The sequence below is a fragment of the Chenopodium quinoa genome, unplaced genomic scaffold, assembly GCF_001683475.1.
Source record: "Chenopodium quinoa cultivar QQ74 unplaced genomic scaffold, ASM168347v1, whole genome shotgun sequence".
NCBI lineage: Eukaryota > Viridiplantae > Streptophyta > Magnoliopsida > Caryophyllales > Amaranthaceae > Chenopodium > Chenopodium quinoa.
In genome coordinates this window covers 384,073-456,161 of record NW_018743176.1, presented here as the reverse complement: position 1 = coordinate 456,161, position 72,089 = coordinate 384,073, and the positions used below count along the sequence as shown (strand labels likewise).

The following is a 72,089-nucleotide window of genomic DNA, read 5'->3' as shown; positions in this document are numbered from 1 at the left end:
CTTTGAGATGGTGTCACAATCTGTACCAAATCCAGAAGAGAGGCGTCCAGAGGACGATCCTTAAGTCTACTCAGACCATGATACTGAGCCTGAAGTCGAGACTCACACGGCCCCAGACGGGTCCTTGAGGGCTCGACGCACTACCCCTCGTGAAAGGCAGGAACGGCAAGACCAGGCTGGTCCAGGCCAAACAGTCGGACCTTCAGCCGACTCTCATCAAGCGGTCGACTAGACAGCTCCTGTCTCAAGGAATGATCTTATGACCATCATGAGAAGTTTCAAGGGTGAGATTAAAGATCTCATCAACAAAAAGACGGTTGTCTCCCAAAAAGGGCAGTCGAGCAAAAAGCCTTCCCATTCAGGAAAGAAGAAGTCATTGAAGGACCGTGAGGCAACCCCCCACCCTCGCCAAGAGGAGAGGCGGGTACCTCTAGTCAATTTGTCCAAACACCGTATCCCTGCCTCATTGGGAAGGAAACCAATCCGCCTGGTTCAACCAGACGGCTCAAAGAAATCCTACTCAGACGCCCGGCTGCCGATTCAGCAGAAAAGGAGCCAACAGCGGTCTGAGTCGGCCTCCACTTCTGATTTTCTTGACAGTATACAAAACACTTCTATGAATAATTCAAGGTCAAACTATGAGATCCGGACAAGCAGTGCCACTCCGATTCTAGCTCTCATCAACAATAGTCGGCACTATATGTCACTCAGCCGCCATATGTGCCGCAAACTCACTACTTTTTACCACGTCCTCCTTTTGGAGGTCAGACAGCTAAGAATGTCCAGCCTTTGGACTGGCAGTTACGATTGCTTCAACTTGGAGAACAGCCAACCGCCTTCTCCAAGGAAATTTTACAAGCCGCCCAGCCGGCTAAAGTGAAAAATGTGTTAGTAGGCGCCTATGATGGCACCACTAACCCAGAGGATCACCTGATGGCATTCACCAATCTAATTTACCTTCAAGGATTGGACGATGCCACATGGTGTAGATGTTTTCCTGCCACTCTAAAGGGAGTCACCCAACGGTGGTTCGGCAACCTGCCGGCCGGCTGTATTAACAACTTCAGAACATTAGCTTATTTGTTTGCATCAAACTTTTCCATGAATATACCTGCCAGGAAGACGACTCTTGATCTAGGAGCCGTCCAGCAGGGAGAAAAGGAGGGATTACACTCCTACATAAAGAGATTCAATCTGATGAGGATACAAATACCCAACCTGCCGGATGAAGTAGCCTATACAGATTTCTTCAAGGGGTTGAAGGACGGGTCGAACTTCAAATTCGATTTAGTCAAAAAGAGAGTGGCTACTCTCCAAGAGGCAATGACGAAGGCCGAGACCTACATACAGGCAGTCGACCTCTGTCACATGGGAAAGCAAGGGGACCAGAAGAGGTCCGAGAAAAAGGAGGGTCGTTCACAGAAAGCGGCCCCTAAGGAAGAGAAGAAGAGAAAAGATGTTTGGATGGCGGACTCCACTAGTCAACCGTCCAGTAAGAAGAGAAAGGAATTCACTCCATACTCCCCCAAGTATGAGTTCAACAAAGATAATCATACCATTTTCAACGAAGTTAAGGGCCGACTCTCACTTGAGAAGCCGGCACCTATGAAGGGTGATCCTAGCAACCGCAACCAAGGCAAGCACTGCCATTTTCATGATGACGTTAAGCATGAGACCAACGAATGCATCAGTCTCAAGCGTCTGCTGGATCAGTTGGCTGAAAAAGGTGATCTGGACTCTTATGTCAAGAAACCAAAAAGAAAGCAGCCCCCCAACCAGAATCAGTCGGCCAGGCAAAAAAGACAGAAGCCGGCCAACAGCTCTGACACTGATGAAGCTGCCATCTATACAATAGCAGGCGGCTATGCAGGGGGAGGCCCGACTGTTCGGGGAAACAAGGATAACATCAGAAAACTGGATGTTAACTCTGTTAATCAAGGTGAGACCTCTGGTAGCTCGTTTCCTGAGGTTATTATTTCTGAGAAAGATTCGGGTGGTGTCCGACGACCGCATGACGACCCAATTGTCATCGAGTGTAAAGTGGCCAATCAGAGAGTCGACATGATACTTATTGATACAGGGAGTTCGTCGGACCTCATCAGCCATAAGTTCTTGACCAAGCTCAAGTACAGGCTTGAGAGTATACAACCTGTCTCCCATCCTCTCGTAGGATTTGGAGGGGGAGTCGTCCATCCGATTGGTCAAGTTGACTTGCCCGTCCGTCTGGGTGAGAGAGGTGAGGGCCGCCACATGGTCATTCGTTTCCTGGTTGTGGAAGAGCTTACTGCTTACAACATGATCCTTGGGCGCCCCACCCTTAATGACTCTAAAGCAGTTATCATTCCATCCCTTATGTTGCTCAAGTTTGAGAAGAATGACAAAACGGTCGGTTCCATAATGGGGGACCAGAGAATGGCCTGAGAATGTTACCTCACTAACATCAAGACAACGGTAACTTCAGACGGCCCAACTGGCAAAGCCATAGAAGAAGCGTCTGCCCAAGAGGCAGGCGGCAGGAAGAGAAAAGCCTCCGAGACGGAGGTCAAGAAAAAGCATAAGCAATAGCAATCACTGGCTGAGGAGCAGCCGGATGTATTTCGCCCTCAGCCAGCTGGGGAGCACGTAGATGTCGCCCTCGATGACAGTCGTCCTGACCGAACTGTTAAGGTGGGGACGACTGCTCTGACTGAACTTGGCGATGACCTTCGCCAACTGTTGAAAGAGTTCCAAGATATTTTTTCATTTAAGGTGGATGAGATGCCATGTATTAGTCCAGACCTGGCGGTACACAAGCTAGCCGTCGACCCTAAAAAGAAGCCGGTACGACAGAAGAAAAGACATCATGGTGAAGAAAGAAACCAGGCGGCCGCCGCCGAGGTAAAGAAGTTACTTGATGCAGGATACATTCGGCAGTGTTTCTACCCAGAATGGGTTGTAAATGTTGTGCTAGTCAAAAAGCCGAATGGTTCCTGGCGCATGTGTGTGGACTACACTGATTTAAACAAGGCATGTCCGAAAGACAGCTATCCTTTGCCAAAGATCGACAGCTTGGTCGACTCAATAGCCGGCCATGCCTTGATGAGCTTCATGGACGCCTACTCAGGCTTTCACCAGATCCCTCTGTGGAAAAAAGACAAGAGAAAACTGCCTTTGTTACAGAGCAGGGACTCTATTGTTCGGTCATGCCGTTTGGTCTGAAGAACGCCCTGGCAACCTTCCAAAGAATGATAAACACTGTGTTTTTTGAACAAATTGGAAGAAATGTGGAGGCGTACATTGATGATATGATTGTGAAGTCAAAACTCCAAACAGATCATCTGGCCGACCTCCGAGAAACATTCGCCACACTCAGGCGGCACCGAGTCATGCTTAATCCAAAAAAGTGTGTCTTTGGAGTTGAGTTTGGGAAGTTACTCGGATTCCTGATAAATCAAAGGGGAATAGAGGCAAATCGCGACAAGGTGCAGACGGTCATTGACATGCAGTCGCCTCGCACCGTCCGAGAGGTACAAAGGCTAACAGGCTGCCTCGCAGCTCTCGGAAGGTTTCTCAGTCGGGCAGGCGACAAGTGCCTCTACTTTTTCCAGGCAATTAGAAAGAAAGCAAAGTTTGAATGGGGATTGGATACTGAGTCGGCCTTCCAAAAGCTGAAAGAACATCTGCATTCCCTGCCGAGACTCGTCAGTCCTTTGCCAAAAGAAGTGCTTTACATGTATCTCGCAGTATCAGGTCATGCTTTAAGTGTCGTCCTCTTAGCAGAAAGAGACGGCTGCCAACTCCCAGTCTACTTTTTCAGTCATGTCTTGAAGAATGCAGAGTTGAGGTACCCACTGGTGGAGAAATTTGGACTCGCCCTGTACATGGCAGTGAAGAAATTGAAGCCTTATTTCCTGGCACATCCGGTGGTCGTTTACACAGACCAGCCAATCAAACGGCCCCTGACGACCATGGAGTCGTCAGGACGGATGATAAAGTGGGCAATTGAGATCCAAAGCCTTGAGGTCACGTTCGAGCCCAGAAAAACTGTGAAGGGGCAAGCCTTTGCAGACTTTATAGTTGAGATGACCCGGCCACCAGAATATGAAGAAATTGATCAACTCTGGAAAGTCTATGTTGATGGGAGTTCCACAGCAAATGGTTGTGGGGCAGGTATTGTATGTCAGTCGCCAGAGGGCGACAGGTATGAGTATGCGCTTCATTTCAAGTTTCAGGCATCAAACAACGAAGCTGAGTATGAAGCCCTTTTGGCTGGCATCCGCATGTGTAAAGCATCCGGGGCAAGAAGGATAGCCGCCTGTTCTGATTCACAACTCATAGTCAGCTAGTACAATGGGGATTATGAAGCTACTCATCCGGCTATGGTCAAGTACCTAGATGCAGTGAAACAGGCGGAAAGCTCGCTTGTAGATTTCCAATTAACTCTGGTCCCAAGGTCCGAGAATAACCAGGCAGGCGCCTTGTCCAAACTGGCATCCTCGGCCTCATGCGACACCCCTAGAACTGTATTTTGGGAGGTAATGGAAAAACAGAGTATTGAGGAAAACAACATTGCAATACTTGATAGAAGTTCAACATGGATGGATCCAATCAGGGCATACCTAACAGACGGCACCTTGCCGGATGATCATCATCAGTCGGCCTCACTGAAAAAGCGAGCGTCCAGTTTTGAAATGATAAAGGGGGAACTCTACAAGAGAGGGTACCTTCAACCCTTCTTGAAATGTGTTACCCCAGAGAAAGGGCGAGAGGTCCTAGAAGACCTACACTCTGGATATTGCGCCTCTCACATAGGCGGTAGGTCGCTTGCTCAGAGAGTGAGGCGGCAAGGGTACTTCTGGCCAACTCTGGAGGCAGACGCCATGGATCTGGTTAAAAAGTGTGACAAGTGCCAGAGGTTTGGCAAATTGATTCATCGTCCAGCTACAGATCTAACGGCTATCCACAGCCCAATACCATTTGCTAAGTGGGGCATGGATATTCTAGGACCCTATACGCCTGCATCAGGCGGCAGAAGGTACATCCTGGTAGCAGTCGACTACTTCACCAAATGGGTGGAGGCCGAGGCAGTCAGGGGCATCAAGACCAAGGATGTAATCTCCTTCATTTGGAGGAATGTGATCACTCGTTTTGGGGTTCCTATGTCCATGGTTTTTGACAACGGTCCCCAGTTTGAGACGCCTGTTCTCAAAACTTGGTTGAGAGATCAAGGCATTGCCTACTGTTTTGCATTAGTCGGAAGGCCGCAAGCAAACGGCCAGGTTGAAGCATTTAACAAAATCATCTCAGACGGTATAAAGAAGAAGATTGAAAAAGCAGGCGGCCTATGGGCAGACGAACTACCACATGTTCTCTAGGCCATAAGGACGACTGAAAAAGGAGCGACTGGAGAAACACCTTTCCTCCTAACATATGGGGCAGAAGTTGTCCTACCCGTTGAGCACTATGAGCCGTCTCTCCGAGTTATGCTGTATAGTGAAGATACAAATTGGGAAGCAATGCGCCTGGCATTGGATTCCCTCCCAGAACGTAGAGGCAATGCTGCCCTACGCCATGAAATATACCGCCTGAGAATGACTCGAATCTACAACAGAAGAGTACATAAGCGCCCACTCAAAGTAGGGGACTTTGTACTAAGGAAGATGGAATCAGTCGGCAGGGCCAACGAGTTGGGAAAGCTAACTCCTAATTGGGAAGGACCCTACCGAATCTATGAGGAGGTCAGGGACGGCACCTACCGTCTGGAAACTCCAGAGGGCCGACCCCTGCCTAGGACTTGGAATGTAGACAATCTGAAGAAATATTACTTTTGATGTAAGTATTTAAAGTTTATTAATGAAAGTTCCAAGTTTACCTTCTTTTCATATGTTTCAAAAAGGGGTACAATCCGTCTGTCCCAAGACAGACGGATACCCTCCAACACATATTTACTAAAGGGCACACCTGTTTGCCCACCATACGGCTAATCAACCCAGGCACCAAGCCGCTTGATTACGCTTAATTTTTAAATTAATACAACCTGTCCCAAAAAATAGCAGGCGTCCGACGACATGCCATTTGGATGAGATTCGTCGCAGAGCAGCTCCCATTTGGGTGGAATAATGCTCTATAAACTACTTACACGGCCCCTATACGGCTGTCCCCGAGGACAACGTGTCCGTTTTGAGACAAGGATAACTCAACACTTTCATAAGTGTCAGCAGCTGACATGTGCGTCGGATAGCCGCCTGTATTACTTGGGATAAGTACAAGAGGCGCCCTCTGAGTTAATAGATAGTCAACAAAAATTGACGAATCAAGGGGATTAGTCGCCCATAGGCGACTGATACCTCTAGTACTCAGGATTAGGAGCAGCCACGATTGGTTAACACCATAGTTAAACCATAGTTGTTCTTCCATACTTGGTCTGGAATCCTAAAAGTTTGAGCAATCCGCCTGGTCTTTGGCAAAAAGGCACTCAAACAAACATTCCCACTAAGAAATACTAAATGAATCCGAACAATTTAGAAGGACCTCTCGGTGTCCGACTGGATGTGATAACGACTGATACACCCATCTTAATTAACAGTCGTCCAAACAACAAGCATCCTACTATGTTTCTCGTAAACATACCAAGGAGCTTACGGCAATTAATAAAATAGCGACTAACCGACTGTTCTCTAAGAACTAGGCGACCCCTGTGACTTGAAATGCACCGTAAGTTGATTAATTCAGTCGGTACCTTACCACTGTGACTAAGTGCATTTCACTCAAGGCTGGTTATGTTTACTGCTGGGATCCGACTGTCTATGGCCGACTAGTTACTCTCTACTTCAAGAAGTAACCTAGTCGTCCAGGGGGAAGGGCAGTCGGCATCAGGATCCAACAGTTTAGCTAAAAAGTTTAACATGGATACGCCATACAAGCGGCTATTAAGTCGCGACATGCAAAATGTTTGGCAAAATTCAACAAAACAAAAGTCAAAAGACAACAACATATGTAACAGCAAGACGACTCAACAGTCGCCAAATCATATCAAATTAAAGCCAGACAAGCTGGCAAAGTTAAGTTAAAACCAGACAAGCTGGCAAAATATTCAGAAGCCCCGGCCCCCTGGCCGGGTAAAGATATACAAAAACAAACGGCACGCAGGCCGAAGATAAGATTGAATATAAAAAGCTTTAAGTTTGTGGTAGAGTTTCGGTATTGACTGCCGCCTGATCAGCAAGGGACGCCTGGTTTTGAGGGGCATCCTTCTTACTTATCTCGGCATCAGGGGCAGCTTCTTTAGATGCTTCCACCACAATCGGCTGCAGGGCCACCACCTCTTCCTCCTCTTCTGAGCTAGACTCGGCCGCCTGGTCCTCCTCAGCCGCCTGCTGCATGATTTGCTGGTTGTAATTTTCTATACAAGCAGCGAATTTCTTCTCCCAGGCGGCATAATGAGCTTTTGGAAAGAGAGCCATCCAGGTCATCCTCATGATTTGAGCAGAGTCGTCCATCATGGCCCGGGCCAACTCCATTTTCTCTTTTTCGGCCTTGGCCGAGAGCTCATTAGTAAGGCTCTTCTCCTGCTGGACCAGGCGCTATTTGACCGAAGCCAAGGATTTCTCCAAGGTCTCGAACTGAGTCATCTTCTGTTTAAGCGGCCTCAGCTCATCCTTGAGGCTCTTGACCGTCGCCTCCAGTTCGTCGTTCTTCTTTTTGGCCGCCTCCAACTCAGTACGGATATTGGCAGTGGCCTGCGCCTGATAATAAAGAATGTCAGTTGTCAAAAATTCATTTTGGGCAATTTGAAACATTGCCTTATCAGCGTTAGAGGCGGCCCTAGCTTTAGCAGCCCTTACCTCTTTGTTTTTGGCGTTAATCGGCCTACGAAGGCCGTGTACTCTCAACATGGTCTGAAAACAGGAAAAACAGGCGTCAGATTTGAGAAAAGCAGGCGGCATGACATGCAATAAAGTTTAAAAATATTCTAAGTCTACCTCAGAGAGGGGACCCATGATGCCATCCAGGTCAAGGGTGCCGACTCCCTTGACCGCTTCCCTCTCCTCTTGAGGGACGGCCTTAATCATAGACTTGGCCATTTGGACCAAGTCTGGCTCTGAAGGGTCGCCTACATAAAAAAAGAGAAACATCAGAAACATAAAGAGAGTGATAAAGAAATAAGCAAGTCTAGCAGAGCAGGCTATACTTTTCGGCGGCCGTGTCACAACAGGTGGTGGGTTCCCCAAACTTTGTGGGGTGTCCGGCTGTTTGTCAGCCGATTGTTTCCTGGTAGATCCAGGCGTACTCTCACCAGTTCGCTTCCGAACCTTCGAGTCCGAATGGTGGGAGGATGAGGGTTTGGAAGTGCCCGTCTGCAAAAGAGACAAGTGGTCAATATTCATCAAGCAGTCTTTCAAAGACGAGTTTTAAGAATCGACACTCACTGTGGGCGTCCCCTTGGCAGGAGAACCAGAAGCGGATCGCTGCTGTTGCATTATGGAGGCTCGCAACATGGCAGCCGCCTTCTAGGAAGCAATAATTTGGTCCATAGCCTCAACTACAAATGAGAACCACAAAAGCTAGAAAAGTTTTCAAACAAATCAAAGTGAAGGGTACATATTTTCAAGTGGCCGGCTACCTCTGGAGGACCGACTACTAAGGCCACAGGCGGCCAGGTAAAACTCGTCATAGAGCCATTGAAACTCAGGGACGCATTTTAGGGGCACTTGTTCTCGTACCCCAGTAGCAGAGTTTGCCCTAATCTCTACTTTAAAAAGCCCTCGGTCCAGGATCTCTTCCCTGGCCTTTAGGGGAACAAGCGGCATGCTGCGACCGCCTTCTAGAAGAGGCGGATCCTTGTTCCACCTATTGTAGAGTTTGTTCAGCAGGTTCTCAAGGCTGGAAATGATGAGGAAGGTGTTTCTCCAATCCTTCCATTTATTCTCTTTGCCTTTGGTCATAAGATAGCCCTTATGACTTTTTATTTGGTACCAGTCGGTACCGCTTGCTTTGGGGGTTCGGCTGAGGTAGTTCATATGGGCGAACGCCTCGAAATTTGGCTCCACCCCATACATCTCACATCCGGCTACATAGCAAAGAATGTTGAACCAAGAGTTGGGGGCTAACTGCCAAAGCCCCACCTCGTACCCATCGAGGATTTGCTGGACGGCCGGATGCAGTGGAAACCGCAATCCAGCCTTGATGGCCGCTTCTCGTAACAGCCAAAACAGGCGTCCCCATAGCTACGACTGTGTCCTCGCCATCCGGCACGAATACTCGATAATTCGGACCCATCGTATGGTCCGAAAGAAAGGTGTTTATGCGCTCTCTCATGGCCTTGATTCGGCCCTTGGGTACATGGCAGTAATAAGGAGTGTTCAACTCCCTATGAGAGGCGGATTGTTCCAACCAACCTTCCCCCTTTTCAGCCGCATGAGAATCTCTCGCCTCCTTCAAGCGATTATGTCTCTCTTCCGAGCTTATAGAAGGGCGGCTCGACGAGCTAGAGCCAGACTCGCTATTAGAAGAGTCCGACTCCTCCCCATTTCTTGAAGGGGCCGACCCTTCTTTTTCTTTGGGGGTCGTCTGCTGACTGGCCAGGTCAACAGTAAAGTGAGAAGGAACTACCTTAGGTCCCTCCTCAGAGCTCTCGGGTAAAGGGCCACCTTGGGTCCCTGCGATATCAGGCGGCTGGTCCGATATTTCACTAATCGGAACCCGGAAAGAGGAGCCATCAGAGTTTTCTATTCTCTTGGTCTTTTTTGTTCTTGCCATATTGTCCTGCATAGATACAAAGACAGTTGGATTCCGGGACTTGCGCAAAGTTTGAAGTACCGCAGGGCAGTCGGCACCCCTAGTCCTAGACTCAGCCGTCCCCGGTGACCGGCTGATTACTAACCTAGGTCGTGCCGGATGCTTTTGAGGTCTCATTTTCAAAAAAGAAAGAAAGAGTGCAAAAGCAAAAAGAATAAAAGAACAGATGGTTACCTGAAACTTAAGTTCTGTAAAAGCTTGATCGAAGTAGGCGCCCAGTAAAACAGTCGTCCTGGCAAGTCAGAAGTTGCAAAGTGTCAGAGCTCAAGTTTAGGGGTCCGAGAGACCTCTTTCAGGAAATAATGTGAACAAATGTAAAAATAGACTTGTTGACCAGCCCTATTTATAGGGAAAGAAAGAGCAGAAGAACATTCAAATAAAACTTGGGCTAGAAAATACTCGGCCAAGCTATCCGTCGACACCTGTCGCCTCCCCACTGGGCGACGCTTTTCACAGGTCACACGTGCCACCTGTGAGGGGAAAATGATTAGGGGGATTTTCCCTCCAATCACCCCTCGCCATGTGGACCAATCAGGTCCTGACAAGTGTCACCCAGTTGGACTTATCGGGGCCTGCCACGTGGCACACTTCAGCTGGTCCACCATGGACTTCCTATGCTATGCCATGTGGCCCTTCATCCTTGCCTAAGCAGGTAGCAGATTGGGCCCAAATCCCAAGAAAGCCCAGCCAGTCTTAGGGTTGGCCAAAAACCCTAGAACTTGGCACGCTTCCCGATGCTATAAATACTGTCATAAATGCTCATTAATGACAGAGACTGTTCACAAGAAACACACGGACACAAATCCCAAGACAATCACACACCACTCGGTACAGCCTGCGAGACCCGTCCTAGCATCCGGCACCTATTTACATTCCGCATTACAACTCCTTCATTTGCTAACTTGATCGTTGGAGGCGGAGCTCCCTACCCAAGGAGTCTCTGTTATCTTGCAGGTACAGGCGCGTGGTTCCAGCCTTGAAGTTGTAACTCTCCCTAGGGACACAGAAAACCCTGAAACACTATGTACTCTGTTATGGCGTAGTACCAAGCCCACGACACTATACATGTATGATTGATCTTCTAGGCCGATCAGGAAGTTTAGATGAAGCACAGAATTTAGTCAGGACCATGCCATTTTCACCAGATGCTGCAACGTGGGGTGCCTTGCTTGGTGCAGCTAAGGTTCATGGGAATATTGAGCTTGCAGAAAAGGCTGCTGAGAATATCTTTAAAATGGAGCCTGATAACTCAGGAATGTATGTGCGTCTTTCAAATTTATATGCAGCTTCAAGAAGATGGTATGATGTTCGACAAATGAGATTGAAAATGAGGGACAAAGGGGTTAAAAAGGTGTCTGGGTATAGTTGGCTTGAAGTGCAAATCAACATCCATACATTTGCAGCTGGAGATACTTGCCACCCAGAAAAGGACAGGATTTATTCATTCTTAGAAGAATTGGAATCAAGAATGAAGCAAGATGGTTATGTGTCATCCATAAAGTTGGTGTTACACGATGTTGATGAGGAGGAAAAAGAGCACATGCTCAAGTATCATAGTGAAAGACTAGCTGTTGCTTATGGAATTTTGACCTTACCGAAACACAAACCAATACGTGTTATGAAAAACTTGAGAATTTGTGAAGATTGCCATACAGCTATTAAGCACATTTCGAAGCTTGAAAGAAGGCTTATTATAGTAAGAGATTCTAATCGATTTCACCATTTTAAGCAAGGAGAATGTTCTTGTGGGGAATACTGGTGGGAATGAAGAGATTCAAATTGAAACTAGTAAAAGATGCAAATACTTTCAATCATCTGGCATAATTTCATATTAGTAGTGGCTTCTGGAATCAATTGTGTGCCTTTTGTTAACGAACAGTTAAGCAGTATTGAACGAGATTTACTCTTTGGACAGTAAGGTCAATCTTGGGTATGTTGCTGAAACTGGGCAGTCTTGTCTGCAGAAATTTTCAGCTATCACTCTATCAATTAAGTTTGGAATTTGGTCTGAGACAGAAGTTGTATTATATGTAGCTTCCTGAAGCGATTAATGTGATTTTGATTGGGAGAAATGAGAAAAATTTTAAGCAACAATGTAAGTCACCTGAGCAAGTGTTCTGAAAAAAAAAATCAAGTTGCTTGCAAGAATAATATTAATATGAGGGATCTCATAAGTAATTTCTTTCTTTTTGATGAATTGGTGCTTGTTAATTTCGGTGCAGGTCAGATTACAGATGTTTGGAGCTGTGACAATTTGAAGAGCTTGTTTTCTGATGTAATAAGTTGGTCAGGTAGACCCTCCAGTTATACTGCAGACGAAGTGGTGAAAATGATGTTTCTATGATGAAGCAGTTCTTGTTTTCTTCTCTGTTATGCAGCTATGCTTGGGCCTTGGCGGTAAGTGTCAGATCTGTTCATACTTAGCTCTCTTAATCAGTCTAATAGATGCAGGAAAGAATTCTGATTGAAACCTACATACCTGTTGCAATCAGATACAATGATGCGCTGAGGTCATGTGCAGTGTTGCTATTTCAAGGTCCTTAGTTGTTGAGAACTCTGGGATTGTACAGAAAGCAGACCAAAAGGAAGCAACTGATTAATCATTAATTAGTGATATTTCATGGTGCTAGCTATTTCCATCTTTACCCCTTCCTTGGAGCAGGGGAATGTATAAAAATTGATGCATCACATAGTTTTGATGATACACTTCAAATTTGTATTTCATCACATTGTTTTGATGATACACTTCAAATTTGTATTTCACTTTTTGTGTTAATAAATAAAAATTTTGTTGCACAAATATTGTCATAACTAGTTATGTTGGACGTTGTTTGGACTTTTTATAATGTTAGGCGAAAAACTAACCTTAGGTGCACCTACCTCTATGTGCACCCTGGTGTATATAAAAGGTGTTGACACCAAACATCTTACAATAAACTTGGAAGAAGCTGTAAAATTTGAATGAAAGAAATGAACCTTTTTTTTTACTGAGCACAAAGTTTGAGTCTTTCTCTACACTCTTAAAGTGAACTTATAGCCAATAGTTTAAAACTCACGCTGCAAATTATTCTTGTTGTTAACTGAGGTACAAGAGAATCAAGTAGATATTGAACAGCCGATAAACCGTTGACTTCAGAAACGATTGTCTTTAAAGCTATACTTGCAGCATCTCTGTGTTCTTTCATATTCAAGAGCTTTTCACAAAGTTTGCTTGTCGTATCCAGCACCCTTGCCTCATTGACCTCCTTCACTAATTGAGCAAGAGTGAAGAAAATGGTAAATGAGTCAATAGTATTTTATAATAATTGCAATCAAGCATTGTAACCTCAATTTCCTTTTACATTTATATCATAAAGAAGAGAAATGCAGCATGAATTATTTGTGAATGGCTAAGCGAGCAAGAAAATAACCATTGTATTTCATATATGTTTCAAGGAATATAAGTCACTAAAGTGGCATTTTCAAACTAATATACTATATACTATATAAGTATATTGAAATAAATTCCACAAGTAAAAGATGAACTCAAATAACTAAGTAGCACACCCCAACACATAATGTATAAGATCAACTAAAGAAAACTTAATGCTCAAAATGTAAGGTCTTGATAGATTGGTGACCATTGGTCATTAGCACACAATAATGGCAACATTCACTCTACAGCCTAGTGCATCAAGCTCAAGTGTGCAAGATAATTATCATTAGAATCATCATCTGAAAGCCTTCAGTAAATTTCACCATCTAAATATATTAGCTTAATAGCTGTTATTTGCATCGTCAAACTTACATCTAGTGAAGCACATTTGCCCTGACATGTTGAGCATAAGTGGTAAAGCGAAGACATTATGCAATACATCTGTAGTGACTTTACTATACCACCTCAGTCTGGCTATATGGTATTTAGTTATATGTTTTAGCAGAGCTTTGGCTATCCATTTGCGACATGAACCTAGCCTAATTCATAAAAGTGTAACGAGGCTATCATCGTTAATTACTTAATTCTATTATGTATAAGCAATAATTCCGTTGCACTACTTTTGGTATCTCTCTATAGAACAAGATCAGCAATCGGTACCATACAAATTTCTGACATTGTGACCTTGATTTACTACAGATAAAGAAAGAACCTGGTTGACGGGCTGGAAGTGGGCACGATGCAGAGGAGGCCAAACAAGTAACAACCCATTTTGCCTCTTCGGCTTCTTCAGTACCTTGTTCCATATCTAGCCTGAAGATCAAAACCCCTATTCTTCAGAACCTTGTTCCTTATTTCCATACCAAAATATTGTTCACGTTATCAGAAGCATGTTGCTCAATCTTGCATATCCAGTTTCTAATATCTGAAAAAAGCAGAAGCAAGACAAAACTTAATTCTAAATGGAAGAAGTTCATCTCTAGTCAAGTGAATGATATATTGCTGGGAGTTCGAAATCCAGAAAATACACAACCCAACTCCCAACCTCTTCAACATGAATCAACGAACCAATAACAGCAAAAGATAATAACATGGACAAAGACTTATCAAGTCACACATTATGAACATCATAAAAGGCCTTACATAATGCAGTTTAGAGAGAATCAATGTCCAATGCTAAAAACACAAAAGAGAGAAAATTACTTGTTTAGGGTAAAAAATCCCCTAAGACACGTGGCCCAATAAAGGCTTGCCACGTGTCAAGCTTGCAACGGTCAGCAAAGGCCCAATCCCTTTGCAACACGTGTCATTGTACCCTAATTGAGGTACAGTTCTCCTACTATAAATAGTAAGGGCAGACCTCATTAATGGGGATCGAATCATTTTCCCACAAACCAACAAAACAAAAATCCCCTTGCAAACGCTCTCAAATTGAGAAGCATTTATTGTCTTATTTCCATATTTAGAAAGAGACTAACTTAATCTTTGGAGGCGGAGCACCCCAGCCCCAGCCGGAGTATTCCGTTATTTGTGCAGGTACCGGCGAAGGAAGGAGCATTCTAGGAAATTGTAACTCTCCCATAGGACACATAAAAAAACCCCCAAACATCTGGCGCCGTCTGTGGGGAGAGTACTTTCTAGATGACTTCAGAACCGGTACAGTCGGGTAAAAGTAGTCAACCTGCTGGTGAGGTTGAGGTCCACTCGGACCAAGACACAGTCGACAATCATGAGATTGAAACTTACACAGCAGCCGACGGTTCCTTCTGAACCAAGCATACTCGTTCCAAAGACAAGAGGGAACGGGCAGAGCAGCAGGCATACCCAAATCATCCTACCAGGGGACCGCTTGGGTTGACTCCTGCTTCAGAGGGAGCCACCCCAGTCTCCAGAGATGAACTCATGAATATGATGATGAGCTTCAAAGGAGAGATCAAAGGCCTTCTGGACAATACAACCGGCCCCCGTAAGGGTCAGGCGGAAGAAAGGCGTCTCAGTAAAAAGACTGCCAAAACAGTCAAGGTTAGAGCGTCTACCCCGCATCCGAAGTCAAATATGCCGGCTAGGCCCTTTGATTTCTCAAAGATACACACTCTCATAGATGGAGTCAGAAAGCCCGTCCGGCACATTCAACCGGATGGAACAAAGAAAGTTTATTCTAATGCCCGGACGCTCATCCAAGATAAAAAGACTCAGCGATCCGAGTCGGCATCAACATCGACCTTTCGAGACAGCTTCAATGCCACATCAGGGAGGCACTCGGGAACAAACAATGACAGCCGGACGAGCGAGGTTTCCGCTCGATCCGGCCCTCATATGATCCAACCGGCATTGCATGGAACACCATACACGCCCTTTGGATCCCCTTATGCACATGCGGGTCTTTTCGGGGGGCAGCATCAGCCGCCCGTCCAGCCTATGGACTGGCAGCTCCGGCTGCTCAACCTTAAGGGAACAGCCAACGGCGTTTTCCAGGGAAATCACCGATATGACCCAGCCGGCTAAAATCAAAAACGTGTTGGTAGGCGCCTATGACGGTACCACCAACCCGGAAGATCACCTCATGGCATACACCAACCTGATGTATTTGCAGGATTTGGATGACGCCTCATGGTGCCGGTGCTTCCCGGCATCGTTGAAAGGGATTGCTCAACGTTGGTTTGGTAACCTCCCAGCCGGATGCATCAATAATTTCAGGACCTTGGCCTACTGGTTTACGTCCAACTTTTCTATGAACATTCCTGCCAAGAAAACAAGCCTTGATTTAGGGGCAATCCAGCAGGGAGACAAAGAGGGGCTCCGGTCATATGTCAGGCGGTTTAACCTGATGAGGATCCAAATCCATGGATTGTCTGATGATGTTGCCTATACTGATTTCTTTAAAGGCTTAAAAGCCGGATCAACTTTTAAGTTTGACTTGGTTAGGAAGAGGGTCTCTACCCTTCACGAGGCGCTGATGAAGGCGAAGGCCTACATTCAGGCAATGGAATTGTGTGCTGTGAAACTTCCAACGGATTGCAAAAGATCCGATAAAAAAGAGAATCGGCCTACCCAGTCGGCCAAAAAGGAAGACAAGAGAAAGGGGGTATGGGCGGCAGACTCATCCGGACAACCTTTCCAGAAAAGAAAGAGGTCGGATCCGTATGTGCCAAAGTACGAATTCAACAAGGATTGTGCCTCCATTCTCAACGAAGTAAAGGACCAGTTGAATCTTGAAAAACCGGCTCCCATGAAGAGTCCTTTAAGCGCTCGAGATAAGAGCAAATATTGCCTTTTTCATGAGGAAATTGGCCATGACACTATAGGTTGCTTTAGCCTCAGGCGGCTCTTTGATCGGCTGGCTGATGAGGGGGCTCTCAAGTCATACCTTTCCAAGTCAAAGGGTGCTCCCAAACAAGTAAAAAGACCACCCCCAAAGAAGCCGGCTACTCAATCGGATACGGATGAGGAAACCATCCTGACCATAGCCGGTGGATTTGCGGGAGGTGGGCCTACCATCCGGGGCACAAAAGATAACATTCGGAAACTGGTCAACTCAGTAGATGAGGGCCAGTCGTCTGAATATTCATTTCCGGAAGTTAACATCTCCGAGAAGGATAGAGGAGAGGTCAGGCGACCTCATGAAGACCCAATAGTCATCGAGTGCAAAATCGCCAATCAAAGAGTTGGCCAGATCTTGATTGATACCGGGAGCTCATCTGACCTCATCAGCTACCGGTGCTTAGAAAAACTCAAGTATAAGCCCAGTAGCATGCATCCGGCCTCATATCCTCTTGTAGGTTTTGGGGGAGGAGTAGTACATCCGGTGGGCATGATTGATCTACCCATCCGGTTCGGAGAAAAAGGAAAGGGCCGACACATGGTTGTAAAGTTTCTTGTTGTAGGAGAGCTGACTGCCTACAACTTGATTATTGGCCGCCCAACCCTTAACATCTCAAAGGCTGTCATCATCCCATCTTTAATGTTGATCAAGTTTGAGAGGGATGATGGCACGGTCGGTTCCTTGAGTGGGGACCAGAAGATGGCGAGAGAGTGTTACCTCTCGGACATCAAACAAACGCTTGACACAGACGGTCAAGAAAAAGAAATAGTTGAGCTTGACGACTGTGATCAAAGCTTACCGGCTACTAAGCCAGCCGGTAAAAAGAGGAAGGCGGACCAACTGGCGCCTGCAAAAGAGAAACAATAGCAATCACTGTCCGGGGAGAGGCCAGACGGCCTTTGCCCCCAGCCGGCTGGAGAAATAATTGACATTGTCCTTGAAGACAGCCGGCCAGACAGAACGGTCAAGATTAGAACGGTTGCGTTTGAAAGTTTGGGATCAGATTTACTCCTTTTGCTGAAGGAGTTCAAAGATGTGTTTGCCTTTGAAGTAGAAGAGATGCCGGGTGAAAGTCCGGATCTTACTGTTCATAAACTCGATGTGGATCCTAAGAAGAAGCCGGTCAGGCAAAAGAAAAGGAACCATGGCGAGGAAAGGTCCCAGGCGGCAGCAACCAAGGTCAAGAAACTCTTAGCTGCTGGGTTCATCCGGCAATGTTACTACCCGGACTGGGTAGCCAATGACGTTCTTGTGAAAAAGCCGAATGGAACCTGGCGGATGTGTGTAGATTACATGGACCTGAACAAGGCTTGTCCAAAAGATAGCTACCCGCTTCCAAAGATAGATCATTTGGTAGACTCTACAGCCGGCCATGCCCTGATGAGTTTCATGGATGCCTACTCCGGCTTCCATCAGATACCCTTGTGGAAGAAAGACCAAGAGAAGACGGCTTTTGTCACAGATCAAGGGCTATACTGCTACACGGTGATGCCGTTTGGGTTGAAGAATGCGCCTGCCACTTTCTAACGAATGATGAACTCGGTCTTTTATGATGAGATTGGAATGAATGTGGAGGCGTACATCGATGACATGATAGTCAAGTCAAAGCTACAAGCGGATCATCTAGCCGACCTCCGAGAAACCTTCACCACCCTCAGGCGGCATAAAGTCATGTTAAATCCGAAAAAATGCGTCTTTGGAGTTGAGTTTGGGAAGTTTCTTGGATTTTTGATTGATCAGAGGGGCATAGAGGCCAATCCGAACAAAGTGCAGGCGGTTATTGACATGCAGTCGCCTCGTACCGTCAGGGAGGCTCAAAAGCTTACCGGTTGCCTGGCGGCATTGGGGAGATTCCTAAGCCGGTCAGGTGACAAGTGCCTGTATTTCTTTCAAGCAATCAAAAAGAGGTCAAGGTTTGAATGGGGTGAAGAGGCTGAGGCGGCTTTTCAACGGCTGAAACAACACTTACATTCTTTGCCAAGATTAGTGAGTCCCCTACCCCAGGAGGCTCTCTACATGTACTTGGCCGTCTCGGATCATTCCTTGAGTGCCGTCCTCCTTGCTGAGAGAGACGGCAACCAGCTCCCGGTCTACTTTATAAGCCATGTCCTCCGGAATGCTGAACTTCGATACCCCATGATTGAAAAATTCGGTCTGGCATTGTTCAAGGCAGTCAAGCGGTTGAAACCGTATTTCTTGGCTCATCCGGTTACCGTTTATACTGACCAGCCGCTCAAAAGGCCTATGACCACTTTAGAGTCATCCGGAAGAATGATTAAAATGGGCTGTGGAAATTCAAAGTCTAGAAATCACTTTCGAACCCAGGCGGGCAGTGAAAGGTCAGGCGTTTGCCGACTTCATTGTTGAAATGACAAGGTCGATACAGCCGGATAAAACTGATCAAGTTTGGAAAGTTTATGTAGACGGGAGCTCTACTCTGAATGGTTGTGGGGCAGGCGTAATTTGTCATTCTCCAGAGGGGGACAAATACGAGTACGCTCTACGATTCAAGTTTCAAGCTTCGAATAATGAAGCTGAATACGAGGCCCTGCTAGCCGGTATCCGCATGTGTAAGGCAGCCGGGGCAAGGAAAGTTGACGCCTGCTCAGATTCTCAACTCATCGTTAGCCAGTACAACGGTGACTATGAGGCCACCCATTCGGTGATGATTAAGTATCTTCAGGCGGTCAAAGAGGAGGCTGGGGCATTTGATGAATTCAATCTAAGTCAAGTACCCAGATCCGAGAATAATCAGGCGGAAGCATTATCAAAGCTCGCATCATCCGCCACATGTGATACGCCTAGATCAGTCTTCTAGAAAGTCATGGAAAAGAAAAGCATTGAACATGACCCCATTGGAGTTCTAGATCGAAGCTCCACTTGGATGGACCTCATCCGGGATTACCTGGTAGACGGCACTCTACCTGGTGTCTCATCAGAGGCGGCTGCTCTTAAAAAACGAGCATTAAGCTTTGTAATGCACAAAGGTGAACTTTTCCGGAAGGGTTACTTGCAGCCGCTATTCAAGTGTGTTACCCCAGAAAGGGGAAAGGAAATACTGGAAGATCTGCACGCTGGCTTCTATGGATCGCACATTGGCGGGAAGACCCTGGCCTAAAGAGCCAGGCGGCAAGGATACTTTTGGCCTACCCTTGAGGCGGATGCATTAGATATGGTTAAACGATGCGACAAGTGCCAGAGATTTGGCCGGCTGATCAGACAGCCGGCAACTGATTTAACAGCTATTCACAGCCCAATTCCCTTTGCAAAATGGGGCATGGATATTTTGGGGCCATACACTCCTGCCCCTGGCGGCAAAAGATACATCTTAGTGGTTGTTGATTACTTCACCAAGTGGGTTGAGGCCGAGGCGGTAAAAGGCATCAAAACTAAGGATGTCATCTCCTTCATCTGGAGAAATGTCATCACCCGGTTCGGTGTACCAATGTCCATGGTTTTTGACAATGGTCCCCAGTTCGAAACGCCTGTCCTAAAGACTTGGCTGCAAGATCAAGGTATTTCCCATTACTTTGCATCCGTTGGCCGTCCTCAAGCAAACGGTCAAGTTGAGGCTTTTAACAAGCTCATCTCAAGCGGCATAAAGAAAAAGATTGAAAAGGCAGGCAGTCTTTGGGCAGAAGAGTTGACCCATGTTCTTTGGTTTATCAGAACTACTGAGAAGGGGTCAACCGGTGAAACTCCATTCCTGATGGCATATGGCACCGAGGCGGTACTTCCCATTGAATTATATGAGCCAACACTTCGAATCATGTTATATGATGAAGAGGCAAATTGGGAAGCCATGCGCCTGGCATTGGATACTCTTCCTGAAAGAAGGGGCAACGCCTCCTTGCGTCATGAAATCTACCATCTGCGAATGACGAGGGCCTACAACAAAAGGGTGCGTAAACGCCCCCTCAAAGTTGGAGATTTTGTTTTACGAAAGCTTGAAGCAACCGGTAGGGCACACGAACAAGGGAAACTGACCCCAAATTGGGAAGGACCCTACCGGATTTTTGAAGAAGTTAGAAACGGCATGTACCGCCTGGAAACCCCAGACGGAATGCGGCTGCCTCGTACCTGGAATGTAGATAACTTGAAAAAGTACTACTTCTAGAATTTTGTAATTTTTTGTAAATAGTATTGAAATGTGAAAGCATATAGTTTCCATTCATACAATTGTATTTGCACTTGTCTAGTGCAAGATCACAGACGGAAGAACACCTGTTAAAAACCACTGCTCCAAAAAGAGAAGTCATCCGGCGACACCCATCCGGGTGAAATCGTTGAAGAGAACAGCTCCCATCCGGGTGGTACATTGTTCTAGCAATCCAATCAATCAAACGTCATTTTCTCAAAAGAAACTGACAGCCGTTAGAAATGATCCATCGTACCTAGGTTTCACCCGGCAAGGATCCAAAAGAGGTCCATCCGGCAAAATGAAATTCCTAGGGGGTTACGGCAACCGGGTATTATCTAAATACAACCCATCCGATATTTTATTGTACCAGCCAGGGCAAGGTTAGATCAGTCACTGATCACCCATCCGGCTGCCATGAAACGGCTGCCTGTCTAGTGTTGGAGTAAACAGTTGGCCATTTCAGGGGCATTTTATTGTACCAGCCGGGGCAGGAGTAGATCATTCAATGATCACCCATCCGGCTGCCATGAAAACGGCTGCCTATCTACCAGCCAGGGCAGGAGTAGATCAATCACTGATCACCCATCGGGCTGCCGAATGAAACGGCTGCCTGTCTACTGTTGGAGTAAATAGTTAGTTATTTTAGGGGCATAACATGGTATCGTTACTTCACCCGGCATATATAGAACGGCTAATCATGTAAACCAGATGAGTATATATAAAAAAAATCACATTCAAACGCAAATAGTGGAAATAGCAAAACCGACTGTGTCGGTTAAATAGATTGAATATTTATAAATAAGAATGTTAACCGGACCCCCGTCCGGGAAAGATACATCAAAAGATACTCGGCTCGCAGGCCGGAAAAGAAAATAAATTGTTTATGGTTGTTGTTGTTGAGGTTGTTGTTGAGCTTGTTGCTGTTGAGGATCCGGCCGCTGGACTGCGTCGACTGGAACTTCGGCCGACTGCTCCACCACTGGTTGATCCTCCGCCTGAGCATCTTGATTAGCACCATCCGGCTGAATCACGCTGTTGCGCTCAACCCACTCGCCGAAAGCGGGTGGGGGGTCAGTTCCGAGCACCTAAGCCTCGTAAGCTTCAGAGGCATACTGGTATCGAAGATTCCAGTATTCTTACTTAAAATCCGGGTGGATCAGGCTCCAAGCGAGCTTCATTCGTTCTTCGCAGTCGGCCTCATTTTCAGCAATCAGGCGGAGTTTCTCATGTTCCAGCTCTTTCTTATGAGCCGCCTGATTGTTAGCAAGTTCAGTCACCAGCCGGCTATTGTCCTTCCGGAGATTGACATTTTCCTTGTCAGCATTCTCCAGGGCTTTAAGGTCAGTTTTAAGATTTTTGACCTGGAGCTCAAGCTCATCAACTCTCTTCAAGGCCGCCTCCCCAGCCGCAGCCGCCTTCTTCATCAGTTCCTCCTGTTGCAACTTCCGTTGTTCAGTTTCCAAGTCATATGTAATGGCATTGAATTGGCAAACGTCAATAAGCTCAGATGCGCGCTTCTGAGCGTTTCTTACCTCCTCCTGCTTCTTGCGAAGAGGGACGCTAACCCCATCAACCCTCAGCAGCGTCTGCAATATCAGCCAAAAAAAGGGTATTGCATCCGGTAAAAAAGATTATTGCTTGAACATAGGCCACCCGGTTTATGTACCTCAGCAAGGAGAGAAGTGATTCGGTCAAGATTGACCGTGTGCACACCCGACACAGCTTCTCTCTCAGACCGAGTGATGGTCTTCACCATCCTCTTAGCATACTGCTGGTAGTTTGGACGGCTGGAGGTTGTATCTGCAAGCATAGAATCAGCTGTAAGGTAGTGGGCATATGCCTCGCCAATATCCAGGCGGTGTCCAGAAGAGTCCCCGGATTGGCTTGCTTGGGTTTTTACCCTCATATGCCCAAGCGGCCAGGGGGGATCGAAGGCAGAAGTGTTACCTTTCTCGGACTGTGGGGTCAAAACCCCCCCAGCCGCTATTGAACCGGAGCCCGTCAGAGTACGAGCATCCGGCCTAGCCGACTCCACCACCATTTGAACGTTGTTTGAGAAAAAGCTAGAGGCTGCTCAAACCACCCCCATACGGTGATTTACCGGATGGGGGTTATTTGAACATTGTTTGAGAAAAAGCTAGAGGCTGCTCAAACCAACCCCATACGGTGAAACACCGGATGGGGGCTATTTGAATGATGTTTTAAAAAAAAAAGCTAGAGGCTGCTCAAACCACCCTCATGCGGTGATTTACCGGATGGGGGTTATTTGAATGTTTGAGAAGAAGCCAAGGCTACTCAAACAACCCCCATACGGTAAGATTCCGGATGGGGGCAATTTGAAAGTATGAGAAAAAGCTAAAGGCTGCTCAAACAACCCCCATACGGTGAAACACTGGATGGGGGCTATTTGAATGACGTTTGAGAACAAACCAAGGCTGCTCAAACGACCCCCACACGGTTTGATACCGGATGGGGGCTATTTGAATGTTAAGAAAGCAAATGCTTCTTAAACAACCCCCATGCGGTAAAATGCCGGATGGGGGTGCATTGAACGCATCTTAAAAACTTTGAAAAATCCAAAGACAAGGATGATGACCCAACCGGCTTCATAACCGGTTGGGGTTTTTGAAATCAGTTCTTGATAGAAACACAGAAGTACCCCAGACGGTGTTAAGCCGGATGGGGTGTTTAGAATGCATAATGCTTTAAAGTTGAAAACCCCTCAGACAGGGCTATGCCGGCTGAGGGAGAAGATTCAACAAATGGGATATGGGTCAAGGGCCTCCCAGGCGGCATGCAACCCGGATGGGGTGAAATATTTGAAATCGTCAAAAGCAAAATTAAAAAAGAAAAAGGGCAGCCGGTACCTTAGAGATTGAAGAAAGGGCACCCAACCGGACGCCGGATGTGCGTAATTCGAAAGTGTCGGATGTAGGAAAATTCAGGAAATAATGCAGCCGGTAGCAGAGCGCTCTTAGAAATTTTTTGAAAAATATGCAAAGTGAGGAGGAGAGAGAGCGTGTCTTGTCTTTATAGAAAGGAGCAGAAGGCGAAACGATGCCTTCTGCCCTAAAAACTTGAAATTTGAAAAAAAGGAGGGAAGGAGACGAACCGTCACCTCCCATGCGTCTGACACTTGTCACAGGTGACACGTGGACATTCCACGTCACACCTGTGAGGGGCAGATGTTTAGGGTAAAAATTCCCTAAGACACGTGGCCCAATAAAGGCTTGCCACGTGTCAAGCTTGCAACGGTCAGCAAAGGCCCAATCCCTTTGCGACACGTGTCATTGTACCCTGATTGAGGTACAGTTCTCCCTACTATAAATAGTAAGGGAAGACCTCATTAATGGGGATCGAATCATTTTCCCACAAACCAACAAAACACAAATCCCCTTGCAAACGCTCTCAAATCGAGAAGCATTTATTGTCTTATTTCCATATTTAGAAAGAGACTAACTTAATCTTCGGAGGCGGAGCACCCCAGCCCCAGCCGGAGTATTCCGTTATTTGTGCAGGTACCGGCGAAGGAAGGAGCATTTTAGGAAATTGTAACTCTCCCGTAGGACACATAAAAAACCCCCAAACATTATTGGTAAGTGATGACTTGTCAGTTACATTATAAACCAACAGAATACCCATTAGCAAACACAAAGTCATATACTATGGGGATTCAAATTAATATGCATAGAAAACAGGTGACTAAGTCCCATAAAACACATTTTAAGACCAATCTAAGATAAAATTACCAAAATGTAGTCCACATTTCACCAATTCAACTTGAATTAAACTACATATAACAGTCATATCATCATTAATCAACCAATCTAAGCTGAAATTACCAAATCAATACTTAATCGAAATGAATACAATTTTTTATAGTATTAAAGTAAGTCGTCAAGTACTCTAACCAATTTAGCTTATTAATTTGGGTTCAAATGTGAATTTCTGAAAACGCAATGTAAAATAAAAAAACATCAAAGTTTCAACCTGTAATGACAAACTTTCCACCAATTAATATATATATTTTTTTTAACAAAGGTTAACTGGCCCCAACCGAAGGCTCCTATCACAAGAAGCCTGCTGACAATGCCAAGTGGGGATAGGGAATGGGATTTGTGCAAGAATCAAACCTTGCACCTATCAAGGATGCAAGACGACCTCTAGACCACTGCTTCGATAGGTCTTTCTCACTTTCCACCGATTCATAGCTTGACCCACAGTGAAATTATAGCCTAATATAACAAAATCATCAAACTTTATTTTATTTTTATTCAATAAATAAACAAAAACAATCTCCCACTCTTATTAAGAAAAGAGTCACGGAGTATTATTATTACGGGGTAATAAAAAAAATACATATACTATATTATAAAAATAGGGCAGTATTTATATACTCCCTCCATCTCTTATTTAAATACCTATTAGTATATAAATACCTATTACTCTTTATTATGTGAGTAATAAATATTATAAATAGACATGTAAATAAAGGACGGAGAGAGTTTCTATCTCTACTTTTATCTTGTATTTTGAAAAACGAAAAGTAGGGTATTAGTGTGGTACCATAAGTCCGATTATGGCGTTGGCTGGGCTGTGACAGTTGATTAGGGGATTTTGCTCCCACCAATCAGAATACGCCACGTGGGCCAATCAGGTCCTGCCAAGTGTCCCCCATTTGGAACTGTCAGGGCTTGCCACGTGGCACGCGCTTATTCGTCCACCTTGGACCTATTATGTCATGACACGTGGCATACTCCATGCCTAATGGAGAAACCGGCCACCTAGGCCCAACTTCCGAGGGAAGCCCAATCAGCCCTAGGTTAACCTAAACCTAGGATTGGCACGTTTCCCAAGGTTATAAATACCTCCCTTAATCCTCGTTAAGGGGGGATTACAGAGATAACAGGCTGATCACGCTAACAAAGCAGATTACCTACATTAAACACTCTCACTTAGAGAGACCCAATCACTTTAATTTCCGCATTAATTACTCCTTAATCAAGTACTAACTTGACCGTTGGAGGCGGAGCTCCCACCACCAGGAGTCTCCGTTGTTTTGCAGGTACAGGCGTCCGGTTCCAGTCTCGGAATTGTAACTCTCCCGCAGGACATCAGAAAACCCCGAAACATTTGGCGCCGTCTGTGGGGAGAGTACTTCTAAGATGGCATCCAAGTCTGTACCGACTCCTGAAGAGAGGCGTCCCATAGACGACCCTCAAGTTCAGTCGGACCACGATACTGAGAGTGAATTTGAAGTTGAAGCTCACACAGCTTCAGACGGGACCCTAAGGGCCCGACGTACCTGTCATACCGAAAGGAGGGAACGGGAACATCTTCAAACTGGAAGTGAGCCAGCAGGCGCACCGCCTGTTCGGCAGCAGTCGACTGATGGGTCTGCTCCCATCACAAGGAACGAACTCATGACCTTCATGAGGGACTTCAAGGGAGAAATTCAAGAGTTGATCAACAAGAAGCCGCCTGCTCTGGACAAGGAGCAGTCGGCTAAGAAACCTTCCACTTCACTGAAGAGGAAGCCAGTTCAAGGGCGAGAGGCGACTCCTCATCCTAAATCTAGGAAGCGGGAGCCGACTGCCCTTGATTTCACAAAATACCGTTTTCCTACTCCAGGAAATAGGAAACCTGTTCGTCATATTCAGGCGGACGGGTCGAGGAAATCATACACAGACGCTCGGCTACTGCTAGAGCAGAAGAAGAGGGACCGATTGTTAGAGTCGGCCTCTACTTCAAACTTCCAAGACAGTCTGCGAAATACCTCAATGAGGCATACGCAGTCGTATCATGAGAGTCAGTCAGGCGGCACCTCCCGTCAGTCTGACTTTCATAGCGACCAGGCGGTACCAAACTTACCGTTTGTACCGCAACAACAGTATTTTTTACAGCCACCTCCGTTTGGTGGACAAGCAGCAAAAAATGTCCAACCTATGGACTGGCAGCTACGGTTGCTTAGACTTGGTGAACAGCCGTCGGCCTTCTCCAAGGAAATTACTGAACAGCGGCCAAAGTGAAAAATGTATTAGTAGGCGCCTATGACGGCACTACTAACCCAGAAGACCATCTGATGGCATTCACCAACCTGATGTACCTTCAAGGGTTGGATGATCCCACCTGGTGCAAGTGTTTCCCAGCGACTCTCAAAGCAATCGCACAACAATGGTTCGGCAACCTGCGCACTGGTTGTGTAAATAGCTTCAGGACGCTTGCTTACTTATTCACCTCCAACTTCGCCATGAACATCCCTGCGAAGAAGACGACCCTTGATTTAGGAACAATTCAGCAGGGCGAGAAGGAGGGGCTTCGTTCTTACATCAGGCGGTTTAACCTGATGAGAATACAGATTCAAGGGTTACCGGATGAAGTACCCTATACTGACTTTTTCAGAGGTCTCAAAGACGGGTCGACCTTCAAATTTGATTTGGTCCGAAAGAGGGTGGCGACTCTTCAAGAGGCCTTGATTGAAGCGGAAGCCTATATACAGGCGACTGATCTTTGTACGGTAAAACAGTCGGACGGGAAAAGGTCCGACAAAAGAGAAGGACGACAGAAACAGTCGTCAAACAAAGATGAGAAGAGAAAAGAGGTCTGGGCGGCTGATTCCTCTAAACAGCCGGCCCAGAAAAAGAAAAAAGAATTCAAACCATACTCCCCAAAGTATGCGTTTAACAAGGATAACTAGTTTATCCTAAAAGAAATCAAGGGACGGATCTCAATTGAGAAGCCGGTCCCCATGAAGGGTTCTGCAAACAACCGGAACCAAGAAAAATTATGTGCTTATCATGAAGATGTTGGTCATCACACCAATGACTGCATCAGTCTCATGCGGTATCTGGACCGCCTGGCTGAGCAAGGTGATCTTGACACTTATGTCAAGAAATCTACGGGGAACACTTCCTCAAAAAAGCAGTCGGCAAAAAAGAATCAACAGGCCGACAGCTCCGATACAGATGATGCAGTCGTCTACACCACTGCAGGCGGCTTCTCAGGAGGCGGCCCCACTATTAGGGGCAACAAAGACAACATCAGACGGTTAGATGTAAATTCCGTTCACCAAGAACGGCCCTCCAAATATTCATTTCCTGAGATTGTCATCACTGAAGAAGATCTAGGAGGGGTAAGAGGGTCGCATGACGACCCTATCATTATTGAATGTAAATTGGCAAACCAGAGAGTTGGCCGAATCCTCATAGATACCGGAAGCTCCTCATATCTCATCAGTAGCAAATGTCTGTCGAAACTGAAATATCAGAATAATTGCATACATTCGGCATCCCACCCTTTAGTAGGGTTTGGAGGAGGAGTCGTCCACCCACTGGGACGAGTGGATTTACCCATCCGCCTGGGCAAAAAAGGGGAAGGACGACACATGGTAGTCCGGTTCCTGGTGGTGGAAGAACTCTCGGCCTACAACATGATTCTGGGACGACCAACCCTGAATAATTCCAAGGCTGTTATAATCCCATCTCTTATGTTGCTCAAGTTTGAGAGGGATAATGGAACAGTCGGCTCCCTAAGGGGAGATCAGAGGATGGCCCGAGAGTGCTATCTCTCGGATGTCAAGCCCACTTTTATGGCCACTGGGTCAACTGGTGGAAAAACAGACCTTGACAAAGTCAAGGAGAGTGCGCCTGTTCAGAAAGCAGGCGGCAAGAAGAGAAAGGCATCCCAGACAGGAGCCGCAAGAAAAGACAAAAAATAGCAATCATTGGCAGAGGAGCGGTCGGATGAATTCCGCCCTCATCCGGCTGGTGAGCATACGGACTTGATCTTAGACGACTCACGTCCTGAGCGAACAGTCAAAGTTGGGACGACTGCTCTGAGAGACCTTGGTGACGACTTTCACAAACTATTGAAAGAATACAAGGACATCTTTGCATTCGAAGTCCATGAAATGCCAGGCATTAGTCCTGATCTAGCGGTACATAAACTAGCCGTGGACCCGAAAAAGAAGCCGGTACGGCAGAAGAAGCGGAACCATGGCGAAGAAAGAAGTCAGGCGGCAGCCGCCGAAGTTAAAAAATTACTTGATGCAGGGTTCATTCGACAATGTTACTTCCCAGACTGGGTTGCAAATGTGGTGCTTGTTAAAAAGCCGAATGGCACCTGGCGAATGTGTGTAGACTACACAGACTTAAACAAGGCGTGCCCCAAAGACAGTTACCCTCTGCCTAAAATTGATAACCTGGTCGACTCAACAGACGGCCATGCTTTGATGAGCTTTATGGACGCCTACTCTGGTTTCCATCAAATTCCTTTATGGAAGAAAGATCAGGAGAAGACAGCCTTCGTCACTGATCAGGGATTATATTGTTACACGGTCATGCCGTTTGGTCTTAAGAATGCCCCGGCTACCTTCCAGCGAATGATAAACACTGTGTTCTTTGATCAGATTGGGAGAAACGTCGAGGCATACATTGATGATATGATTGTCAAGACTAAACTTCAGAAATATCATCTGTCGGACCTCCGAGAAACTTTCGCCACACTCAGGCGGCACCATGTCATGCTCAATCCCAAGAAATGTGTCTTTGGAGTTGAGTCTGGGAAATTTCTCGGATTCCTTATCAATCAGAGAGGAATAGAGGCGAACCCTGAGAAGGTGCAGGCGGTCATTGACATGCAGTCGCCTCGTACCATCCGAGAGGTTCAGAAGTTAACAGGTTGTCTGGCGGCCTTGGGAAGATTTCTAAGCCGATCAGGCGACAAATGCTTATACTTTTTCCAGGCAATTAAGAAAAAGGCAAGGTTTGAATGGGGGCCGGATGCTGAGGCCGCCTTCCAGAAATTGAAAGTTCACTTGCATTCCTTGCCGAGGCTGGTCAGCCCTTTGCCCAAAGAAGTACTCTACATGTACCTGGCCGTCTCTGATCATGCGTTAAGCGCTGTTCTCCTTGCTGAAAGAGACGGCTGTCAGCTCCCGGTCTACTTTGTCAGTCACGTACTGAAAAATGCCGAGTTGAGGTATCCCTTAGTGGAGAAATTTGGTCTTGCACTCTTCATGGCTGTTAAAAAATTGAAGCCCTACTTTTTGGCACATGCAGTCGTCGTGTATACAGACCAACCTATCAAGAGGCCACTGACCATCATGGAGTCGTCAGGCCGAATGATCAAATGGGCCATAGAAATTCAGAGCCTCGAAGTTACTTTCGAGCCTAGAAAAGCAGTGAAGGGGCAAGCCTTTGCTGACTTTATTGTTGAGATGACTCGTCCCCCTGACTCTCAAGTTCCAGACCAAGTCTGGAAGGTATATGTGGACGGAAGCTCTACTGCAAATGGCTGTGGAGCAGGCGTCATATGTCAGTCGCCGGAGGGCGACAGGTACGAGTATGCTCTACGCTTCAGTTTTCAGGCCTCAAACAATGAGGCAGAATATGAAGCTTTACTAGCCGGAATCCGCATGTGCAAGGCGGCAGGGGCAAGAAAAATAGACGCCTGTTCCGATTCACAATTGATAGTGAGTCAGTACAATGGCGAATATGAAGCAACCCATCCGGCCATGTCAAGTATTTACAGGCGGTCCGACAAGCAGTCGGCTCCCTTGAGGATTTCCATCTGATCCAAGTGCCGAGATCAGAAAACAACCAGGCGGATGCACTGTCAGAATTAGCATCATCCGCCTCCTCTGATACTCCTCGAACTGTTTTTTGGGAAGTAATGGAGAAGAGAAGCATCGAGGAAGACCCTATTGGAATCCTAGACAGAAGCTCAACCTGGATGGATCCAATCAGGGCATATCTGGAAAATGGTACCCTGCCGGATGATCATCAACAGGCGGCAGCACTGAAAAAACGAGCCACCAGTTTTGAAATAATAAAGGGAGAACTTCACAAAAGGGGGTACCTTCAACCCTTTTTAAAGTGTGTTACTCCAGTAAAGGGACGAGAGATACTAGACGATCTTCACTCTGGTTACTGTGCTTCCCATATAGGCGGTAGGACGCTTGCTCAACGGGCAAGGCGGCAGGGCTACTTTTGGCCTACCTTAGAGGCAGATGCGATGGTGATGGTGAAAAAGTGTGACAAGTGCCAAAGGTTTGGCAAACTAATTCACCGTCCGGCTACTGACCTCACTACTATTCATAGCCCACTACCGTTTGCTAAGTGGGGCATGGACATTCTGGGTCCATATACGCCTGCTACAGGCGGAAGGAGGTACATACTTGTTGCCGTCGACTACTTCACTAAATGGGTAGAGGCGGAGGCTGTAAAGGGAATCAAGACGAAGGATGTAATTTCATTCATTTGGAAAAATGTCATCACTCGGTTCGGGGTTCCCATGTCTATGGTTTTTGATAATGGTCCCCAATTTGAGACGCCTGTTCTCAAAAGCTGGTTGGGTGACCAAGGAATTGCACACTACTTTGCATTTGTCGGCCGTCCACAAGCAAACGGCCAGGTAGAAGCCTTTAATAAAATCATCTCAGACGGTCTTAAGAAAAAGATTGAACGAGCAGGCGGCCTATGGGCGGATGAATTACCACATGTTCTCTGGGCCATTAGGACGACTGAAAAAGGGGCGACTGGAGAAACTCCATTCCTCCTAACTTACGGTGCGGAAGCTGTTCTTCCAATAGAACACTACGAGCCGACTCTTCGAGTAATGCTATATGACGAAGAGGCAAACTGGGAAGCCATGCGCCTGGCATTAGACTCACTTCCTGAAAGGAGGGGCAATGCTGTCTTGCGCCATGAAATTTACCGCCTGAGAATGACTAGATCATACAACAAAAAAGTACACAGGCGTCCACTCAAAGTGGGGGACTTTGTACTTAGAAAAATGGAAGCAGTTGGTAGGGCTAATGAGTCTGGCAAACTAACTCCCAACTGGGAAGGACCCTACCGAATCTGTGAAGAGGTCAGGGACGGTACCTACCGGCTGGAAACACCAGATGGAAAACCGTTGCCACGAACTTGGAATGTAGATAATCTTAAGAAATATTTCTTTTGAATGATGTAAATAATCAAGGGCTACTTAATAAAAGTTTGCACTTAATATTCAATTTTGTACTAAGAGGGGCACGCCTACTAACAAATAGTCGGCTACTCTCCATGTTTAATTTTTATTCTTACTTAAGAGGGGCATGCCGTCTGTACCTTTACAGTCGGCTACTCTCCATTGAGAATTTTACTCTCTTCAGAGGGGCATGCCGCCTGTACCTTTACAGTCGGCTACTCTCCATTGAATATTTTACTCTTTCAGAGGGGCATGCCGCCTGTACCTTTACAGTCGGTTACTCTCCATCGAGTATTTTACTCTATCTTCAGAGGGGCATGCCGCCTGTACCTTTACAGTCGGCTACTATCCATCGAGTATTTTACTCACCATAAGGGCATGCCGTCTGGACATATAGTCGGCTACTCTCCATAGAAGAGGGCCGACTGGTTCCAAACACACAGCCACTTAGCTAAAAAAGATTAGGGCCTGGCCGACCCTGTGCCTAACAGGCGGCTACCCTGCTTTTACTTAGCACCTACGTTCACCAAGAACTAACCAAGGCCACAGGCCGAATGATCAGACCAGGCGCCAAGCCAACTGATCAAATCTTCAAAACTAATACGACCTGTCCCAACATCATAGCAGGCGTCCGGCGGCATCCCTCCGGATGAAATTCTTCACAGAGAGCAGCTCCCTTTTGGGTGGAACATTGCTCTATAAACTAATTACACGGCACCTATACGACTGTCCCCCAAGGGCAACCACGTAGCCGTTTTTGAGACAAGGATAACTCTATCACTAACCAAACCAGTGGTAGCAGTTATCTGAGTCAGATGACCGCCTGTATTACTTGGGATAAATGCAGGGGGTACCTCTTGAGTTAATAGCCAACAAACATTGGCGAATCAAAAGGATCAGCCGGCCTCCGCCGCCTGGTACCTTTACTACTCAAGCAGGAGTGACGGCGACTGAGTAACTCCAAAGTTAACTCATAGTCACTCTCTCAAACTTAGTATGGGGCCTAAAAGGTATGAGTCGCCGCCTGTTTTTAGCAAACAGGGGCTCTCAACCACTACTTTTGCTAGGTTAACAACCTCTTGAGTTAATAGCCAACAAACATTGGCGAATCAAAAGGTTCAGCCGGCCTCCGCCGCCTGGTGCCTTTACTACTCAAGCTACAGTGTGACGGAGACTAAGTAACTCCTATGTTTACTTTAGTCACTCCCTCAAACTTAGTATGGAGCCTAAAAAGTATGAGTCGTCTGCCTGTTTTTAGCAAACAGGGGCTCTCAACCACTACTCCTGCTAGGTTAACAACCTGAGTTAAAAGCCAACAAACATTGGCGAATAAAGGGGAACAACCGGTACCAACCACTTGATACCTCTACTACTCAGTTACTTGGCAACTAGGTAACAATCATGTTTACTTAGTCGAACCACTTTCCTACTTGGTAAATTTTACAAATGTCAGGACCGCCTGCCTAAAGGGGATCCAGTCTTTAAAATGGTTCGAATACCGATTGGATAAATGGCCGACTGATCGTCTATCCTGGAAACAGACAACCAGTCGTCCAGGGGCATAGGCGGCGTGACTAACTATTCGTACCTGTCTGCAACTATCGGCCATGTAAAACAGTCGGTATAATGTACAATTGGATATCATTATTCAATACTTAAACAAATTTGAAGCAAAACAAAAAATTCATTAAAAAGAAGCCGGTCATCAAAGACCGGCAAAATATTCAGAGCCCCGGCCCCCTGGCCGGGTAAATACAAAACAAATGGCACGCAGGCCGTGGAAAGAAGACATAAAGCTTAAGAAGGGGGCAGATCTTCAATATTAGTAGCTGCCGCCTGGTCAGCACTCTTCTTGCTGGACTCGGCTTCAGCTGCATCCTTCTTTGATGCATTACCCCCAAGCGGCAAAAGCGCCACTACCGGCTCCTCCTCCTCCAACGCTTCCTCCAACGCCTCTTCCTCAGCAGCCGCCAGGATCTCTTGATTATATGTGTTAGAACACTGGCGGTACGTTTTTTCCCATGAGGCAAAGTCGGCATTGGGGAAGAGGCGGCCCCAAGTCATGCGCTGGATTTGAGCAGAGTCTTCCATCATCTCCCGGACCAGCTCTTTCTTTTCTTGCTCGGCCTTTTCCGAGAGCTCCTGAGTAAGACTCTTCTCCTGGGTCACCAGGCGTTCCTTTACGTTGGCTAAGGATTTCTCCAAGGCTTCGTATGAGGACATCTTGTGGCGAAGAGGTCTCAGCTCGGCCTTGAGGTTGTTGATGGTCGCCTCCAGCTCGCCATTCCTCTTCTGGGCCACCTCTAACTGAGCCCGAATAGCGGCGGTAGCCTGCGCCTGATAATAAAGAATATCAATGGTCAGAACTTCATTTTGGGCAATTTGAAACATCGCCTTATCACAGTCAGAGGCGGCCATAGCTTTTGCAGCCTTTACCTCTTTGTTCTTCTGGTCAAGCGGCTTGCGAAGGCCGTTCACTCGGAGCAGGGCCTAAGTAAAAAGGAACAGGCGTCAGTTTCCAAACAAAAAGAAAACAGGCGTCCTGGAATTCAAATACTCAAAAATATGCTAAGTATACCTCAGCAAGGACCCCTGCAATCCCGTCTAGGTCAAGGGTGCCGACACCCCTGACCGCCTCCCTTTCAGCTGGAGGAATGGCCTTGATCATAGACTTGGCCACCTCTACCAAGTCAGGCTCCTGAGGGCCGGCTGCATCAAGCATAAACAAACGGATTAGACCTAGTAAAAACGGGAGCAAGTCTAAAATTTACTAGGACAACTTCATACTTCTAGGCGGCCCAGCTGGAGTTTTAGAAGAAGTGGCCGGCTGTTTCTCAGCCGCCGCATGTTTCCTGGCAGAACTAGGAGAGCTCGCAACAGTCGTCCTCCGGGCCTTGGGGTCCGGCTGTTGGGAAGAAGAAGCTCTTGGAGCGCCCGTCTAAAAAAGAAGAAAAAAGTCAGTATATGCATAAACACAACTCCAAAAAGAGGGTGAAAGGTTCGAAGCCCACCAAGGGTGCCCCCTTGTTGGGGGAGTCGGTTGAAGCTTGTTGCATGATGGAGGCCCGCAACATGGCCGCCGCAGTCTTGGAGGCGGTAATCTTGCTCATAGCGTCCGCTGCAAAAACAAACAGCAAAGTTAATAAAAGTTATAACAAAAATGCACGGAACAGCAGAGTATTCGACAGGCCGACTACCTCTTGAGGACCGACTGCTAAGGCCACAGGCGGCCAAAAAGTACTCGTCGTAGAGCCATTTGAAGCTCGGGACGCAGTGCAGGGGTACTTGCTCTCGTACCCCTGAAGTAGAGTCGACCCTCGACTCTACTTTAAAGAGTCCTTTATCCAGGATCTCTTTCTTAGCTTTGGGGGGAACAGGCGGTATGCTGCGGCCGCCTGCAAGAAGGGGCGGATTCCTGTTCCACCTGTTGAGGCGCTTGTTCAGCTCTGTGTCTGAACTCTCAATATTGAAGAAGGTGCACCGCCAGTCCTTCCATTTGTTTGCTTTACCTCTCGTCATGAGGTAGCCCCTGTGGCTCGTCAATTGATACCAGCTGGTACCGCCTGCCTTAGGGGTCCGGCTAAGGTAGTTCATGTGGGCGAAAGCCTCGAAGCTCGGCTCCACCCCGTGAAGTTCGCACCCGGCCACATAGCCGAGTACGTTGACCCAGGAGTTCGGGGCTAACTGCCATAACCCCAACTCATACCCATCCAAGATCCGCTGAACAGCCGGATGTAATGGGAAGCGCAGCCCAGCCTTGATGGCCGCCTCGTAGCAGCCAAAGCAGGCGCTATCATAACTGGTACCAGCCGGCCAGACGACTGTGTCTTCTGGATCCGGCACAAACACTAAAAAGCCGGAGCCCATTGTGTGGTTAGCGATAAAGCTCTCCACTTTCTCTTGCATGGCCGTGATCCGGCCCCGAGGTACCGTGTAGTAGTAGGGGGTATTTTGATCTCGGTAAGAGGCGGATGGCTCCGCCCAATTGTCCCCCTTCTCAACTGCGTGAGAAAGCCTTGCCTCTTGCAGGCGACTGTTTTTCTCTTCTGTGTCCAGAGAAGCATGGCCAGAAGAGCTAGACTCGGAATCGTCCTCTAACGAGTCCGAAGAGGACGACTCCTCCCCTCTCCCGGAGGGGCCCGCCTCCTCTCCTTTAAAAGGAGCAGAAGAGAATGAAGAATTGTCAACTGTGAAATGGGAAGGGGTCACTTTGATTCCTCCCTCAGAACAGCCGGCTTTCAAGCCGCTTTGTTTCACTTCCACATCTGGCGCCTGGTCAGATGTTTCACTAATCGGCACCCTGCGGGAGGAGCCGTCTGAATTTGAGATCCTGGCAGTCTTTTTTGTTCTGGCCATCATGCTCTGCATAGACAAAGATACAGTCTAACTTTGTATAAAGGGCAAAGATGGGTCCGGAAAAGGGCAGGCGGCAACCCTAGTCCTAGATTCAGCCGTCCCCGGTGACCGACTGATCACTAACCTAGGTCATGTCGTGTGCTTCCGTGGTGCCATTTCAAAAAAGAATAAAATAAAGACAATTAAGAGTAAGAGAACCGACGGTTACCTGAACGAGTGACGTTGATGGAGTTCTGAAAAATCTTGTGCAGTCGGTTTGTCAGAGCAGGCGGTAGGCAGAAAGGGTCCAAAATGTCAGAGCAAGTTCAGGGGTCCGAATGTTCTCTCACAAAGTTCTCAAGTGTGAAAATGACTGAAGTCAACACTCCTTTATATAGGCGAAGTGAGAAGGCGAAGGGTCACTTCCAGAATTCAAAATTTGGGCGGGAGAATCTCTCGGCCTTTCGCCGAGTGACACCTGTAGCAGGCCGTCGCCTGTTACAGTGCGGCACCTGTCACAGGTAACACGTGACCAGTCACGTGCCACCTGTGAGGGGCAAATGATTAGGGGATTTTGCTCCCACCAATCAGAATGCGCCACGTGGGCCAATCAGGTCCTGCCAAGTGTCCCCCATTTGGAACTGTCAGGGCTTGCCACGTGGCAAGCGCTTATTCGTCCACCTTGGACCTATTATGTCATGACACGTGGCATACTCCATGCCTAATGGAGAAACCGGCCACCTAGGCCCAACTTCCGAGGGAAGCCCAATCAGCCCTAGGTTAACCTAAACCTAGGATTGGCACGTTTCCCAAGGTTATAAATACCTCCCTTAATCCTCGTTAAGGGGGGATTACAGAGATAACAGGCTGATCACGCTAACAAAGCAGATTACCTACATTAAACACTCTCACTTAGAGAGACCCAATCACTTTAATTTCCGCATTAATTACTCCTTAATCAAGTACTAACTTGACCGTTGGAGGCGGAGCTCCCACCACCAGGAGTCTCCGTTGTTTTGCAGGTACAGGCGTCCGGTTCCAGTCTCGGAATTGTAACTCTCCCGCAGGACATCAGAAAACCCCGAAACAACAGTGTTCGGCCAAAAGTAGCCAACGCCATAATCGGATTGTGACAGTGTTTGGCCAGCCTGCTCCGTCGTCATCTGGAAAAAACCAACATCGAAAGTGAAATTCAGCACCCTAAAAGCCTAACACACTCTCTCTATCTGTTTTCCCATTTCTGATCTCTTTCTTTCTCTCTCTTCATCCGTTCTCTTCTAGTCTTCTCCTTCTCCATTCTTTTCTCTTCATCCATTCTTTTCTCCTTCTCTATCTTCATCTGGAAATCTTCAATTCATCCAGAAATTCGAATTTTAACTTCTCTTCTCTGATTTTTGTTATTTTTTACATTTGAATAATCCTTTCTTAATTCATCCGAAAAGCTCCACTTTCTCTCTCTTCACGCGAGCAAGTGAGCAATGTCACGTGAGTAAGCTAGCCACTGTCACTGTCACAGCAAGCCCGGCCGACCACCTCACTGTCACCGTCTATTATTGAGGTTTTTATTTAGATCTAGTTTAAATTTAGGTTATATTGTAGATCTAATTTTATTTTTCTCAAATTTCTGATTATATTTATTTTTTGATGAATTTATAATGTAAGTATATAAATTTTGTTAGTGATAATCGCCTATTCTTCATCTATCTAGTTGTTCTGATTTTTTATATTTTTTTCTGATTTTTTTTTTTTTGTGTTTTTTGTGATTTTTTGTATTGTTTTCTGGGTTTTGTGTTTGAATTTTTTTCCTGGGTTTTATGTTTGATAGATTATGAGAATTCATGTGTATAATAAAAAACTCCACTACTCTCTTCACATCTCTAATCTTCTCAACTCTCATCCTTCTTTACCTCTACTCTTCTCTCCTCTCCCAAAAAACTCCCAATTTCCCATTCCAAACCCGAACCCGGTCAAAAACCCACTCTACTTCTCTAAATCAATGCAATTTCTTCAAGGGGAGATGGGTATCCGACCCGAATCGAAAACCCATGTATGATGAAACTTGCCCATTTCACAGAAACGCCTGGAATTGCTTGAGAAACAGGAGAGAAAAAATGGGTATGATTAATTCTTGGAAATGGGTGCCTGAGAATTGCAATTTGAATCAGATTGATCCATTAGGGTTTCTGGGTATGATGAGAAATAAGAATATTGGGTTTATTGGGGATTCTTTGAATGAGAATTTCTTGGTTGCTTTTTTGTGTATTTTGAGGGTTGCTGATAATGGTGCTAAGAAGTGGAAAAAGAAGGGTGCTTGGAGAGGTGCTTATTTCCCTAAGTTTAATGTCACTGTTGCTTATCACCGCCTGTTTTGCTTGCTAAATACCAGTAAGATCACTTCTTCATTTGAAATTATGATTACATTTTTTTTTTACCAATAGTTCAATTTATTATACTAATAATATAATATCTTTGTTGATGGAGAGATGAATTTCTTAAATTTAATCCCTCCCTTTCTCTCCCCTCCAATAATTTATAATCGGATTTTTCACCATATACCAATGAGTTTAACGTTAATTCACCGTATACCACCAAAAATTTTCTAATTCACCATATAACCTTCAGTTTTATGAAAATATCACAACATGGTTTTATACATTTATATGACAATTTTGTGATGCAAGAGTGATGCTTTGATAAAACTTTATGATGTGTTGATGTCTTGTTAGAGTAGGAAGGTAATTATGAATTGTGACAATGTTTGGAGAGCAAGTATCATGAGCTCTATATGAAAGGTATGAAACCTCATTTTTATCAGAATGGTGTAACTGGCCGATATCATATTTAGATCCATTGTAATTTAGCAATTTGGTAGATGGATTTGACCATAGTTGATTCAAAGTTAATCTCTTGAGATGTGGAACAAAATTTTCTTAGTGGTACTATGTGGAAGGTGATCAAATGATATGTCCTAGGATGGAAGCATGGTGTATGTCATAATGTCTTAGGCATGAGCGTGCAAAGATAATTTTTTAATGGGATGTGAAGCTTCATTGTAAGTTAGGTGATTGGGAAGTATTATTAATTGATAGAAGAAACTGTATGATATAGCATTAGAAAAATATTAGTTTTAGGGTTGATATTCTTAAGAAACTCTTAGATGTGCTAGAGTGGTTATAAAGAATTGACGGGAACAAGGAATGCATAGCTTTTGAGGGCAGAAGTGGCCAGTAGATGGAATAATGTGATAACCAAGATTTGCTCATATGTATTATTTTTCATTCTGAATCATCACAAGGCTCAAAATAGTGAAATACTGGTTTAACTGAGGCCTTAATTGTGTGTACCAAGGTCTAGGATTCAATTGTAGCCTGCAGGAATTGGTTTATGGGATTATAGCTCATATAAGGTGACGTTAAGGAGTAAGGACTAATTCACAACCTTGAGAGATAGGAGGATTCCTCTCTCATTAATTATAGCTTTCAGCTAATTATAGATTGCATAGGAAGCAGCTGGTGAACTTTGTCAGCAATAAGCCTTAGTTCACAAGCTGTTTCAGTAGGGAGATGCTCTACTAGACTTTGCCAAATTCATCTATCAATTATTGATATGAATGAGGAGTAACTTAAACAACTCTCTAGGAAGCCTTGGATGGTATTGGTCTTTTGTGATGTTTTCCCTGCCTTTGGTGTTTGTTATTGCTCCACAGGCATTGCTAATTTAGCTCTTAAAGTTATCTATTTATGATTTATGTAACATTGTGTTGGTAGAAGTCCTTTCATCTAGATGCTAGAAGTTTTTTTTAATTTTTCATCCTCTATTGATAGAAGTAGGGCTGGCATCTCATGTTGTGAATCATGTATGGTAATTGTACAGTAGTGACTAGTAAATATTTCTTACGCTTATTATTGTTATGTTACCTGCTGATTACAGCAGACTGTATACAGAAATCAAAACATCCTCCATACAAATAACTGATATAAGATTTTGGATATATTATGCACCCTGATAGTTAATTGAACGAGAAATTGAATGAGCGGAGAACTTTACAATCTTGAGACAGTTTGACTTGGATTATTCTAAGAGAAATTCTAACACGGTAATGAATTACTTAAGGGGTTGGACTTGAATTTCTCTCTTTTTTTTGATTGTCGCTTTTCTTTTCTGATCTAATTCAAATTTCTGCCTAATTTAACAGTTATAAACACCATTTTTGGGTTGTGGTGATTTGTTTCTGATATTGACATTTTTTGCAAAACATAACCTGTTTGTGTATGGGTGACTGAGTATAGGTGGCAGCCAAAAGAGTCTGACCAGGATGGATTAAAAGGCATATATAGAGTGGACGTTGATGTTCCTGCAGATGAATGGGTCCAGATCACCAAATTTTATGATGTCCTCGTAACACTGGCCATTGGTAATCTTTTGTTTTCTTGGCCATTTACATTTCGTTAAGTTATACTTCCTCCGTTTTTTTTATAGTTGCAACGTACACTTTATCACGGTATTTAAGAAAAGTGGACCTCACATGATATAATACACTTAAATTGGGATTATGAGGTTGTTAGGTATATAATCAAGTGAGCCATGAGTTTTAAATAAAGGTAATAATACAATTTTCACCATAAAAACCTTCCTTCTATAGTGTGTTGCAACTATTGTATTGCAACTATAAAGAAAGTGTTGCAACTATACAATTTCCATTTTAGGGAAGTGTTGCAACTATACAATTTCCACCATACAATTTCCATTTTAGGGAAGTGTTGCAACTATAAAGAAACGGAGGAAGTATACCAAATGAATTAAGGCACACTGATTTGGTGCGATCAATGTTATAGTACATGCAGATAGTAACTATTCTCAATACATACCTGTTTGGGGGGTCAGTTTAGATCCCTGTTTTCCTATTGTAACATCATAGAAAATAATGTGAGGCTGTTTTATATTTCAGCTTTATTACATTATTTATTTGGTTTCCTTTTTGTTTCTTCACTTTTGTTGAGTCACTTCTTAATATGGTTTATATTCAAACAATTTTGTGCTGATTAGGTGGGGCCCTCATAAATTCCCAAAAGAGACGCCTCTTGTGTTCTATCACAATGGAAGGCCTATTCTTCCCTCCCTTGATTTTCAGGATGGGCTTAAAGTTGTCTTGAAAAGTATGATATCATACATAGAAAAGGAAGTTCCTAACACTAAGCTCAAACTTTGCCGGATGCAGTCACCAAGGCACTTTTTTGGTGGAGAGTGGAATCAGAACGGCAGTTGCTTGTTTGATGAACCCCTTGAAGAACCTCAGGTTTGGACTGCTTTAGGCTTTCTTTTTCCAGTTGCTCTTGTTGATTCATTCCAATTCACCTTGAATTCAAAAGAACTAATTCCCATGTAGCTTGATTTGTGGTTTGATCCCGTCAACAATGGAGTCAACAAAGAAGCAAGAAAGCTTAATCAAGTGATTGATGAGGCATTACGAGGAAGCAACATTCAAAAGCTCGACTTGAGTCATCTGAGTGAGTACCGAGCAGATGCTCATCCAGCAATATGGATTGGAAAGAAGGATGCCGTTGCAGTTTGGGGCCAAGATTGCATGCATTGGTGCCTTCCTGGTCTTCCTGACACTTGGGTTGATATATTATCAGAATTGATTCGCTACAATTCTGGGGATTGAGTGTTCAACGTGAATAGAATTTGAACCATTTTAGCAAGAAAAGAAATCAGAAATCCCATTTTCTTATGGTCTGAAAGGGTATTTGCTGTTCAAGACTAGTTAGACAACTTCACTTGAAATGTTTTGATATCCGGTGCTTACAATGTCAGGCAAGTTCAAGGGTCACCGAACAGGTTTGATTATGATGTGGAAGCTCAACATTCGATTTCATCTGCTTAAGTTTATATCTTGGGCTGAAGACTGTGTTATTTATTTCAGATTTCACATATTCACATAACTGGTCTGCCGGAAGATTAGGTTAAGTTTGCTGGACGACCTTGGATATGCTGTTGCAGAGTCCTTGTAGCTGTAATAGAACACAAGTCCTAGATGATTTATAGGCTTAATTCTTTCATTTATACATATGCTAACTTAGTAATACGAAGTATTACCCTGAAAATGTAGAGGCTTTCTTTTTTGGGTTTGTTCCAATTTGTTAAAAATATGAAGTAAATTTTTGTAGGCAATAATACAATACTGTAATGAACTGGTGAGACTTCAGAAACTTGTAACATTATCACAGTGAAAATTTGTTTTTCTGATTGGCAACAGCATCTTGCTATTATGTTAAACTCGTTCCTTTCCAATATTCTGTTGATGTTTTGGTTCATGTCGACCATAGATTAACAATCTATGGTTATTAAGCTCAATTAAAACCAGTAAAACGAGTTTAAACAAATTCAAATAAGTTCTCATGAAGAGTTTTCAATGAGGGTTCTAACTTGTAACCTTACAGGTTAAAATAACGAAGTCTAAAGTCTCTAGTAAGATTTTATCAATTGAAACAGCTTAATCCAATTCAAGCTCAATTTTTTTTACCTAAAATTCAGCTTGAAACTAACCTAATTGACTCAGTAAAAAAAAAAAATTGTTGTCAATATGTCATTATCATATTAGCCCAATAATAACCACCATTTAAGCAAGTCACTCATTCATCACAATCCAAACTCAAGAAAAAACTCGAAACCTTCGAAAAATCAATAAAAATCATGTCTTTCTCCATTAAAACACCTTCCTTTCTTCCTCTCCCCAATTTCAGAAACCCTCTAAAACCCTCAACAAATCCTCTTTCTCTCTCCTTCTACCCTCAATCTCAAACCTTCCTCTGTTTCAGCAAAGGAGACAACAACCCAAATAAACTCAACAAAATCAGTGATTCAGACTTAGCTTCAGACTTTGCTGCAGAAGTCAATAAGCTAAATACCCAGTCAAAGGAGAGAGAAAATGCTATGAAGATAAGCAAACAACTGCTTTTCTCTGACCTCTGCAACTACCTTGATATGAACCCAGATGATGTTATGAGCAAATGGAGGAATTTGAGCCCAGATGATAAATTGGGTTTGGTTAAAGGGTTTGTTTCTGATTGGGGTTTGAATTTTCATCCATTGTCACCTAAATCTGTTAAAGATTTGGTTGAAGAGTTTGTGATGAATGATTCAAAGGAGAATGAAAGTTCAGATTTTTGTCAGAAAGATGAGTTTAAATCGAGTAATTCTGATGTATTTTTTCCTACTTTGAAGAAATTAATCATGGGGTTTTCCCCTTATAATTAGTGTTATTGGAGGAATTGTTTGATTTTTGGTTCTTTGAATTTTTGGGGATTATTTCTCCATTTGCGTAGTTTGATTATCTTCGACTTTATTGAATATGTTGATTATGAACAATGCTTCCCTTTAATTGGAGCTATTTTTGCAGATTTCTCTTGAATTTTAGAATTTGCTTTAATTGGAGTATACTTTTTAGTTTGAAACATTCCATTAAATATGCTAATGTCAATCCATTTGGTTGAACTCAATTAGTGGGGATTATGTTCATATATTGCCTACACTTAACTTTACATTGTAGCAAGTTTACTACTAAGTATACTTAATGTTAAAACTTTACATTGTAGCAAGTTCAAAGAAAGATAGGTACTCCGACTACTCCCTCCGAGTCTCCGACCTATGTCTTTGACCCAAAATAAGCTCTCAAAAGTGATTAATCGATTAACCGGGCAATTCTAGTGGGATCGGAGGGGTATTCAACTAATTTACCTAACTAGTTTTGGCTTAGGCTATTGTGAAGGGGGAGGGCCGGAGGGGGAGGTTGATAATGAGGTAAAACTCGATCAATCTTTCTGGCTTAGCGGCATACTAGTGAAATAGTTGGTGTGTTTTTAACACTGAATTCTCAACAACTAACTTCAACAAGTGCATTGATGAAAAATTAAAATCGTTTAACCCCTAACAATTCTGAATTTATCAGACCCTTCTCATTTAACTTTGAATTATACTTCGTATATTATGTCTATTTCAACAGACAGTGTGGGCTCAAAAGGCTTTCACGTTGCATCAACTCATTCAACTGTGTCCAAGCATAGGGATATCTCGTCAAAAAAAAAAAAAAAAAAAAAAAAAAAAAAAAAAAAAAAAAAAAAGCATAGGGATATCACTTCCTTCACTAGTTACACAAAATATAAGCATTGACAAAAATATACTGTACATCAGAAATGTAACTTCAAAACATACCAACTGGGCTGTGAACTGTTACTAGCTTTATATAACGAGAATTACCATTTGATAAATACAAATACTCTAATCCTGAGATATCTGTTCTCTGAATCTCTACGCATGAGACAACTGTAACTAAAGGGACTATACAATCATCATGGTAGATGCAGTTGCCTGCATTGTGCAACTGCTATATTATCAAGGGGGCAACACGGGCATTTAAAGGTCCTGCTGTTATTCTAGGAGATACTCATGACTGATTGCCGACACAGCACATGTCCACAAGGCAGCAACATGGGGGGATTTTCTAGAGTTCCTTGATCCCTAGTCACTGGGCATATGAATGTCGAATGGAATTGAAAACCCATTCCAAGATCCACAGGAAATGGAAGCTCCTCCATCCCTTGCCAATCCTGTTTCACAGCTTTCAGATTCACAAGCTTCAAGAGAATAGGCAATGCTTCAGATCCTGCTTCTACATCCACCGCCAATGGTGGACGACAAGAACGGCCTAACAGCACACAAAACTGCTGTGATAGTGCATCAGCTAACTCTTCCCAATTAGTCATAGCCAACTTTTCCCAATAAGGACATTTATCAAGCTTTCCTATCCATAAAATACAGGCCATGAGCTTTTTAACCTCATCCATATGCAAAGTAAGCAAAGGAGCAAGGTTGTTTCTGGCATACTTTAGGGCATCAGTTTGGCTTCCCTGCTTCAGTAACTCTCACATATCGCACCTGATGAAGTTTCAGCTCAAGACTTGAACCATTTTCTCTGAGCTTTTCATGGTTGGCAGAGACCCAGTTAAAGGCAGGTTGTAAATTCTCTCTGTGAAGAGCCTCCAGAATCTGGGACATTTCAAAAAACTGAGATCGTAGCACATTAACTTCTGGGACAACTGCCTCTTTACTTAAACAGTCTCCAATATCAAACAGGCCTTTGAAAAAGAGATGATCAATGATAATCTGATTAATTGTCTGAACATCAAAGTCAATCTTTCTGTTCCCCTTAGATATATCAGGATTCAGTACTTTCTCAAGGAGCTTCTGAGACTTGTTGAGATGTAAGTTCAGCTCTTTCTGTGAGTTTTCCAGCTCCTTTTCTGAGCCATAATCAGAAAGCTTGGACTTCAGATCCCTCAAAATGGATTTAGGATCCTCTGGAACGGTAAGGTTTTGATCTGATTGCACTCTTGATAAAGCATGCTCAAGCTCATGGTTGATAGTATCAACCACTTCATGACACTTGGATGATGATAATTTTCGCTTCTTTACCACGTGCTCAAAAGATCCTTTGAATTTATTCAGCTCCATAATGTAGTAAATGTACTAGCGCCTGCAACCAAAATAAAGTTTTGGGGAGTTGTAGCAATTACATATCACAAAGGTGTTAAGTCACTTTGCTTGCCAGGCAAGAGGCAACCAGAGTGTTTGAAGAGAACTAAAGAAGGGATTAATTGTACATGTTAGTCTTTCAGGAAAGCACATAGTCAGAACTCAGAAGCAAGCAAGCCTGGCCATTTCTACACACAATTATATAAAACTAAATTGCATAAATTAAGGAACTATCTGATGCACACACAGCCAATTACTGCAGGGTTCAGAACTGAAATAAAGCGTCCAAGGGGTTATGTTACATTTAGGCTCGACTGCTGCATTTTTCCCTTGGTTCCTGAAGAGGTTTGAAAATCACACATGTTTTGGAGATCCTGAAGCACAATACTGTATTACTGTGCGTAGGTGATGTGATGATCAGGAAAAGGGATAACCAACAATCTATCAGTATTTTCCACTAACTGTAGCCTACTAAATTTACTATGAATTTAAGCCTTTTCCCTCTAAAAGAAATAGATCAACTAAACAAATGCCAACAAAATAAACCACCCAATTTAAGCTGGCAAGATACGATCATACGAATGGAGTAAAGCACCCTTTTTTATTAAAAATTCTATGATCCAATCGGAGCTTAGAAATCATCAGCAACATTAAAACTAGCATGATAATGATTAAAAATTTTCCATGAAAACAATACAAAATCAGAACTGGTTGTAAATAAGGGAATCGACTTAAAGTACAAGAAATTAGGGTTTATACAATGACTTAAAAGGGTTAATTTACCTGGAAATCACCCGTACATAATAAGAATTCCCATGTTAAAATTGCATTTTATTAAAATTGAACGACATAATTTGATCACAAAAAAAATCGACAAAGAAAAGAATTAACAAACATGGTACAATTCATCTACGTTACAAACAAAAAAAATTAACGAGAATCAAACAAAAAACGATAACAAAGAATAATCTGGAAAACCTATCATAAAATTCCCAAAATTTCCATGTTCAATATCGCAGAAATTACAAAATACAATGAAAATGGAGAAATTACAAAGAATAACTAAAATCATAAAATTGCGAGAATAAATCGAAGCAAAAGAATTGCAGAAATTAATCCAAAAGGCGAAAAAATGGAGGGGAAATTTACCCTAGAAGTGAATGAATTTCCACCAGTTAGGTGTTCAGTATCTCTCCTCAGTCAGGAGCAAAGAGCGTATTGGGCGAATCGGAGTTGTTGTAAACTTGTAAAATGGTTGTTTTACGGCGTCGTTTGCTTTTTAACACGCAAGAGCATCATGCGTATCATACTTGTCGTTAATTCATTAATTAGGAACTAGTACGTGACCTGGATGTTACTAGGAGTGCGACTTTTTTTTTATTTTTTTTGAGTGAGTAAAGTACACTCCGTAATATAATGATAACAATAAATTATATTAGATTTTTTCCTTTTATTCTACATTTTAATATGTACTTGTATTTTTACGTGATAGGTATAACATTATTTATTTCTAGCTAAGTTGGTATAAGTGTGATCTTCATTTAATGAGGTTCGGCGTTTAAACCTCACCTTTGTAATGTAATTTTAATTAGTGATGCTTCGTTAAATTTAACCAAAATTAATTGAAGAGAACAAGGCTCGATGAAAATAAGAGAAGTATATGATTCTTGACAAAAATCACAATGCAATCACATATCAAATTAATTGAATAGAACAAGGCCCGATGAAAATAAGAGAAGTATATGATTCTTGACAGAAATCACAATGCAATCACATAATAATACATCAGGAGCAAATTCTCAAAACTGTTATACTGATACATGCCCTTTAAACAACAAAATTTTATGAGAAAGATCCCAACATAATCAGCTCATTTTCGTGCAAAATCAAGAACATTCTTGGATTTTGGATACGAAGCGAAATTTTTTTTCAACAGCATCGACCTTCCGCAGCAAAAGGCGTTGGATCAAGTTTCAAGGAATTTCCCAATACCATATCTGCAATCAGTTCAGCTGTCCCAAGAGCCTGAACATAACATAAAATAAGTCAATTTATCTACCAAAATTTACATAATCTGATGTATTTTTCAGTTTCCATAATTCTGCTGAAAAAACAGTAATTTACCATGCTGATTCCTCCACCTTCATGTCCGGTTGCAAGGTATACATTCGGCATGGAAGGAATAGGCCCAATGACCGGCTTTCCATCAGGCACTTCATTCATATGTCATAGCATTAATATGATATAAGCACTTGTTATATATGGAGTATAAAACAGAAGTTACTGAAAACTATATAAACTGTAACTCGTTCCATTCCTGTTTAATAGGCCACACGCTTCTAATTGAGTAATTTGTTTCCTCTCATAATAATAAGGATTGTTATATTAAGCTCGCTAGGAACTCATATATGTGGCCTATTATCTAGGGACGGAGTGAGTCTTTTTGTTCTTTATAGTTAGGAACTTACTGTAAGGGCGAAACCCTGTTCTAACTTTCATTTCTTGACTTAAACTTTCAAGGGAGATGTTTCTCAAAGCAGGGAAAAACTCTTGAGTGCGCTTCCATATCTGCTCAACAATATGCATGTCCAGGTCTCCATTAAATCCAACAAACTGTCTGTTACTCCCTAAAACATGTATATTAGCATAGGATATCAGATGACAGTAAGAGATCGAACATGTCTATTAACGATTACAGTTCATTGGCATGTACTTGACATTTCAATAGTGTACACATTTCATAGAGGAAGTATATATCATGGAGTACATATTGAGTAATTTTATACCGACAAGAAGATTTCCCTTTGCATCAATCGTTGCTGTCATTGAAATATCAGTTGATTTGCTGCTATTTTCAGTTGATGTTCTTTGATAATTAACATAGCCAGCTTCCATAGTTGCATGATTGAGTCTAAGATTAGACTTAATATTCTCAAAAACAAGTAGATAACCCTGCAAAAAACCAACAAAGCAAAAAGGCGCTCATCTCTAGGCTAAGCATTTTACTCCGTTGATAAGCTTATAGTGATTTTACCTTCCTAGGCTGTACTGGAACGTTAATCGTGACATCAAGATCTCTAGCTAAATTGTGCATCAATGATCCAGTCCAAGAACCAGCTGCAATAACAACAGCTTCCTTGGCATGTAAAATTTTATTGTTATTAGTCTTAACAGCATCAACCTTTCCATCCTTGCTATATCTGCATAAAGATGATCAGTGTGACAGTATCATGCCATCTTTATAATGTCCCTAGAATTAAAATACAATATGTATTTTCGAGAAGAAAAACTCTCACCTCATCAAACATACAGCTGGATCATTATAAAACTCGGCATATCTATTATGTGGTATGAAGTGTATGTTGTCCTAATGAAATCATACCAAATTAGTAGGCAAATTGAAAGCTAGATTGACTAGAAACATAAGTGTGTATTTTTTAAAAATAAACCTTTTCAATTAGAGCAACTGCACTATGCACATCTATTTGGGCATCATCTGGTAGAAATGCAGCACAACCTTCAGGACCAACAGTAAGTTCTGGTTCTTTAAGCTGTAGGTTACTGCTAGACCAGTATTCTGCCCTCAGTCCTGCATTAGATAGCTGATTGTCACGTGCTGACTAATCCCCCTAGTCTTATGCATGCTAGCCTACTAACTTCCCTCCCTCGGATGCTAGTCAAGGCTTAACCCCGAAATGCTTCAAGCAAGAGTGTGCAACGAAAGTTAAGGAATATTGAGAACACAAGAGGATATAAATATTTTGAATGCTTTGATTGCTTGAGAGAGAGTGTTTACAAGTATTTTCTGAGATCCCTCCAAATGAAGGCCAAGTCCCCTATTTATAGTGTTCTAAGCATGGCCTAGAACCTTCACTAACCTCCTCAAATGGAGGGTTCTAGATCTAATCCTTTCTAGAGTATTCTATACATTTCTTTAGTACATTCCCTCTATGTACAAGGCTCTAGAATTATCTACACAACTCTAGAATTTACAGATGATTCAAGGATGTCCTAGGAGGTTCTAGAAGCTTCCGGATGCATTTCGAGTCTCCTTGAGTATTCTGGAACCTTCCGGAATTCTCCTTCAAAATCTAACACCACCATGATGTTCATTGGGCCTAAAAATGGTGGACCCCCAAATTTGGGCTCAATCGGACTTCATTTGGGTCCCCAAATAGCCCATTATTGTGTTACTGTCACTTGGGTGTTCACTAGGGTGACAGCACTGGAGCAATATAAAGCTCTATAGGGGGAGGGTGTCTCTGGCCTAGCCAGCGCGCACCAAGGGCATTCCCCCTAGCCACGATTGTTGCCTACCGTCCAATGGCCCTAGTGAGGGGTGGAATGTGTGGGTCGTGACATGCTCCCCCACCTAAGTCTTGACGCCCTCGTCAAGATCCCGACTCGAACGCCTCGATCTTGTCCGCAAATTGCCACAAATCTTCTTCTTTTTCCCACGAGGCCTCGCTGTCCGGGAGACCCTTCCAACGAACAAAGTATTCATTGTAGCTTGGCACACCTCGACGCCTTATGACTCTCTTTGTCTCGATGCTCTCAATGTCCCTTTCAAACGATGCTACCACGGCCGTAGGTGCCCGTTGTGATTTTCCCCTGGTCTGATCCTCGAGATCGGCATGGTAAGGCTTCAACATGCTAACATGGAACACCGGATGTATTTTCAGCTTGGGAGGTAGCTCAAGATTATAGGAAACTTTCCCGACCTTCCTAATGATCGGGAATGGCCCTTCATACTTCCGCACTAGCCCCTTATGCACCTTGCGGAAGACTTTGAATTGGTGCGGCAAGAGCTTCACCATGACTAGGTCGCCTTCTTGAAACTCCAATGGGCGCCTGTTTTTGTCGGCCCACTTCTTCATCTTATTAGCGGCCTTATTCAAGTAAGCCTTGGTGATGTCGAGCTGCTCGTGCCATCCCTTAGCTAATCTGTAGGCAGCGGGACTGCTACCCGTGTAGCCCGATACAACTGCTTGTGGAGTCAAGGGTTGTTGACCCATGATTATCTCAAAGGGGCTTTGCTGGGTTGCCTCGGACCGCTGCAGATTAAAGGAGAATTGGGCAATGTCTATGAGCTTTGCCCAAACTCATTGATTGGCACTCACAAAATGCCTCAAATAGAGCTCCAATAAAGCGTTCACTCGCTCTGTCTTCCCATCCGTCTGCGGGTGGAAGCTTGTGGAGAAATGTAGACCTGACCCTAGCAACTTGAAAAGCTCCGTCCAAAATTTGGCGGTGAACGTTGGATCACGGTCGCTGACGATGCTCTTTGGCAAGCCCCAGTACTTGACCACATTCTTGAAGAATAACTTGGCGGCTTGCTCCCCTGTGCAATCCTTATGTGCCGGTATAAAAGTCCCATACTTGGAAAAGCGATCAACTACCACCATGATAGAGCCAAACCCCTCTGACTTGGGCAAGGCAGATATGAAATCCATTGAGACGCTTTCCCATGGCCTCTCTGGTATAGGCAAGGGCTCCAAGAGTCCTGCTGGCACACGTTGCTCTACCTTGTCTTGTTGGCACACAAGACAAGTCTTCACATAGGTCTCTATATCGTCCCGCATGTGAGGCCAGTAGTATACCTCCTCCAAGAGTGCCATTGTCCGCTGTATCCCAGGGTGACCAGCCCATAATGAATCATGACACTCCTTCATGATGTCACGCCTAAGGTTGTCCCACTTAGGCACATAGGTGCGACGTACGACGGTGTAGAGTATCCCATCCTCTATCCAGAAGCGTCGGGTCTTTCCCTCGTTAGCCAAGTCCATCAAACTCTTGGCCATAGAATCCTCCTTTAAACCGTCCTTGACTCGATCAAGGAGGGTGCTAGCTATGCTACTCACGCTAGCAAAGATTGCCTTGCGGCTTAGAGCATCAGCAACTACATTCACCTTCCCTGGCTTGTACTCCATAGCGTAGTCAAAATCAGCTAGAAAGTCTTGCCATCGAGCTTTCTTGGGGCTAAGCTTCTTTTGATTTTGGAAGTAACTTGTTGTAACATTGTCGGTATAGATGGTGAACCGACTCCCAAGCAAATAATGTCTCCAGACACAAGCAATGAATGATAGCTGTCATCTCCTTATCATGCACTGGGTATCTCCTCTCAGTGTCATTGAGCTTACGGGACTCATAGGCCACTGGATGCCCTTCTTGCATGAGAACTCCTCCGATAGCAAAATCTGAGGCATCAGTGTGTAGCTCGAATGGCTTTGAGTAGTCGGGCAGTGCTAATACGGGCTCTTTGGTGACGGCATCTTTCAAGTCATCAAAGGCCTCTTGACATTTGTCGCTCCAACACCATTGTGCCTTCTTCTTTAACAGGTTAGTCAATGGCGCCGCCCGTGCTGAGTAGCTCATGATAAACCGCCTGTAATAGTTGGCGAGCCCAAGGAAAGAACGTAGTTCCGACACGTTCTTGGGCTCCTCCCATTCCCTGATGGCTTGCACCTTGTCATGCTCCATCATTATCTTTCCGGCTCTAATATGGTGTCCCAGGAATGACACCTCCTCCTGTCCGAACGAGCACTTCTCTTGCTTCACATAAAGCTCGTTCTCTCGTAAGACCTGGAACACCTGTCTCAAATGCTCCACATGATCTTGTAAGTTGTCGCTATACACGACGATATCGTCGAGATAGACGACTACAAATTTATCAAGGAAAGGCCGAAAAATCTTATTCATTAAGGTGCAAAAAGTAGCAGGGGCGTTGGTGAGTCCAAAAGGCATCACCAAGAACTCATAAGAACCATACCTGGTCACGCAAGTCGTCTTCGCCTCGTCCCCTTCGGCGATGCGCACCTGCCAATACCCCGATCGCAGGTCCAACTTGGAGAAGTACCGTGCTTTGCCGAGTCGATCGAACAAATCGGCGACTAACGGGATTGGATACTTGTTCTTGACAGTGATCTTGTTGAGAGCCCGATAGTCAATGCACATTCGCAAACTGCCATCATGCTTGCGTTGAAATAGTACTGGTGCTCCAAATGGTGCCTTTGAGGGCCTAATGAACCCTGCTTCCAGCAGCTCCTTCAATTGCTTCCTCAATTCCTCGAGCTTTGATGGGGCCATGCGGTATGGTGCCATGGCTGGAGGCTTGGTCCCTGGCTCCAGCTCAATCTTGTGATCCACCTCCCTTCTAGGAGGTAGTCTCTTTGGTAGCTCCGGAGGCATCACATCCTTATACTCTACAAGGACTCCGGAGAAATCTGATGGAACCTCATTCCCATGGGGCTCCTCTTCCTCCACTAATGCAGCCAAGAAAGTCTCTTGTCCCTTTTTGATCCCCCTGGACACCTGGATTGCAGAGATTGTCTTGGCTTCAACTTCTTCTCGTGTGACAGGAACGGACCATGACCCTTGATCCCTTTTGATCATAATTGACCCGTCCGCTTCAAAAGAAAAGGGCCTTACTGTGTTGATGAACTCAAGTCCCAACACCAAAGAGAAGTCGTCCATATGCACGACTGTGAGATTTATGGTGCCACTCCATTGTCCCAGACAAATAGGCACCTTATGCGCCACACCAAGGATAGGAACGGGCGAGGTGTTGACCGTCTTGATCCTCCCCGGTTCCTTGGTGTACTTGATTCCCAACTTCATTGCTTCCTTCTCCGTAATGAAGTTGTGTGAGGCACCACAATCCACGAGTGCCTTAGAAGCTCTCCCATTCACTAATGTATCAACAAACATAAGTTAGCCCTTCGGGCGAGGTAACGTGCTTACCTTGACCACTTTGGTGCTCTCCTCAGCTTTTAGTGTGGCCCGTACGCTACTAAAGAGGCGCAACGACCCCATTTGTGCATCGTCCCCCGACGATTCACCGCCCGAAGCTATGATGGCGCTGAGCTTCTGTCTCCCAGGGCAATCCCTTGCCCAGTGCGGCCCTCCGCACAAGTAACATCCCCTGTTGCTGGGCTTGTCAGATGATGAAGAAGACGACGATGATCCCTTTGCCTTGTCCTATTTCACCGTCTTGTTGCTACTGGTGCTGCTTCGATCGGTGGGCTTGGCTCCCCCACCTTTTCCCTTGCTGCCGTTGCTGCGCCCTTCCTTCCTTGTGTCCTTGTAATCAACCAAGGACTCTGCAGCTGCGATGGCCTCAGCAAGTGTTTGAACGTTCCTCCTTTCTACCTCTTGTTGAGCCCATCGTTGCAACCCTCCAATGAAATATATACGTTGTGTAGCCTCCGGCAAATCATCAACCATCATGGGCCTTAAAACCAAACAATACTGAAAACGTTTATGTTAGTCTCATGAGCATAATAAAATAAATAATATCAAAGCAAATAAAACACATCATATTCCTTTGGAAACTAAGCATGATTCGCTCTTCACTCATGCCCATCATGAAAATGCTTCATCACCTGAAAAGCTTCTCTCTACTTGTCCCCACTACTCGCCATTAGAAATGGGTCGTCGTAGGGCCAAGGTAAAGACAAGGCCAAACTATAAACACACAATCAGCAATGCTGAGTACATAAGCGTAAGAAAACACACTAACATGCTTTCATCCTATCATCACACAACTTACCTTGTTGCACCTGTTTACAAGCATACAACATACCAAACAACCAACCAATAAATAAATTAATTACTTATTTAATTTGATTACGCATCGAACGAGTTTCTCACCAAATCCCTGCCCCAAATAAATTGAGGTAAACTACACCAGAAGCTAACCGGGTAGGAAAATGTCACATGAAGTGACTGGACGTCATGCGCATAAATAAATAAAAAGGAAAATACAGCGTCCTGTACTCCCAGTAGAAGTTATGGTCAAATATAAAGTCGCATAACTCCCCTCATATGTTCATATTCGAGGTGTATACGTTCCAAGAGTTTTGGTGTGTAATCTCTTTCACTTTACGTTATTTACATATTATTAGACTTGGTGATGACTCTCAACCATAACACAATCAAACATTATAATTCATTCAAGCAATCAAACATACCAATTTAATTCTTGAATAATTAGTGACCACCTAAATTTAATGTTGAACTCTTTTTAATCTACCTCGGTGTCAAAGACACCTTAAACGCATAATGCGCCGCAAATCCTATCCCTCGGTGTTAGAAACACCTTAAGTGCACAGGCACCGCAATATAATTTATTCCTGTGTACTAAGACACTTAAATAGCTCAATTCCCATGCTTAAAGCATCAATAAAATTATATGAAGCATAACAAAATTCCCTTTTCATATTCTAAACCAAATTAAACATTTAGTTTAATTAAACATCCTCTCTGTTTCGGGGTTTCTGATGTCCTGCGGGAGAGTTACAATTCCGGGACTGGGACCGTGCGCCTGTACCTGCAAAACAACGGAGACTCCGGGTGGTGGGAGCTCCGCCTCCGACGGTCAAGTTAGTACTTGTTTAGGAGTAATAAATGCGGAAAAAGGTAAAGGTTTTCTCTAGGTGAGAGTAATTAATTTGCTTAATCCCCTTTAATGAGGATTAATGAAGGTATTTATATGCCTTGGGATGCGTGCCAGTCCTAGGTTTAGGTCAACCTAGGACTGATTGGGCTTCCACAAGTCTTTTGGGCCTAAGTGGCCGGTTTTCCCATTTGGCATGGGGGGAGGACACGTGTTGTGACACAACTGGTCCATGGTGGACAGATCAACGCCTGAGACATGGCAGGCTCCTATTGGCCCACGTGGCGGACACATGGCATAACCTGGTTGGTCCATTTGTCAGACGGTGATTGGTAGGGAAAAATCCCCTAATCATTTGCCCCTCACAAGTGGCACATGACTGTTCACATGTCACCTGTGACAGGCGACGGCCTGTAACAGGCGACGGCCTGCTACAGGTGTCGTCCTATGACGGGCCGAGCATTTTTCCCGCTCATATTTTGACCAAGTCTTTTGTTCACATTTGCGAACTTTTTCAAGAGAACTCTCGGACCCTTGAACTTAAGCTCTGACACTTTGCAACTTCTGACCTGCCAGGACGACTGTTTTACTAGGCGCCTACTTAATCAAGATCTTCAAAACTTAAGTTTCAGGTAACTGTCTGTTCCTTTATTCTTTTTGCTTTTTCACTTTTTCTTTCTTTTTTGAAAATGAGACCTCAAAAGTATCCGGCACGGCCTAGGTTAGCAATCAGCCGGTCACCGGGGACGGCTGAGTCTAGGATTAGGGGTGCCGACTGCCCTGCGGTACTTCAAACTTTGCGCAAGTCCCGAAATCCAACTGTCTTTGTATCTATGCAGGACAGTATGGCAAGAACAAAAAAGACCAAGAGAATAGAAAACTCTGATGGATCCTCTTTCCGGGTTCCGATTAGTGAAACATCGGACCAGCAGCCTGATACTGCAGGGACCCAAGGCGGCCCTTTAGCCGAGAGCTCTGAGGAGGGAGCTAAGGTAGCTCCTTCTCACTTTACTGTTGACCTATCCAGTTAGCAGACGGCCCCCGAAGAAGAAGATGGGTCGACCCCCTCAGGGAGTGGGGAGGAGTTGGACTCTTCTGATAGCGAGTCTGACTCTAGCTCTTCAAGCCGCTATCCATAAGCTCAGAGGAGAGGCATGCTCGCTTTCATGAGGCGAGAGCTTCTCATGCAGCTGAAAAGGGAGAAGGTTGGTCGGAACCATCCGTCTCTCATAGGGAGTTAAATACTCCTTATTACTGTCACGTACCCAAGGGCCGAATCAAGGCCATGAAAGAGCGAATAGACACTTTTCTTTCGGACCATACGATGGGTCCGGATTATCAAGTACTTGTGCCGGATGGTGAGGATACAATCAACTGGCCTGAGGGCTCCAGCTACGGGGACGCTTGTTTTGGCTGTTACGAGGCGGCCATCAAAGCTGGATTGCGATTTCCCTTGCATCCGGCCGTTCAGCAAATCCTCAATGGATACGAGGTGGGGCTTTGGCAATTAGCCCCCTCCTGGTTCAACATCCTTGGCTATGTAGCCGGATGCGAAACGCACGGGGCGGAGCTGAATTTCAAGGCGTTCGCCCATATGAACTACCTCAGCCAGACCCCCAAGGCAAGCGGTACCGGCTGGTACCAAATAACGAGCTATAAGGGCTACCTCATGACCAAGGGCAAAGAAAATAAATGGAAGGACTGGAGAAACACCTTCCTCATCATTTCCATCCCCAACCGCCTGCTGAACAAGCGCTATAATAGGTGGAACAAGGATCCGCCTCTTCTAGCAGGCGGTCGCAGCATGCCGCTTGTTCTCCTCAAGGCCAGGGAAGAGATCCTGGACCGAGGGCTTTTTAAAGTAGAGATTAGGGCAAACTCTACTACTGGGGTACGAGAGCAGGTGCCCCTAAACTGCGTCCTAGAGTTTTAATGGCTCTATGACGAGTTTTTCCTGTCCGCTTGCGGCCTTAGCAGTCGGTCCTCCAGAGGTAGCCGGCCTCTTGAATACATGCACCCTTCTTTTGATTGGTTTTCAAATTTTTTTTAACTCTTGTGGTTCTTATTTGTAGTTGAAGTTATGGACCAAATCTCTGCATCCAAGAAGGCGGCTGCTATGTTGCGTGCCTCTATTATGCAACATAAGCGGACCTCCTCTGATTCTCCTGCCAAGGAGACGCCCATAGTGAGTTTTGAGCCTTAGCACTTGTCTTGAAAAGTTGCTTAAATAAGTATTGACCCCTTGTCTTTTTCGCAGGCGGGCACTTCCAAACCCTCATCCTCCCATCAACCGGACTCGAAGGTTCTGAAGACGACTGGTGAGAGTACGCCTGGATCTGCCAGGAAACAGTTGGCTGACAAGCAGCCGGTCACCCCACAAAGTGTGGGGAACCCACCACTAGTTCTCAATCGGCCGCCGAGAGGTATAGACTGCTCTGCTAGACTTAGCTTATTTCTTCATCACTTTCTTCATGTTTCTGATGTTTCTCTTTGTTTTTGATGCAGACTGCCCTACAGAACCGGACTTGGTCCAAATGGCCAAGTCCATGATTAAAGTCGTCCCTCAAGAGGAGAGGGATGCGGTCAAGGGAGTCGGCACCCTTGACATAGACGGCATCATGGGTCTCCTTTTTGAGGTAGACTTGGAATATTTTTTAATTTGGTAACTTTGCATGTCGCCTGCTTTTCTCAAATTTGACGCCTGTTTTTCTCTTTCCAGACCATGCTGAGAGTACACGACCTCCGTAGGCCAATTAGCGCCAAGAATAAAGAGGTAAAGGCTGCTAAAGCTATGGCCGCCTCTGACGTTGATAAGGCAATGTTTCAAATTGCCCAAAATGAAATTTTGACAACTGATATTCTTTATTATCAGGCGCAGGCCACTTCCACTATTCGTACTGAGTTGGAGTCGGCCAAAAAGAAGAATAATGAGCTGGAGGCGATAGTCAAGAGTCTCCGAGATGAGCTGAGGCCGCTTAGGCAGAAGATGACCCAGTTCGAGACCTTAGAGAAATCTTTGGCTGCTGTCAAAGAACGCCCACAACAGCAGGAAAAAAGCCTCACTGATGAGCTCTCGGCCAAGGCCGAAAAAGAGAAAATGGAGCTAGCCCAAGCCATGATGGAGGACTCAGCTCAAATCATGAGGATGACTTGGACGACTCTTTTCCCAAAAGCTCAGTATGCCGCCTGGGAGAAAAAATTCAATGCTTGTACTGAAAAGTACAACCAACAAGTCATGAGGCAAGCGGCCGAGTCCAGCTCGGAAGAGGAAGTGAAAGAGGTGGCCCTGCGGCCGATTGTGGTGGATGCATCTAAAGAAGATGCCCTGATGCCGAGATAAGTAAGAAGGATACCTCCCAGAACCAGGCGTCCCTTGCTGATCAGGCGGCAGTCAGTACTGAAACCCTGCCTCAATCTTGAAGCTTTTATGTCTTTAAATTTTTGGCCTGTGCGCCGTTTATTTTTGTATCACTTTACCTGGCCAGGGGGTCGGGGTCTTGAATATTTTTCCTGTCTTTATGGCCGGCTGTTTATATTAATTTGGCGACCATCTTTTGGTCGTCCTTGGTTATTGAATTTTGTTTCATGCTTTATTTTTGAATCCTTGATATCCGCTTGCATGTCATACCGACTATTTTGGCTAAATTTGTAAGCCAAGAAGTTGCGAATAGGTACAAAGTAACGACTGCCTATGCCCCTGGACGACTGATCATCTTGGTTCCAGGTTAGGCGATCAGTCGGCCATTTATCCAGTCGGACCCCAACATTTTTTAGGCAATACGTTTGTTAAAATATGAAGGAACAGGCCGCTTATAGCTGGCCCACCTGTTTGTTAAAATATGAATGGTTCTTTTAGTCCTTGTTTGCCAAAAAACAGTCGACCTACGAACCAGATTTTCAAACGTGTTTGGTTTGAAAAGAAATCATCTTATCAGGGACAGGGTACGAGTGCTCTAGTTCGCCTTTAGACAGGCGGACCCGCCATACCTTTTGAATCCTTACTAAGTATGAGAGGGTGACTTATGGGAAATCTTTGAAGTTGCTCATTCGTCATCTTTTATTCTTGAGTAGTAGAGTTACCAGGCGGCGTAGGCCGGCTGATCCCCTTGATTCGCCAATGTTAATTGGCTATTAACCCAAGGAGTGGTAACCTAGTAGGAATAGGAGATTGAATGTCCCTGTTCACCAAAAAACATGCGGTCTATTCAAACCTTGTAGGTTCCATACCAAGTTTAAGGGAGTGACTATAAGTTATCATTGGCGTTACTTAGTCGCTGTCACTCCTGCTTGAGTAGTAGAGGTACCAGGCGGCGGAGGCCGGCTGGTCCCCTTGGTTTGCCAATGTTTGTTGGCTATTAACTCAAGAGGTACCGGCTGTACTTATCCCAAGTAATACAGTCGGTTATCCGACGCGGATGTTAACTGCTAACAATTGTTTGGTTTAGTGTTAGCGTTATCCTTGTCTCAAAAACGGCTACGTGGTTGTCCTTGGGGACAGTCGTCTGGGTGTCGTGTAATTAGTTTATAGAACAATGTTCCACCCAAAAGGGAGCTGCTCTCTGCGACAAATTTCATCCGAATGGATGCCGTCGGACGCCTGCTATGATGTAAGGACAGGTCGTATTAGTTTAAAGATTGGATCAGTTGGCTGGGCGCCTGGTCTGATCATTCGGCCACAGGCCTTAGGTAGTTCATGGCGAATTAAGTGTAGGAGAGTAGCCGATTGTATTGCTACAGGCGGCGTGCCCCTCTTTTTTGTATGCATATTGAGTGAAATAGAGAGTAGCCGACTGTTTTACCAGTTTGGCATGCCCCTCAATTGATAGAAAAAACGGAGAGTAGCCGGTTGCTCATGGAGCAGGCGGCATGCCTCCCATAATACAAAAATAGATGAAGTAAAATAGCAAACTTTATTACTAGCTCTTGGCTTTTTACATCATTCAAAAATAATACTTCTTAAGATTATCTACATTCCATGTACGAGGCAAAGGTTGGCCGTCTGGTGTTTCCAGGCGATAGGTGCCGTCCCGAACCTCTTCATAGATTTGGTAGGGTCCTTCCCAGTTGGGAGTTAACTTGCCTGATTCGTAAGCACTACCGACTGCTTCCATTTTTCTTAGTACAAAGTCCCCCACTTTGAGTGGACACCTGTGCACTCTTTTGTTATATGATCTTGTCATTCTCAGGCGGTAGATTTCATAGCAAAGGGCTGCATTGCCCCTTCTTTCTGGAAGTGAGTCCAATGCCAGGCGCATGGACTCCCAGTTCGCTTCTTCGTCATACAACATTACTCGAAGAGTTGGCTTGTAGTGTTCAATTGGAAGAACAGCTTCTGCACCATAAGTTAGGAGGAATGGAGTTTCTCCAGTCGACCCTTTTTCAGTCGTCCTAATGGCCCAGAGAACATGTGGTAGTTTGTCTTCCCATAGGCCGCCTGCTCGTTCAATCTTCTTCTTAAGTCCGTCTGAGATGATCTTATTGAAAGCTTCTACCTGGCCATTTTCTTGAGGACGACCGACTGATGCAAAGCAGTGCGAGATGCCTTGGTCTCCCAGCCAATTTTTGAGAACATGCGTCTCAAATTGGGGACCATTATCAAAAACCATAGACATGGGCACCCCAAACCGAGTGATGACATTTTTCCAGATGAATGAAATCACATCCTTCGTCTTGATTCCTTTAACAACCTCTGCCTCTACCCATTTGGTGAATTAGTCGACTGCAACAAGTATGTACTTCCTGCCGCCTGTAACAGGCGTACAGGGACCCAAAATATCCATGCCCCGCTTAGCAAACAGTAGTGGGCTATGGATGGCAGTGAGATCAGTAGCCGGACGGTGAATTAATTTGCCAAACCTTGGACACTTGTCACATTTTTTCACCATATCCATGGCGTCTGCTTCTAAGGTAGGCCAAAAGTAACCCTGCCGCCTTGCTCGTTGAGCAAGCGACCTGCCGCCTACATGAGAGGCATAGTATCCCGAGTGCAGATCTTTTAAGACCTCTCGCCCTTTTTCTGGGGTAACACATTTCAGGAGGGGTTGAAGGTACCCTTTCTTGAAGAGTTCCCCTTTTCGTATCTCAAAACTGGACGCTCGCTTTTTTAGTAGAGCCGCCTGGTAATGATCATCCGGCAAGGTGCCGTCTGTTAAGTATGACCTGATTGGGTCCATCCAGGTTAAGCTTCGATCTAGAATTCCAACAGGATCTTCTTCAATACTTCTCTTCTCCATAATCTCCCAAAAGACGATTCTTAGAGTATCACAGGAGGCCGAGGATGCCAGCTTTGAGAGAGCATCCACCTGATTATTTTTCAGACCTGGGCACCTGAGTTAGATGAAACTCTTCCAAGGACCTGACTGCTTGTCGTACCGCCTGCAAATATCTAATCATGGCCGGATGGGTTGCTTCGTATTCACCATTATATTGGCTCACTATCAATTGTGACTCAGAGCAGGCGTCTATTCTCCTTGCCCCAGCCGCCTTGCACATGCGGATACCGGCCAGTAAAGCTTTATACTTTGCCTCATTGTTCGAGGCTTAGAAGTTGAAACGTAGAGCATACTCATACATGTCGCCTTCTAGCGACTGACATATGACGCCTGCTCCACAACCATTTGAGGTGGAGCTCCCGTCCACATAGACCTTCTAGACTTGGTCTGCAATCTGAGAATCAGAGGGCCAAGTCATCTCCACAATAAAATCAGCAAAGGCTTGCCCCTTTACCGCTTTCCTAGGCTCGAATGTGATTTAAAGGCTCTGAATCTCTATCGCCCATTTGATCATCCGACCAGACGACACCATGGTTGTCAGTGGCCGCTTAATTGGCTGATCTGTGTATACAACGACTGAATGTGCCAAGAAGTAAGGCTTCAATTTCCTCACGGCCATGAAGAGAGCAAGACCAAATTTTTCCACTAGGGGGTACCTCTATAGGGTTTCGTAGTGACCCGACACTACGCGGAAGGAAACCCCCCAAGACCAGCCCCTTAATTAAAGCAATTAACAAGCATAATAAACTTAATCAAACAAGACTAAGAACAAGAATTATACTTTTGTTGCGTGCTTCGCTCCCGAAGAGCTCTTACTTCAAAATCCCGAAACTACGAGATCTCCGATGGATCGTACCCTCGACCCGACCCGAGCGTCCTAAGTCTTGAAGGTTAGTCAAGACCCGGACAAAACAAAACTATGAGTTTTACGAATCAAAGGTTTACTCTAATTATAAGAGTTGCCTTTTTAATTCCACTCAAGGTTGTGTAAGTCCCAATACCATGCCTTTGGTATTTATAGGGAAATGCACCCTTGATTTCCAATCTCCCATCAATGTGGGAGAGTTGGTAAAAATCAACAATTTATTTAATTCTAAATTAAATAAATAACCAACTCAATCACATTGCGACAAGTGGCACAATCACATGCTTGAGTGATGGCCAAGGCTAGGAGGGGGGGACCATTTACCTTGCTCCCCAAGGCCTTCACTTGGTCCCCACATCCATGCAAAAAACCGGGTCAAGGAAGGCTAGCTGGCTGCCAGCTAGCGTGCCAGCTAGGGCTACCAGCTAGCACTACCTTGCTGCCCAGCACCCCAGCCAGCCAGCCAGTGCGTGCTGGTGCTGGGCTGTGTTGATGCTGTGTGCTGGCGCTGGTGCGTGCTGGTGCCATGCGCTGGTGCGTGTTGGTGCTAAGCGTTGGTGAGTGTTGCTGCTAGGCGCTGGTGCGTGCTAGTGCTGGCCCTAGCACTCCCACGCACTGCCTCACACACTCACACGCTCCCACGTTACGCGCACCCACGCATCCAGCCCCATGCTCGCAATGCCTAGCATGCGTGCTGCTAGCGAGCCACACATGCTGGGCTAGACGCTGCTTGCCAGCTCTCCCTCGCACACACTCGCACAACCACATGAACCAGCCTCGGCCACGCACCACGCACTATGCATGCATCAGCCTTGGCCATGCACCACGCACCACACATGCGCCAGTGCCTAGCACTAGCTGTGCTTGGTGCGTGTGGTCCTGCCATTCGCGCCCAGCATTGTGCTAGGGCTGCGATGGCACCCAGCCATCCTAGGGCACGCATGGTGCGCCTAGCGATGATGTGTGGGCTGCGTTGGGCTGTGATGAGCTGCGATGGTGCGCCTAGCACACCTAGTGTGCTAAGGCTTGCGCTTAGCCATGCTAGGTGCATGCTAGCTTGGACTAGCTTAGCATCCACATGGCTAGGCAAGTGTGGTGCTAGGGCTATGTTCATACTTGTCGCTTTGTGATATTGTGACGCTCAGTCTCGACGCCCTAGGCTCGATATCCGACGTCTGTATTCGTAAAACTCTGTCGACTCATTAAATCCTTTCGGATTAATTCGTCGTCTCGGATCGGTGATTCGATTGGGTTCGACCGGAAGGGTTCATTTAAGATTAAGCTGTAATATCAATTGTACCTCGATATTACTGATCGGAAGCGGCCTCCACCTAGGCATTCTGAGCACTTGATCTTACTGAAGAATTAACTCTGTAATAATTCCGAACCCTCTATCGGAAGAATACACTTGTTGGAAGGACACCATTCCTTTCAATCTCCCACTTGTCCTTCCGGACATGTGTGCGTACAGTGTATATCCCATTTCCTATGTCTCTTAATGTTTCTTCGTGAACTATAAGGTAAGATTCATCGTCATCCTTATTACGTTCAGAAGTGTTTCTCGATATCCAAGTTAAACTGTCAATAAGCAGATGATTTCTAAAATCAATCTGAGCACGGCCATGCATTTTCACAGTCTCGCTCTTCGAGCGGCCTTATAAACAACAAAACGTTTTCCCTATTGTTAATAGGGGGACAATCCCAGTCTTGCATTGTAAGTTCATCTTACTAAGAGGACTTAGTCTCCCGAGTGCTCCCGTTATGATCCCCAGTTACGGCACACGTTAGGAAACATCAAAGAGTCTAGTACTCAATCAAGAAAACTTCACAATACTCATGGTCGGAGGAAACAGGTTCCGATAGTCATAATGAGAAATGTACTTATGACTATTCTGAATTTTCTTAAAGTACTCTCACAGGTCTTATCCAGTACAGTTCCTACTGTACCTGTGCAAATGATTTATGACTGTCACGTCCTCGCAGCACAAGAAACAGTGCTGTAAATCATACTACACCACTAATCTGTGGCGGTCATCAATCGTCCATACATTAGATGACCTCGATTAGGGACAATTTTCGATTTAAATATTCAATGTTCACTTAACAGGTGTTTCTTTATCCAAGACATGGTCTTGATACCCTGTTTTGAATATTTTCGTAAATCGAATGGACTCATTATTTAATTCTAAACCACAATTAAATAGTAATGGAGTGAATGATAATTTTGCACAAAAATTAATTACTCCATTAATGAATGGTTTCAATACAATGTTTTACATTGAAACTACCAGTTTAATTAAAACACATGTACAGGGAATTTCAAAGCCAGTCTCCAACATGCTTGATTCCCATCGCCTCAATGTGCTTGTTGTGTTTCACCTGAGGCAGCGGTTTAGTCAAAGGATCGGCCATATTATCATCTGTGCCAATCTTACAAACTCTGATTTCACCTTCGGATTTCCATTCCCTTATCACGTGAAATCGCCTTTGCACGTGTTTGACCTTCTGATGTTCTTTCGGCTCCTTAACTTGAGCGATAGCTCCATTGTTATCACAATAGAGGTCTATCGGCCCCTTGATTGAGGGTACAACACCAAGTTCACTAATGAACTTGCGAACCCAAACAGCTTCCTTGGTAGCTTCTGAAGCGGACAAGTACTCGGCTTCAGTTGTAGAGTCTGCAGTGGTGCTCTGCTTGACATTCTTCCAGCTAAACGCTCCTCCATTCAGACATAATATGTACCCCGACTGTGACTTGAAGTCGTCGCTGTCAGTCTAGAAGCTAGCGTCGGTGTAACCTTCAGCAACCAGTTCTTTGTAGCCTCCATACACCAGGAACTTATCCTTGTTCCTTTTCAGGTACTTTAGGATATTCTTGGCCGCAGTCTAATGCGCTTCTCCCGGGTTTGATTGGTATCGGCTCGTTGCACTCATGGCATACGATACATCTGGCCTTATACATATCATGGAATACATGATCGATCCGATTAGCGAAGCATATGGGATCTGATTCATTCTTTCTCGTTCAACAGGTGTCTGTGGACACTGTTTCTTGCTGTGAGTTATGCCATGGGACATGGGTAAATGCCCTCTTTTGGCATTCTCCATGTGGAATCGAGCCAGTACCTTATCAACGTAAGTACTCTAGCTTAATCCAATCATCCTCTTAGAGGTATCTCTGTAGATCTTGATGCCCAATATGTACTGTGCCTCTCCCAAGTCCTTCATTGAAAAGCACTTTCCTAACCAGCCCTTTACGGACTCCAGTAATTTTGTGCTGTTTTCAATGAGAAGTATGTCATCGACATACAGGACAAGGAATGCAATATCACTCCCACTGACCTTCTTTGTATACACAAGATTCATCTGGATTCTTGATAAAACCAAACTTGCTAATGGCTTCATTAAATCGCAGATTCCAACTTCTGCTGGCTTGCTTTAGTCCATAAATGGACTTCTTCAGCTTGCAAACCTTTCCAGCATTGCCTGGATCGACAAAACCTTATGGCTGTGTCATATACACAGTTTCTTCCAAAATTCCATTAAGGAAGGCGGTTTTGACATCCATTTGCCATATTTCATAATCGTAATATGCAACAATCGCTAGGATGATCCAGACGGATTTTAGCATTGCAACTGGTGAAAAAGTTTCATCATAGTCAATCCCGTGGATTTGTCTATAGCCTTTTGCCACCAGTCTAGCTTTGTATATCGATACATTTCCATCCTTGTCTGTCTTCACTTTGAAGATCCATTTGCAACCAATGGGGATAACCCTCGGGCAAATTCACCAAGTCCGAGACTTGATTTTCAAACATGGAGTCCATCTCGAATTTCATGGCCTCTTGCCATTTTGCAGAGTCGGGGCTCGTCATAGCTTGCTTGTATGTCGCCAGCTCATCACCATCCATGACTATGATGTCCTGATCATCGGTTAAGACGATACCGAGGTATCTGTCTGGTTGAGATCTTTGCTGTTGCGACCTACGAAGGGTAATCGGTTGAGCACTTTCATTGTCAGTTTGATTCTGACCAATCTTCTTAGATGTTTCCAAAGCATCTAGATTGTCAGTTTTGTCAGGTTGACATTGTTGCTCGTCCTCTCGAACTTCGTTGAGTTCGATTTTCCTCCCACTTGTCATTTTGGAAAGGTGTTCCTTCTCCAAAAAGACACCATCACGAGCAACAAATACTTTGTTCGCGGATTTATTGTAGAAGTAATACCCTTTGGTTTCTTTTGGGTATCCCACAAAGAAACACTTATCCGATTTGGGGTGAAGTTTGTCCGAAATTAATCGCTTGACATATGCTTCGCATCTCCATATCTTGAGAAAAGACAACCTAGGAGGTTTCTTAGTCCATAATTCATATGGAGTTTTTTTCAACAGCTTTTGACGGAGCTCTATTCAGTGTTAGTGCTGCAGTTTGTAGCGCATGTCCCCAGAAAGAGATAAGGAGTTCACTAAGACCCATCATTGATCGAACCATATCTAACAAGGTTCGATTCCTCCGTTCGGACACTTCGTTCCATTGAGGAGTTCCGGGAGGTGTCAACTCTGATAGAATGCCATTTTCTTTTAAGTTATCGTCGAATTCATGGCTCAAATATTCGCCACCTCGATCCGATCAAAGTGCTTTAATTTTCTTGCCAAGTTGCTTTTCAACTTCTTTCTGAAATTCTTTGAATTTCTCAAAGGATTCAGATTTATTCGACATTAAGTAGATATAGCCATATCTACAAAAATCGTCGGTGAAAGTGATGAAATATCGGTAACCTTGTCTTGCGGGTGTACTCATTTGTCCACATACATCCGTGTGTATTAGACCTAATAAGTCACTTGCCCTTTCTCCCAACTTGGAGAATGGCTGTTTTATCATCTTGCCTAATAGACATCCTTCGCAATTTTCAATCGACTCTAAGTCGAATGAGTCAAGAACACCTTCTTGAAGAACTTTCTTGATGCGCTTGATGTTAATATGGCCAAGACGACAATGCCACAAGTAGGTTTGATTCGACTCGATGGTCTTATTTCATTTGGTATCAATCCTATTTTCTTTGTGTAAAGCATGCAATTTAATTTGAACATATGTTTGAAAGACAATCTTTGAAACAACTACGTTAGAAGTCTTTCATTTCAAACATCTTGGTGTCCAACACCATTGATCAAAATATTGTTCAAAAGCATAAGAAAACTAGGATTAGTTTTAATTACATCTCAAAGACAAAATGGTGCATGCAAGCACGACCGAAAAACCATCTTCGTTGTCTTCTTGCTCTTGCACCAACACTTGTTAAGCTTTTCACTTGGTCCCTGAAATGGCAACATAAAGTGATTCATACTTGGTATCCAATACCTTATGATAAGCTTAATTCACAAGTGTTTAGGAAGATACTTGAGGCAGTCGGAATGTTCCCCTCTTCCTTGAAGAGCATGCATTCTCTCTTGTAATGGCCTTGCATGCCACAGTGGAAGCATCTCATCTTTGCCTTGACCCTTTTGAACTCCTTCTTCTTAGCTCTCAAGGGCCTTTTGGTCATTCCATAGGCAGTGGCTTGGCTAAGAAGTTGCACCACCTCCTTAAGGAAGTGTGTCTCCTTTCCCGCAGCTATATGCACTCTAAGTGCATCATAGCCCAAGTGGAGTGAAGCAAGCAAGATATGCCCCTCCATCTCATCTTCCAATGGGATTCCGAGAAGCTGCATGTGTTTGAAGAGTCTAGTCATTCCAAGCACATGAGGCCGGAGGGGCATCTCGGGTCTCAGTTTGGCATTGTAGACCTTTGTCCAAAGCCAGCCCCTTTCCTTAGCAAGGCATCCCACGTTTGGTGGCTTTATCCTCATGTTTGAGAGTGACCTAGTCAAGTCAAACACGAGGCCATCAAAGTTGCCATTGTCACTCTTGGTGACTCTTACATTGACAACGTCCTCAAGTGCTTTGAGGAACATGTCCGGGAGATAGGAGGTAAGACTTTCCTTCCAATCTTCCGGGATGGAATTTTCCATAAGTCGTGAGACCTTTTTGCAATTGGAAGACCATTTCTTCATGAGCCTCATCGGTCATGATTCCTTTGGCAAAGAAGCTTGGAACGGGAGTTTCAAGAGTATACTCCAAGGAAAAATTTCAGAGAGTTCTCCTGAGTTCCTCCTCCCATTCCTTGAAGTTGACCAACTTTAAGGAAAAGGCCAACTTCTCGGGGAGTTCCGGGCACATTTGGTTGTTGTTTGAGTTACTTGCAGGCATTGTTCTACAATTGAAAGAATTTGAAGTGAAAAACCATTCATAAACCAATAAGTTGAAATTTAAAACGTTCATACATATTTTCAATCTTATTGAGCATTTTATCCACGCATTTATAAAATTGTCCCTTTTAGGCAAGAATAAAATGATTCTGAGATCCCAAAGATCAAGAAATGGTTAAGCATGCTTTGGCTTGTCTTAATCATTAAATATCTTAAGGTAAGCAATCCAATTGCTAATAGCTCCAAGCTACTCTCGGTTTGATAAAATGTCGCATCTAATGCATCCTTGACATTTTATCTCTTTTGCCACGACATCTAAGGACTCCTTACTGATATCGTTGAGCTTAACCAAGACAACTTGTATACCTAGTATACCTTGCGTTCCTAGGGAAGTAGTGATGTCTTGCTTTGGCGTAGTCCATCACGTACGCGCATTAGTTCGGTAAGTGTTGTTCTTGGAACGGCAAATTTTAGCTCAATATTATTAAGGGACCTAGGGTTTCTGTGTTGGTTGATTTAAGTGAACTTAACTAATCGTCGCAACATATAGAAATCCTAGACATGCATCTAGCAATCATATATAACAATCTTACATTCACCCATTCACTATTTGTGAATGGCCCATGCAATATTACGAAATACATAATTAAACACGCAAAACTAGTAACTAACTTAGGTGGTTAATCCGATTAATGCGCCTAATTAAAACTAGTCAAAGTTGTTTAATCCATTATTTCAAAACGCAAAATGCTTACGCAATTAATTAAGCTCCCTCTAAATTCCGCATCCATACTTAATTAATCCGATTGATTAAGTCGGCATAACCCATAATTTGTCAAAATTTTGCAAAACCGAAAATCGAGGTTTTTAGCCTCATTAAAATAATTACATAAAATATTTTAAAGACGGGATAATGCAAAAATCATAGCCCAAATTTTAAGAAAACCAACATAACCCTTTGAGGGTGCGCACCATGGCTGCTAGGCAGCCCATGGCATGGCGCCATGGTGCGTGGGCGAGGCCTACTATGCCCAACAAGCATCACTGCTAGCCCAGCTGCCTGCTAGCATGCTGCGCATGCTTGCGAGCAACTTGCGTGCTCGGCTGGCGCCTACTGATGCTAGCCAGCATGCATAGGCAGCCCCTGCCCAGCCATTGCCCCACGCAATGCTGCGCCCAGCAAGCTCCCTGCTACACAGCCACACGCATCATCATGGCACACCCCTGTGCGCACCATTGGCAGCCACATGTGGGCAGCTAGGCAGCCCGGCTAGCCTTGGTGGTGCTTGGGTGTTCTTGCCTTGATTTGCGTGCCAATTCTCGGAATTTAATTCCGATTTGTGTGTGACAATAATTAATTATAAATTACATTTTAGAATCAATTTGAGGAAAAATAAAATAAAAATAAGTCCAACTTAAATAATATTAATTTTATTGGTGCACAAGCCTAAATTATCCAAAAATTTTATTTTGAACAAAATTAGGTCTTACTTTATGCTTAAAATAAAATGAGCTATGTCCAATCTTGCCTATATGCAAATTAATAATGGGTTCGACAAATGGGAGTTGGAAAAATAAATTAACCATCCAATGATAAAATTTTCCAACTTTCATACTTGTATAAAATACCAAGATTACATCTTCCAATATGAAGATTAATCAAATTTTACTCACAAGTAATTGAACTTGATGGATTTTAATAAACCAAACATGAGAAATCCAAACTTTGTTCAATATGGAATTTAGGGTTAGGGTTCCAATCATTTAAACCTTTAAAGATTAGATCTTTAACATTATAGGAACTTAAAATTACAAGATCACAACAAGCTTTCACATTTTATTGCAATTTATTTGCAAAATTTGTGAAAAACAAGTTTATGTGAAAAATGGTATATCAACTTAAGCACTAATAAAAATTCCATTATTATTCTTAAGGATATTTTAAAACCAGTAGATTAGTGATGCAAATGTGCATTTAATCTAACCTTGTAATTCTTGCATTAATTAACGCTTAAAAAGAATTAAAATTTTCGTTGAAAAACGAAAAACCCCAGAAAAAATGGGTTTCTTGTTCGAATTTGGCTTCTGCACAATCCTCAAAAAGGGATGAATATATTCCAGAATGTGGATTCCACCTTGAGCCAAAATCTGGGTTCGACAGCCAAATCGAGAATAAAATCGAGTTTTAAAATTAATTAAAACGAGCATCTAATCTAATTAGAAGAACATGAACCAGAAAAATAAATTCTTTTAAAAACACCTTAATTAAAAAATTAATTGCAAAAATTAAAAGGAGCGTGGCTCCTATACCGCTGTAGGGTTTCGTAGTGACCCGACACTACGCGGGAGGAAACCCCCCAAGACCCGCCCCTTAATTAAAGCAATTAACAAGCATAATAAACTTAATCAAACAAGACTAAGAACAAGAATTAGTCTTTTGTTGCGTGCTTCGCTCCCGAAGAGCTCTTACTTCAAAATCCCGAAACTACGAGATCTCCGACGGATCGTACCCTCGACTCGACCCGAGCGTCTTAAGTCTTGAAGGTTAGTCAAGACCCGGACAAAACAAAACTATGAGTTTTACGAATCAAAGGTTTACTGTAATTATAAGAGTTGCCTTTTTAATTCCACTCAAGGTTGTGTATTCCCAATACCATGCCTTTGGTATTTATAGGGAAATGCACCCTTGATTTCCAATCTCCCATAAATGTGGGAGAGTTGGTAAAAATTAACAATTTATTTACTTCTAAATTAAATAAATAACCAACTCAATCACATTGCGACAAGTGGCACAATCACATGCTTGAGTGATGACCAAGGTTAGGAGGGGGGGACCATTTAACTTGCTCCCCAAGGCCTTGACTTGGTCCCCACATCCATGCACAAAACCGGGTCAAGGAGGGCTAGCTGGCTGCCAGCTAGCGTGCCAGCTAGCACTGCCTTGCTGCCCAGCTCCCCAGCCAGCCAGCCAGTGCGTGCTGGTGCTATGCGCTGGTGCGTGCTGGTGCTAGGCGCTGGTGCGTGCTGGTGCTGGCCCTAGCACTCCCACGCACTGCCTCGCATACTCACACACTCCCACGCTACGCGCACCCACGCATCCAACCTCATGCTCGCAATGCCTAGTATACGTGCTGCTAGCGAGCCACGCATGCTGGGCTAGACGCTGCTTGCCAGCTCTCCCTCGCACACACTCGCACAGCCACACGCACAAGCCACGACCTTGCACCACGCACTATGCATGTATCAGCCTCGGCCATGCACCACGCACAACGCATGCGCCAGTGCCTAGCACTAGCTGTGCTTGGTGCGTGTGGTCCTGCTATGCGCGCCCAGTATTGTGCCAGGGCTGCGATGGCACCCAGCCATCCTAGGGCACGCATGGTGCGCCTAGCGATGCTGTGTGGGCTGCGATGGGCTGTGATGAGCTTCGATGCTGCGCCTAGCACACCTAGTGTGCTTAGGCTTGCGCCTAGCCCTGCTAGGTGCATACTAGCTCGAACTAGCCTAGCATCCACATGGCTAGGCCAGTGTGGTGCTAGGGCTATGTTCATACTTGTCGCTTTGCGATTTTGTGACGCTCGGTCTTGACGCCCTAGGCTCGATATCCGACGTCTGTATTCGTAAAACTCTGTCGACTCATTAAATCCTTTCGGATTAATTCGTCGTCTCGGATCGGTGATTCGATTGGGTTCGACCCGAAGGGATCAGTTAAGATTAAGCTATAATATCAATTGTACCTCGTTACTACTGATCGGAAGCGGCCTCCACCTAGGCATTCCGATCTCTTGATCTTACTGAAGAATTAACTCTGTAATAATTCTGAAC

At 44.5% G+C, this 72,089-nt stretch overlaps 1 protein-coding gene and 3 pseudogenes across 1 annotated transcript; 2 read left to right on the top strand and 2 right to left on the bottom strand.

Moving 5' to 3' along the window:
- The window catches only part of LOC110732882, a 20,448-nt pseudogene extending 8,520 nt beyond the window's left edge, over positions 1 to 11,928 (top strand).
- Positions 11,929 to 37,499: 25,571 nt separating this feature from the next.
- Positions 37,500 to 42,214, top strand: LOC110732880 (annotated as a pseudogene).
- A 1,897-nt stretch (positions 42,215 to 44,111) lies between these two features.
- Positions 44,112 to 47,117, bottom strand: LOC110732881 (annotated as a pseudogene).
- A 304-nt stretch (positions 47,118 to 47,421) lies between these two features.
- On the bottom strand, positions 47,422 to 50,507 carry LOC110732878 (D-amino acid dehydrogenase-like). The gene is made up of 8 exons (XM_021912865.1): positions 49,986 to 50,507; positions 48,942 to 49,094; positions 48,789 to 48,859; positions 48,527 to 48,692; positions 48,279 to 48,444; positions 47,961 to 48,119; positions 47,617 to 47,705; positions 47,422 to 47,517 (listed from the first exon to the last, which is right to left on the bottom strand). The coding sequence occupies exons 1-8, from the start codon at positions 50,505 to 50,507 to the stop codon at positions 47,422 to 47,424; spliced, it is 1,422 nt and encodes a 473-aa protein (XP_021768557.1).
- Positions 50,508 to 72,089: the final 21,582 nt, after the last annotated feature.

Coding starts and splice junctions, on each gene's coding strand:
- LOC110732878 (XM_021912865.1), bottom strand. CDS start 50,507: ATGGGTCAACAACCCTTGACTCCACAAGCAGTTGTATCGGGCTACACG. Junction 49,095..49,985: donor CAAGCTACAATGAATACTTT/GTTCGTTGGAAG, acceptor CGTGACAATCAG/CTATCTAATGCAGGACTGAG. Junction 48,860..48,941: donor CAGTTGCTCTAATTGAAAAG/GTTTATTTTTAA, acceptor TGATTTCATTAG/GACAACATACACTTCATACC.